At 43.5% G+C, this 70,640-nt stretch overlaps 8 protein-coding genes across 8 annotated transcripts; 4 read left to right on the forward strand and 4 right to left on the reverse strand.

The window, feature by feature from the left end:
* The first annotated feature begins 7,420 nt into the window (after nt 1-7,420).
* Nucleotides 7,421-16,738, forward strand: LOC311033500 (uncharacterized protein). The gene is made up of 8 exons (XM_084041017.1): nt 7,421-7,532; nt 8,133-9,316; nt 9,670-10,935; nt 11,321-11,410; nt 11,539-12,099; nt 12,303-13,100; nt 13,351-15,104; nt 16,099-16,738. The coding sequence occupies exons 1-7, from the start codon at nt 7,430-7,432 to the stop codon at nt 15,091-15,093; spliced, it is 5,745 nt and encodes a 1,914-aa protein (XP_083897143.1). The 5' UTR covers nt 7,421-7,429; the 3' UTR covers nt 15,094-15,104; nt 16,099-16,738.
* A 1,962-nt stretch (nt 16,739-18,700) lies between these two features.
* Nucleotides 18,701-20,258, reverse strand: LOC311033643 (beta-crystallin A1-like; the record flags this gene model as incomplete). Its single annotated transcript, XM_084041238.1, has 5 exons — nt 18,701-18,848; nt 19,055-19,197; nt 19,574-19,715; nt 19,858-19,976; nt 20,184-20,258. 5 exons carry the CDS (start codon nt 20,256-20,258, stop codon nt 18,701-18,703), a joined length of 627 nt encoding a protein of 208 aa, XP_083897364.1.
* Nucleotides 20,259-22,745: 2,487 nt separating this feature from the next.
* crybb1l1 (crystallin, beta B1, like 1) lies at nt 22,746-24,201 on the forward strand (the record flags this gene model as incomplete). The annotated part of the gene is made up of 5 exons (XM_084086049.1): nt 22,746-22,838; nt 22,966-23,084; nt 23,313-23,445; nt 23,581-23,723; nt 24,030-24,201. 5 exons carry the CDS (start codon nt 22,746-22,748, stop codon nt 24,199-24,201), a joined length of 660 nt encoding a protein of 219 aa, XP_083942175.1.
* Nucleotides 24,202-26,829: 2,628 nt separating this feature from the next.
* LOC311033975 (calcium-binding protein 2-like) lies at nt 26,830-33,911 on the reverse strand (the record flags this gene model as incomplete). The annotated part of the gene is made up of 7 exons (XM_084041713.1): nt 26,830-26,855; nt 27,470-27,617; nt 27,848-27,957; nt 28,948-29,091; nt 29,353-29,383; nt 29,755-29,994; nt 33,804-33,911. 7 exons carry the CDS (start codon nt 33,909-33,911, stop codon nt 26,830-26,832), a joined length of 807 nt encoding a protein of 268 aa, XP_083897839.1.
* An 8,531-nt stretch (nt 33,912-42,442) lies between these two features.
* LOC311034220 (zinc-binding protein A33-like) lies at nt 42,443-50,262 on the reverse strand. The gene is made up of 6 exons (XM_084042029.1): nt 49,586-50,262; nt 47,988-48,083; nt 46,140-46,373; nt 45,858-45,880; nt 45,436-45,551; nt 42,443-44,644 (listed from the first exon to the last, which is right to left on the reverse strand). The coding sequence occupies exons 1-6, from the start codon at nt 50,126-50,128 to the stop codon at nt 44,082-44,084; spliced, it is 1,575 nt and encodes a 524-aa protein (XP_083898155.1). The 5' UTR covers nt 50,129-50,262; the 3' UTR covers nt 42,443-44,081.
* Nucleotides 50,263-54,210: 3,948 nt separating this feature from the next.
* LOC311033513 (endonuclease domain-containing 1 protein-like) lies at nt 54,211-56,148 on the forward strand. The gene is made up of 2 exons (XM_084041036.1): nt 54,211-54,506; nt 55,396-56,148. Exons 1-2 carry the CDS (start codon nt 54,219-54,221, stop codon nt 56,017-56,019), a joined length of 912 nt encoding a protein of 303 aa, XP_083897162.1. The 5' UTR covers nt 54,211-54,218; the 3' UTR covers nt 56,020-56,148.
* A 2,625-nt stretch (nt 56,149-58,773) lies between these two features.
* LOC311065454 (uncharacterized protein) lies at nt 58,774-65,464 on the reverse strand. The gene is made up of 5 exons (XM_084085809.1): nt 65,282-65,464; nt 64,320-64,653; nt 62,768-63,039; nt 60,137-60,248; nt 58,774-59,978 (listed from the first exon to the last, which is right to left on the reverse strand). Exons 2-5 carry the CDS (start codon nt 64,621-64,623, stop codon nt 58,957-58,959), a joined length of 1,710 nt encoding a protein of 569 aa, XP_083941935.1. The 5' UTR covers nt 64,624-64,653; nt 65,282-65,464; the 3' UTR covers nt 58,774-58,956.
* Nucleotides 65,465-67,010: 1,546 nt separating this feature from the next.
* Nucleotides 67,011-69,489, forward strand: mif (macrophage migration inhibitory factor). The gene is made up of 3 exons (XM_084085934.1): nt 67,011-67,196; nt 68,333-68,505; nt 68,835-69,489. The coding sequence occupies exons 1-3, from the start codon at nt 67,089-67,091 to the stop codon at nt 68,899-68,901; spliced, it is 348 nt and encodes a 115-aa protein (XP_083942060.1). The 5' UTR covers nt 67,011-67,088; the 3' UTR covers nt 68,902-69,489.
* The last annotated feature ends 1,151 nt before the right edge of the window (nt 69,490-70,640 follow it).

A 70,640-nucleotide genomic window follows, 5' to 3' on the forward strand; every position in this document is an offset into this window, starting at 1 on the left:
GGCACTAGCTGGCCTTAGAGTTGGAGTTACTCCCTGGGATCAGCCCACTGCACCTAATATGATGGGTTTAATGTAGAAGACAAATTCCATTGTCCTAGGCAAATGCATATTGGTTAAGTGTTATTAATGCTTATTGGTGTAAAAAAAAGTAGACAGAAATACAAAAATCATCCATGAGCTATATAATGAAATCAAATTTCTTTCACGGCTCAGAGGGGCAGCGGTGGCATAAAGGTTAGAGGAGCATGCAAGTTGCCGGAACGTTTGGGCAGCACTCGCCCCTACCCCACCCCCGAAGTGCCCTTGAGCAAGGCACTGAACCCCTCCCTGCCTGCTTCCGTGGAGCTGCCCAGTGGGCCAACAGTATAAGACTGTGGTTGTACTCAATGTACTGGGTATCTCCCAGGTTTGAATGTGCGATTCCCTCTCTCTCCCTCTGTGTGTGTGTGTGTGTGTGTGTGTGTGTGTGTGTGTGTGTGTGTGTGTGTGTGTGTGTGTGTGCGTGCGTGCGTGCGTGCGTGCGTGCGTGCGTGCGTGCGTGCGTGCGTGCGTGCGTGCGTGCGTGTTTGCCCTCCTCATTGTCTACACGATGACCAGAATCCAGTTACAATTTAGGCATTTAGCAGATATGAAGTGTTACTGAAACTCTGTCACATATTCTGAATGGCTGCTATGTATATAAAGGAATGTACATTGCTTGGCACATTCATGACTGTCAAGGGACCTATTAGTTAAGGACATACGTTCATATGTTTCATCAGCTGCCAAAAGCACTCTTGTGTTTCAACTGGCATGTTCCAACTGTGTAATAATGAAAATGATGCCTTTTCAGATATTACAGCTAATACACCAGATGATGTTGTTGTTGTTGATGAGGACAGTAGAGAAGTGCCAATTTTGGAAGTGGCATGTACATTTGACCACAGTCTGGAAGAGGCATTCCTTACCAAGGTGCTAAAGTACCAACGCCTGTTACAATTGTAAACTGCTTGTGTTCATATGTGGAAGCCTTGGTAATGTCCATAAATTAGTTGTGAGAGGCCTGCAGATTGCAGGAATGCCTAAGCCGAGAGCTAAGGCATTGGCTAAATCCTGTTCAGTGTCTATGATAATTGGGAGTCGCCGCCTGGCCAAATATGGAGGAGACGATGCTATCTCTATCTGTGATCTTTATCCTGAAATACTTGTTGAGTTTCCCAAGCCTGTGCATCTATAATCGTTTGTGTTCAAGAATTTCCTGTTAAATGTGAACGCAAATAAAGATGTTAATTGTGTGTGTGTGTGTGTGTGTGTGTGTGTGTGTGTGTGTGTGTGTGTGTGTGTGTGTGTGTGTGTGTGTGTGTGTGTGTGTGTGTGTGTGTGTGTGTGTGTGTGTGTGTGTGTATGTGTAGGGTGTGGCTGAAAATAAGCACCCTAGCTTTAGTAAATAAAGAATAAACAAAAATAAGAGAATGTACAGCCCTGTGAGTTTGAATCTGTATGTGGCTTGTGTAAATCTAATATACTGTAGGCTTATGTGTGCTTACATGTGTATGTATGAGAGAGAAAGAAATAGAGACAGAATGAGATAGTGTGTATGTCTGTGACTCGTACAGCTGTAACGCGCATGTCCCTCTCCTTAAACTTGAGACCACCGAATGCAGAAGATTATCCGTCCCTCCCTCTGATCTCCTCCCTGTCACTTGTACCATATCTATTTAGGGCTCATTCGCTCTCGTTCATACACTCTCTCTCAAGCTCAAATAGGATCGGCGTCATTTAACTCTATGTACTACAGGCGCATGAGAACTAAGAAAACAGCAGAAAGGATTAAACACCAAAGGAAAGTAGCACATGCCACAGGAGACATGTTTGCGAAGAATTCAACATGCGAACTTGACAGATCAAGTCAGAAACAAGCCGGACATATGTGTAAGAGATACCACTTTGTCAGCAATGAGCTGTTAACATGTGTCATGAGGTAGACCTAATATACTATTACGTGGTCTCTGTGTAGTCTGTTAGACAGAGACATGTCAGGGTTGTGTTTTTCTGATCCTTGAACTTCAAGTTAATTTAAGTATGACTGTAAGTGAAGACTGTAAGATTTAAGAAGAAAGAGCTTCAAAAAGGACTTTTTGGTGGCATTCTGTGTTGCCTTCTTTTCTGTGATGGATTTGCTCAATGTTCCTGGACAGCCCTCTTCAGACTCTCAGGATGGGTCCAATTGTGATTTCTCGGTTCCTGATTCCTCTCGAAGAACCTCCCACACAGGGAAGCAGACTGCTCTCACTGGGCTCGGGTACGGGTTCTGGGTGGCCTGGCATCACCTGAGGCCTTTCATCCCCTTTTTCCTGATTAGCTCTCTGGTTGTGGCTCTCCTCTACCTGCTTCAGAGCATCGTTTATGGAGGACCCTTCACGGACCCACTGTTCTTTGTCAAGTTTAATGAGCGCTGGCCGAAGCCTGACCCAAAACACCAGGAGGCACATCCCCATTCTCCGCCATTTAGCCCAATCCCCTCCACCTCAGAGCAAGACCTCCTCAACATTTTCATGGGCAATGGCACACTTTGATCATATTTCATTGCAAAATTGAAATCATTACTGGTTTTCTTTTCCTCTGAGGAACTGTGAATGACTGTCAAGGGAGTTATAAGCTGTTAAAATGAGAGCAGACACTGACTGTGAATCCCAATAGTTTCCTTTGGGTTGTGTTGATTAGTTCTATAATTGAGTCCCTCCTCACCTGTCCCATTTATGAGACCTAGAGGCTACAGTGGGCAAATGATAATTTGTGCCAAGATGACAATTGGATGTTTGACAATAATGTTCTAATTTCTTCATCTGGTTTGCTTCTCAGTGTGTAGTTTGTATCCCAGATAGTCCATGTTGTGGCAGTTTGTCATACAAGACTCTAATTTATGATTAGGCCTATTTTATTGCTACATCTTAAAATGGGTAACCCACATTTAATGAATACATGAAATGAAAGTTGTGTAAAAGATATGGGGTGAAATGTTTATGAATAAAAGTTTAATTTAAAAAAAGTGGATGTACGTGCTCATATGCATACATCTGTTGGTAACAGGATAGGTGGGCACCGAGGAAGAGTGGGCACATAGGTGTTGAATTGGCAATTCTTTCCAAAATAATTTTAAAACGTTTTTTGTAAAGTATACATGATTAAAACATGCTTAAACATTCGACAATTAAGGTCTAATATTTCTACAATTGCTACAAATATCTACAAAACCTGTATATCCAGTCATTTTGGGGCATAAACAAGAAGTTGAAGGATAAAAGTCTGATAATGATGTACCATGCATTTTTATATCATGTATACTTTACATTACTTAAGAAAATTTTTCTAATATTTTATTTTTGACATTTTGGACAAAATAGGCTATTTTACATCGAGGTGCCCACCTATCCTGTATCTGTATCCCCTGTTATGTATGTTGTTATGTGTTATTTAACTCTTCTCGACCCTCTCGACCCCTAGTGGCCAAACAAAATACTGCAATTAACTTGAACGGTGCACGTTGACCTGTGATGACCTCACCAGATTGTCATGGGAGTGTGGAAAGTGTGTGGATAGTCCAGACTTGTCAATTTAAAGTTGTGACGGTAAAAACACAAAGCTAACCGGTTCAAAAGTTAAAAACTTTAAACATAATTTTCTCTAAATCCATCCATGTTAATGACAACTGCAAATCGCTTGTTGGGTTTTTTTTCCGGCGAAGGCTCGACCTAATAGAGAAGTTGTGGATGGAAAACGGTGAGTGATAATTCGCATGCATTCAAGTCAATGTTGTTTATTCCAACAGTAGGCATGGAGTTTGCACTCAAAATAGAGCAGATTTTACAAGGTGTTGCGGATTACTACACGCTTGCTGATTCTCATCATAACACACTAACTAACAGGTGCTCTATCACGAGTTCTGCTCACGCCACGTGTGTTTCACAGTGGAAGCACAACAACATGGAAGCCACGTTGCTAGCATGTTAACAGTTAGCCTTGGATAAGACTATCATAGATGTATTTTATCGCGTCTGACTTTTACTTTCGTATTTCCTCACTGGTCAGTAAGAATACATTGAGGACTCTTAACAGGAGCACTCTTCCAAAGAAGTCACTTCGACTATGCATGCACCTCATGGTACCATAGCACCACAAAGGCCTTAAAAATAAGACATCCCAAAACAAACTGGTCAGGCTACTGCTTGCCCTTACACTTACAACTCATCTAACCCCTGCTCATTTTGTTAAGGTGGGATGGCTCAGGGTAGAGCAGGGGTCTTCAACGTTTTCAGGCCAAGGACCCCCTAGCTGAGAGAGAGATGAAGCAGGGACCCCCTCTATATTGTATAAAAAATGTGTTTCAGATTTAACTTTTTTTGTTTACTTGGTCTGCTCTTTTTTCCCTCTACACCAAACACCGCTTTAACAAAAAATATCCGATCTACAAGCTCACAACGCCTTGTGAGCTTGTAGATCTGCTATTTTTTGGCTAAAGTTCTCCTCAGAAAAGGGATGCTAGGGTTCAAGTGGTTAAGGTAAAAAAAAAAAATCCTATCACACAAAGATTTGGCGGACCCCCTGTAGTAACTCTGAGGACCCCCTAGGGGTCCCGGACCCCCTGTTGAAGACCCCTGCGGTAGAGGACAGAGTATAGCAACTTGCAATGGGCCTGGTCTGCACAGGAGAACAAATCCAACCTCTGTCAAACTACTTCAATGACGTCCACAATAACACCAGAGGAAGCTCCACTGATCACGTCCAAACAAGAATTGGCACCAACAAGGGGTTGAATTCGTTCTCCTGTGCTATGCCACAAAAATGTGGAATGCCCTACCAAAAGCCTGAAGGAGTGTGAAACCTAGCTCTGGTCCATATTTCTAACGCTATGGACCAGAGCTATGTGAAACCCTACGCTCCTTCAAAAAGCATTTACAGGTGGCTTTACAGGTGGCCCCCAACTCTTCTAACTGTTTAGATGATGTTTTGCATAGTAGTAGGCCTATTGTATATTTGTCTGTCATTAAATGTTTTGATGAATTGGTACAAAGGACCCCTATGGAAACAAGCCATAGGCTTTCTTGGTTTACTTTCCTGTGCTTTTTTTGCAAACTGCTAATAAAGTATTAAATCAATCAATCTATGATAGTCTTGGGCTGCACCCCAATTGTCACTGGACATCCGCGCGGAAAGCCCGTACTTCTCCGTACATGTACAAACAAATATACATAAAGTGCTGACCCTGTAGCCCCGGATGTAGACTCAACATTAGGAACCCGTGTGCACTGTATTAGCCCGTCATTTTCAATAAAGAAGTGTTTTAATCCCGTCTGTGTCGGATGTTCCCTGTATTCCTCCATGGGCGGTAGTGACGGGCGCACCGGTGAAAGCCGGTATTACACTCAATGTAACAGGGGGGAGTGGGGAAATGGCGTTCGTCCACAGACGGGATTAAAACACATATCTATTAAAAAATATGGATTAATACAGTGCACAAAGACTCTGAATGCCGAGTTAACTTCCGGGGCTACCGGGTAAGCACCTTATATTTTGCATTTGTATATGCACGGAGAAATACGGACTTTATTGGTGAAAGTTCAGGGCACTCTGGTGGGTGAAAAACGATAAAATACATCTATGATAGTCTTGATCCAAGGCTAGTTAACAGTAGTTGCCTACTGTATGCCAGCCTACAGTACAAGGCATGTTTGCATTAGTAGTGTTAGTTGGTGAAGACAAACAAATGTTCATGTATGTTGAAATTAAATTAAACATGTAAATTGTTAACCGTGCATTAAAGGAAAATGCATGAAATGAAATGTGCAAATAGTTTATTCTGCATTATGTACGTGACATAAACCGGGGAACACTTGATTTCCAAGACTTTCAGTCGTTCAATGCGCTGATACTTTCTTGCATAAGTACACTATGTATTACACAAGCTTTAACCAATACATGTCACCTACAGTACCTCCAAATGGAAACTATCCTTTTATCCAGTCCAATACTACCCCACCATCTCTACTACTATCCTAGACCAGTGGTTCTCAACCTGTGGGTCGGGACCGGGGGGGTCCCCAGATGACAGTGAAGTGACAATTTAAGGACTTTTAAGACCCTTTTAATACCTTAAACAAAAAAAGGAATCAACGATCTATACTATAAAAACTGCTGTCAAATATATAAGAAAGAGGCAAATCGAAGATCTATCGAAGACCCATCTAAAATTGTAGATTGCTATTTTCACAATATTTATCTGTGGAACCGAGTCAAACTAAATGTTATGCCTTAACTCCTACAGTTCCAAGTGCTGGTCAGGGTGGGGGGTCCCCAGGTCAAATATGATTATTTTAGGGGGTCTGAAAAGGTTGAGAACCACTGTCCTAGCAGTGGCGTAATGGAGGGGTAGCAAGCGATGCGGTGCGGGGGGGCCACCAGCAGGGGGGGGGGAACCACTGCGCTGATACAAATATTTTTACAGCAAAAAAAAAGAAAAAAGTTGATTTATATTGGTCAAATAGAACCGAATTAGACCCGAATTAGACTTGCGCGCTGCGCGCGCGTACATGTGCGGGAGGCCCCGCGATTCTGCGTTACGCCACTGTGTCCTAGACTACCTCTGCTCCCATTACTTCAGACCCTCACGTCCGTGTTGGGTCCAGTTTTATTTACATATCTACATATTCATAATCAATGGCAGAATAACATCTGTCCATTCTATTTGTATGCAGATTATGTTATTGTATCTACCTAAGTGTATGCTTAATACTCTGCAGCAGGTTTTGATTCCATTCCAATCTTGTGTACACAACTCCCTGTCAATGGGTGCATCCACACATGTACGTCAAGTTGTCGTACGGAAGTCGGAAGTCCCATCCACTCCCATGCTAAGTTTTAAACCGGAAGCACCGTTCCGTTTTTTTTTTAACATGGGAGTGGATGGGACTTCCGACTTCCGTACGACAACTCGACGTACATGTGTGGATGCACCCAATGAGGCTGGCACTGTCCTTTTCATTTATATGGCTTTTGCTACAAACACTACCTTTATCTTACTGGCATTCTTATATTCTGTTATTCATTGTACCCTGCACATTCTCAGTGTAAACCTCCCCTGGAAATTAACTACTTGGGGAAATCATCTAATAGGTACTTTGTGCCACACAAAGTTCTCTTAAACATAAATCACTTACAGTTTCCATCTCCCATTGCTGCATTACACCAGGTTGTATGTGGTTGTTCTTTTGTTGTCTATCTTTCCATACTTGTTCCATACCTGTATAACCTTATGTTGTATTTTTATTTCATTTTCGTGGCATTGTGTAACCCTGCAAACAGACAAAAAGAGAGAATACTCTCAGTGAGTTTTCCCTGTATTTAAGGTTAACATTAATATAATCATTCATTCATTCCTAAAGTGGACAGAGACATGTGGCAGTACCAACGACCTGGGTTCAGAGGCCTGCTCCTGGCCGAGTTGCAGAGACAGCAACGTGGCAGCCAGTTCTGCGACATTATGCTCCGGGCTGAGGGTACGAACAACAACACAATTACTGAATTGGTTATAATCAATAATCTCTGTAGGTAAAATCAGAAGTGTTAAATGCGCAATGTGCCTAAATGTGTTTATGTGTTAAATGTGCCTTCCGAAGTTTTGATATAAATTTGTAGGTGATATAACTACAAATTTACATCATTCAGAACTTCTGATGGGTGGTCTCAAAACCTTTTCTCAGAATTCCTGCACCCCCAGACTCTCTGAACTAGTTAGGAAAGCCTGTCCGAAGCGGCAGGTTTTTCTTATTGACCTTAAAGGGGTAGTTCACCCAAAAAATTACTTATTTCTATCAATTGCAAACCCCATGAAGTCTTGAGTTCATGGAGATGAGCCAATAATTTGATGACCGGGTTATCAGTCAGTAGGAGAAAATTAAAAATGATTGGCTCAGGAATGTGACAAAAACAAAAATCTCCATGAATTCAAGGCTTCATGGGGTGTCTAATTGATAGAAAATAAGTATTTCTTTGGGTGAACTACTCCTTTAACTCTTGTTGTAGTTCCACACTGTTCTGGAACAGAAACAATCTTTTATGCACTCTCCTCTCCTAAACTCTCCTTTCCTGTCCTGTAGGAGTGTCTGTGCCTGCCCACAGCTGTGTCTTATCAGCTCTCAGCCCTCAGCTGTCCTGTACTCTGCCCAGCACTCCGCCCCCAACTGGACAGACACACTTACTGGAGTTCGGGGCTGTCAGAGCCAGCACGTTGCTCCGGCTGGTGGGTCTGCTGTACTCCGGAGAGATCGTTGGACAGGGAGAGGAGGAGAGGGAGGACATTCTCTCTGCCACCGCCAGACTGGGCATCAGTGGGCTGGTTGAGGTCAGAGAAAGTGGTGAGGATAGGAGCGGGCGTCGAGCAGTAGGCATACAGACAGAACCACTGATGCTCGAGGAGCGTGGAGGGAGAGAGGGGAGTAATGGAAGCGCCCTCCCTGTGGGAGCGACACGGTGCAGTATTGAAAGAGGCACAGGGAGTCGAACTCAAATGGGCGAATTGCCGACAGATGCCACCCACCTTACTCCCCAGCCAGCCTCAGAATCCCCTGACCCCTACTATAACATCCCCTACGTCCCCCTTTCCATCTTCTACCCCCCAGATGCTCACCACCCACCATGCTCCGATTACATGGCTCCCACTGAGGAATCCACAGCAGGCGGACATGGACCTGTCTTCATTGTGCCGCAGTCCTACTCCTCCCTCATTCCTACACCCACCCACTTTGCGTGTCACACACCAACGGTGGTTTATGACCACGCAAGCGAGGTGCTGCCTCCAGAAAGTGGAGGTGAGGGTTTCGAGCAGTTTGAGGGCAACATCCCGGGATTCATCAACTATTTCTTGAACCCAGGTCAGGCGGAGTCCTCCTGCGGGAGGCGCAGAGGAAAGAGGCGGGTAGGTGGCGCAGGAGGGGCCAGGCAGACTAGGACAGGCGAGAGAAAAGCTCAGAGACCCAGAGGAGGGACGGGCCGGAGGGGAAGGCCACCCAAGCAGACAGCAGCAGCATTAGGGGAGGAGAAGGAAGTAGTGAAGAGCATACCTCCGAAGAACTGGCTGAGGAGTTGGGGGGTGCATGCCAGGAGGAGTGGTAGAGGGGGAGGAGCTGCGGGCAGGATGCTCTACCTGAATACCAGGGACCATTTCCAGCCACTCAAGCTCTGTCTGAAGAAACGGGGGCGTGGCAAGTCATGGAAGATCTGCAGCGTGAGAGAAGAACCATCCAGGGAGAATGGAGGAGCTGCTGCACAGCAACTCATCCGGGTGAGGGCTACTCTGTAACTTAAAGAGGGTTTATTTGTCACTCACTCATACAGATACAAGCAGTGAAATGTTGGATGATGATCTATGTATGATCTAGAAAATTACCCATCTTACACCTGAAAAAAAGGTTTAAAAAATAATGAAGTGCTAGCATTGCATGTTGCTATTACTAATGTTGAGAGGAAAGAATATTATAAGAGAACGTATATAAAAAACATAGGTCATAAATCACTTTCAGGAGCTTCTTATTAATAGTAATAGTAAGCTGTAATAGTAGTAGTACTCAATGATATTGTATTCAGTCACTGAATAACCAACCATATCTCAACAACACAACTTTTTTTCTGTCACAGGAGGGCGCCCTAGCACTGAACAAACAAAAGACTCCCCCAACTGTTATGTTCCATTCCACACCGCCGCAGCTCCTCAACACTCAGACCGGCAATGCCTCGTTGAATCCACCCACCCTGCCCACAGAGCTGTCCGCATCGCAAAGCCTGCACATCCCCCAGGGTCCCTTTTTGGCCCCAGCCCCAGAGATGTTTCATACGACCCTCCTTCCTTCTCTGGAACCCCCGTCCCATGTAGAGCAAGCTGAGCAGTTGGACCGTCTGCTGGAGGAAGTCATGATGGGGCTGGATATATTAGACAAAAACAACAACAGCAAAAGCACCCGGGATTCTCACCCACATCCTCTCACTCATCCAGCCGCTGGCGCTGACAACGCTGTCATCCAACAAGAATGCCATCAGCGGTCCATCCCTACTGGTCACCGGGAAACAGCTTCAGGTGTCCACAACATCCCTACGAAGACAGTTACTGTGGCGACAGGGGTTGGGGGTTTCGTTCCAGGTAGTTGTGAAGTGCCTGTTCTTCAGCAACCTCAGGGAGAGGGAGGTCTGAGCGACATATTAGACAACTTCCTCTTTTCCTTTGAGCAGCAGGTTTCTAACTGTAGCACCGGGGCACGGGTAGAGAAGGATGGTCAGACCTGCACACAGGCTAGCTACGATGCCTCGACCACAATGTCAAGCAGCCAGTCACAGCCCTGCACTGTCGGCAGGGACCAGTCCATAGCAGGACAGAGCCACACGCACGCTGCAAGAACAATATGCCCGGCTCATCTAGAGCACATACACTCTCCCCACCCTGTACAGGCACTCATGTCTCCTATACACCCACAAAACCCAGGCACATACACCCCCCCTCCGATCTCTTCAAAGCTGCCTCCGGTTAGTGTTGCTAAACTCCCCAGCTCTGATGCGGTTACAAACGACAGCAATAGAAGGCAAAGAAGAGATAGAAAGGTCTCTCCAGAGCAGCCATCAGTTGCCCGACTGGCTAAACCCATAGAGAGAGAAAACGCAGGCAGCGATGCGCAGCCTATTTCTGCTGCTAGCGCTGTTGCTAGTAGTGTTTCAACTATGCTTGTGCCTTCCATACCACCCAAAGCACCCAACAGCGTGAGAAAACCAGAACTGAAGTTGGTCATTAAGAAGAAGCGCAAACGGGATGAGCGTATGGAAGGGGACCATAACGAGCAGGCAAAGCGTCCTCACAGCCTTCAGCCAATAATCAGAGTACCCCAATTGTTCAGCGGACAGTCTGCAGATTTGAAGGTGAGAAACTCCTTCACTGAAGGGTCTGTTGTCAGTGAGGCATCTGTTACACAGCATCTAATGCAATGTTATTTATAACAATAATGCTTTGTAATTCATATTTATCGGGATGGACAAATTAAGCACTTAAACCCTATAGACTGCTATCTCCCCTCTTTTTTTGCTCTACACTAAATATCTTCACTGAAAAGCCGATCTACAAGCTCACAATGCGTCACATTGCGTTGTTGGGCTTGTAAATCAGCTATTTTTTCCTAAATTTCACCCCACAATATGGATGCTAGCGTTCATCATGTGGTGAGCTAACCTCTGAAGTTGTGACAGTACGGGAAAAATACCCCAAATGTCTGATAATGAGTCTGTGTGGTTATAATGTCTTCTCTAGAGTACCCTCATACCGCCAGAGAGGAGGCAAATAAAAACCACTGTGAAGGCATACCCTATCAGGAGCAAGGTAACCAATCAGCAGGACAAGGTGAGTGCTGAACTGGTGAATGCTTAACTAATTGTAAGCACAGTTTTATGGGTCGCCATTTTCAACAATTTATTGATCCATTTGTTAATAAAATAATTAAGGCTACGTTTTGTCTGTGTACTATTTAGCATGTTGAGGAGACACTTTCTGGAGAACCCCCACTTCTGGCCAAACGACCAACCAGCGCTCCCCAAGTTGTCCAGCCTATAGTAATAAAAAAGCATAAAAGCGGAATTCGCACAGTCGAGCTAAAGACGGGACATGACAGAGAAGACAGACGTGGCAAGGAGATTGATCTCCTTCTGGTGGATAAACCAGTTCCTGCAATCTCCGCAGGACAGCCACATCCTGTGGAGCACAGGGATGTGGGTGTACAAATGGAGGAATGGAGAGACATAAAAAAAGAACAGGGAAGGGCAACATCACCAGAGGAAGGATCACAGGGGCCAGAGAGAAAGGGAGACAAGAGACAGAGAGAATCAGAGGATGAGTTAACGACCAATAGCGTTGAACAGGCTGAACTGACCAGTACATTCCAAACCAAACCCAAGGCCTCCATCCTGGAACCCCACGCTGATTCCCAGGATGTCATGGAGGTGTCGAGTGAGGAGCTGGTGGTGACGGTGGAGAGTGAAGAGGAAGGGACTGTAGAAGTCCTTAACCACTCCGACAGTGACAACAATGATCAGGTATTTCAATTATGTCGTAGAGTTTTATTTTTATACTGCAATCATGTTATTTGTAAATTATATATATTCATATTTTGTTGTTTACAAATCATGTTCTATTAATGTTTTTAATGTTGTAATGTTTAATACATTTTTATATTTTGTGTGCTGTTTTGTATTGGTTTTACATTATGTGCTAAATCAAATCAAATGATCACCCACAGGACACACTGGCCAGTGAAGATGGCCGTGCAACGACACAGGGGGCGGTGGAACAAGGAGAAGAAGCGTCAGAGTCAATCAACCTCAAAATGAAAGAGAGCAGTCAGAAAGTGGAAAAGAACATGAGGGAGAACAGTGAAGAAGAGTTACAGGGACCAGAGAGGAGGGTAGACAAGAGACAGAGAGACTCAGAGGAAGAGTTAACGACTAATATCGTTGAACAGGCTGAATTGACCAGTACATTCCAAACCAAACCCAAGGCCTCCATCCTGGAAACCAACGCTGATTCCCAGGATGTCATGGAGGTATCGAGGGAGAAGCTGGTGGTGAAGGTGGAGAGTGTAGAGGAAGGGGCTGTAGACGTCCTTAACCACTCCGACAGTGACAACAATGATCACCCACAGGACGCACTGGCCAGTGAAGATGGCCGTGCAACGACACAGGGGGCGGTGCAACGAGGAGAAGAAGCGTCTGAGTCAATCGACCTCAAAATGAAAGAGAGCAATCAGAAAGTGGAAAAGAACATGAAGGAGAACAGTGAAGAAGAGTTACAGGGACCAGAGAGGAGAGGAGACAAGAGACAGAGAGACTCAGAGGAAGAGTTAACGACTAATATCGTTGAACAGGCTGAATTGACCAGTACATTCCAAAGCAAACCCAAGGCCTCCATCCTGGAAACCAACGCTGATTCCCAGGATGTCATGAAGGTGTCGAGTGAGGAGCTGGTGGTGACGGTGGAGAGTGAAGAGGAAGGGGCTGTAGAAGTCCTTAACCACTCCGACAGTGACAACAATGATCAGGTATTTCAATTATGTTGTAGATTTTTATTTTTTATACTGCAATCATGTTATTTGTCAATTATATATATTCATATTTTGTTGTTTACAAATCATGTTCTATTAATGTTGTTATACATAGGTAGAGGCCTCGTATAAGTCCTTTGGGCATCTTGCCTCCTCCTGGCACTTATCTTTTTATATTTTGTGTACTTTTTTTGTATTGTTTTTACATTATGTGCTAAATCAAATAAAATCAAATGATCACCCACAGGACGCACTGGCCAGTGAAGATGGCCGTGCAACGACACAGGGGGCGGTGCAACGAGGAGAAGAAGCGTCGGAGCCAAACGACCTCAAAATGAAAGAGAGCAGTCAGAAAGTGGAAAAGAACATGAGGGAGAACAGTGAAGAAGAGTTACAGGGACCAGAGAGGAGAGGAGACAAGAGACAGAGAGAATCAGAGGAAGAGTTGGCGACTCATGGCATTGAACAGGCTGTACTGACCAGTACATTCCAAACCAAACCCAAGGCCTTCATCCTGGAAACCAACGCTGATTCCCAGGATGTCATGGAGGTGTCGAGGGAGAAGCTGGTGGTGACGGTGGAGAGTGAAGAGGAAGGGGCTGTAGACGTCCTTAACCACTCCGACAGTGACAACAATGATCACCCACAGGACGCACTGGCCAGTGAAGATGGCCGTGCAACGACACAGGGGGCGGTGGAACGAGGAGAAGAAGCGTCAGAGTCAATCGACCTCAAAATGAAAGAGAGCAATCAGAAAGTGGAAAAGAACATGAAGGAGAACAGTGAAGAAGAGTTACAGGGACAAGAGAGGAGGGGTGACAAGAGACAGAGAGAATCAGAGGAAGAGTTGGGTACTAAGGCGGCCAAGAGGAAGAGGGTTGAACAGGCCGAACTGACAGTCTCAGAGCATGGTACATTCCAATCCAAACCAGAGGATGTCATTGAAGTGTCTAGTAAGGAGCTGGTGATGACATTGAAGAGTGAAGAGGATGTAGATGTAGAAGTCCATAACTTCTCTGACAATGTCAACATTGATCACCTCCATTACACACTGGCCTGTGAAGATGGGCAAGCAACGGCACAGCGGAGGGGGCAACGAGAAGAAGAAGCATCAGAGTGGACCAACCTCAAAATAAGAGAGAGCAGTCAGAAGGTGGAAAAGAACGTGGGGGAGACCAGTGAAGAAGAGCTGAAAGGGACAAGTAGTGATGAGTACATTAACATTGTTGACTCTGACGAGAATATCGATGTGGTAGAAGAAACTGATGTCTGTTTGCAATGTCGCTACACCGACCTCCATAACTCGCCCAACAGAATGAGGAAGACACCAGTGCCTTTGCATTATGGTATCACAAAACCACCTCCCGAGCCACGCATTCCACACCCGCCACTCGCCACGAAGGTCGAATTGGGGTCTACAGGAAGCAGGGATGATGAGGAAGATGATGATGTGGACATTATTGGATGGACCAGCCCCCTCCCTGTACTTCGGACTACAAAGCCACCTCCAGAGCCACGAATGTCACACCCTCCAATCGCCACGAGGGTTGATCTGGGGTCAACAGGAAGCAGGGATGATGAGGAAGATGATGATGTGGACATTATTGGATGGACCAGTCCCCTCCCTGAACTTCGGACTACAAAGCCACCTCCAGAGCCACGAATGTCACACCCTCCAATCGCCACGAAGGTTGATCTGGGGTCAACAGGAAGCAGGGAGGATGCAGAGGATGAGGAAGAGTTGGAGGTGGACATTATTGGATGGACCAGCCCCTTCCCTGACCCTCGGTCTGCAAAGCCACGTCCAAAGCCACAAATGTCACACCCGCCACTCGCCACAAAGGTCGATCTGGGGTCAACGGTAATCAGTGAGGAAGAGAAAGATGAGGAAGAGGAGGAAGTGGATGTGATTGGATCAACCAGCCCCTTCCCTAACCCTCCCAAGCCTATCAAGTGTGAACTGATGTTGTCGGAGACAGAGATGAGGTGACTTTGATTGAGGTGAGTTTATTTATTGTCCACATTTGTTAAACAGGATAGTTTAGTTTTGGTGGAAATGATCAGAATCAGGAATTATTTTTATCCTGGGAAGCATAAGGTCCCAGGTTTGATTCCTGGCCCCGGCAGTGTGTTGAGGTGTCCCTGGGAAAGACACTTAACCCCTAACTCCAATTCCTCAAAAATAACAAAATAGATCTTCTAGAAAAGTAAATACAAAATCCTACCCACAACATTATAGATTAGAAATACATTTTCCAAATTCCAAATACATATTCGTATTAATATGCCATGACGGTTCAATCGTGAAAGTGGTGACTTTATAAACTTTGACCAGCCATCCATCTGAGAAGTTTAAAGGTATTTTTATATTCAGTTTTTACTGGGTATCCATGTACAGTAGTGCTCCTCTCTCCACTTTATTGGAATTAAGTTTATTCGACATGGCTTCAAACTGCATGCAAAGACATAAAAATTACATCCATGAATTTGTCTGATTCTTTTGGATACCAACCCTACGTTCATTAGATTTGAGCTACTGTAGCTCTGGTCTGGTACTGGAGTGTATCTGTAAAAAAGATACATGGCCTTTTTTCTTGGTCTCTCATGTTGAGCCAGGGTGGATTCCCCGCTCAACATGAGGTAATTCATGCCACACTTATGGCCTTTGCACACAGGGCGCGATTAGTCAATCAGTTTTTACCGGATGCGAAAAGAAGCACAAATCGAACTGGGTTCGATTGAAAAAAAAACGCAACGCATCGCATCGCTGCACGGGGTGTGCATGAGGTCATTGAGAACCATGTGTTCATTTAAAAAATGATATTGTCCGTTTTTTCCGTGCGAAAAATCGCACCCTGTCTGCAAAGGCCTTAAGTCTACTGTATTACAGCATGTCCAAGTATATCACGAATCAACAGATAACTTCAAAAACTCAGGAAACTGGGGCTATACAGTTATGCACATTGTCACAAATACCTTCTCTCTGTTCCCACAGGCAGACAGCTTTACAAACAGAAAGGCTCTTGGCCCCAATCTACCCAGTACAAGAAGAACTTTGATGAGAGATTTACTTGTTCAGCTCTGCTTGAAAAAGCTGTATACGGTACCAAAGATAATGGTGAAGACCGTAAAAGGAAAATGCATAAGGATACTATTTTGAGTCTGATTAGAGACGCCTATAAGTACTGAGTACTGAGTTTTTGAGTTGAGTGCACAGTCAAATTTTATTGACAGTGATATTGTTAAAAAGCTGTGGCAGGTTTTGAAAAATAACTGATAACTGGAATGTTAAGTATTGTTCTTATGTACAACGTTTGTACTATTAATAATTTGTGCAACTGTTTTTTTCAGTTTTTATGTGAAGAGATATTTTAACTGTGTTGAAAGTTTTGAAACCACATAAACCCACCAACTGCTGACTGGGTAGGGAAGAGATTTTCTGCAAAAATCTGGGTTTTGTTCTGTAAGTGGAATCAAGAGTTGTCATTGGTCATAAGTATGACTATGATTGGCAAGTTATCAGCCTCTGTTCTGCCAGTGTTCCGTTCCATCTTTTGTTATTATTTACTGTAGAGTTATTGTTGTCATGTTTTGTTTGTTATTAATGTTTTTGACAGCACTTTAAAAAAATAAACATTTTAATTCCCTGTTGTTTGATGTTAGATTTCCTTTCAACTTTTCCCACATTAAATACCTTAATTAACCTTCAGTTCTTAGAATTAACAAGGGCAACCTAGAGGTGTGCATAGTTAAGCCATGTGGCTCAACACCATAGACTGTATAAATGAGATGGACAAACCCCCTCCGCTGCTTTCTACAGACCGAAAATGAATCCTTTGCTGCAGACTGTGGCTCCGCCATCTTTCACTACGCGTCAGAATGAGTTCAGACCATTATTGGTTGGGTAACTTATCAATCAAGAGCGGGGGGCGGGGAATGAATGCTATTGGTTGTGTAGCGTGTCAATCAAATCATCCCGCCCCTCCTAGAGAATAGCCTACTTTATCGTCAATTTTATAATAAATAGAACCATAATTTAGCAAAACGCATATCCTGATGATTGAAAGGAGACTTTAAACTAGCGACTGGAAGCATATAGAATTTATGACAATTTTTATTACAGTAAGAAAATCGAGTCTGAAAGTTGGTAAAAACCCATCGGCTTGCGTTAAAATAAATTCTTTCTGAACTCACAGGTCGGCACGGGTGAAACAGCGCCTCTCGCTGGACATTTACTAAACATCCGGGTTGGCCTCATAGTAAATATCTCAGCCTTGCCCCTTGGGCTCAACACCAGATGACCAGTGTCCTAAAACATGTCTTTAGACAAACTTTCAAATGCAGTCAGTCATCCTTCTATGATGAATAGTTAATAGCTTATGGTTTACAATATTTTGTTAATTCACCTTGACCTTTGACCAATGCCATATGTCAAATACTAAGTTAGATCTAATATATAATGATTCATGGCCTTCTGTTGTGATTTGACAATGATACAGTATATCGACACATTGCAAACAGTGACATACTAATTTACATACATACACAGTAACTCATACAGCCTCATTACGTTTTGCTATTGCTTCACAGCTCAAATGATAATGGTTTGGGGCGACCATACAGTATGCTAATGATTTAGCTTCCAAGTATACATAATTGCCTGCTGTCTTGTTAAATTGCAATTTTTCTCAGAACAATAACCTTTTAAGGATTTGTAAGCACACAATTTAAAGGGAAGTGGACAGCCAACCTTACTTTGTATATTTTGTATGTATACTGCATATGTAAATTATGTGTGTTTGTGTTCTTTTATTTATTTAGAAAGCTGGCATATGCAGATTAAAAAGAAAAGGTCAGACAAAATGTGCCAGTCACACAATAACACTTTTATAAGTTGTGATTTGTATGACCAAATAAATAGGTTATAATGATTTATTGAATGATTGAACAAGGACATATGAAGTCAACATGAGTTTATTTGTTATTAACCTGTGGTTCAACCTCCTACACAACAACACAGCACATCTGCTCTGCACCACAGCACAGTTTCTGCCATGCTCCCTGATGCGCTGAGGAGAGCAAGTGCAACTGGGAGACCATTTTTAACCTGGCACCATTTAAGAGCTACCTCTCCCCTCCTAATGGTTCCAACACTGAGGGGCAGGACTATTCCTCGCCCAGCCCAGGTGAGCTGACCAGGTTGGCGTACAACGCAGGTGTGTTAGTGTGTGTAATTCAGTGTCTGTGTATACGTAGGTGCTTCTAACCAGATAAAAAGACAACTGCATTAACACCTGAGTGTCAGTCAGTTGTGTGGGTCTGTGTGTGCACGTGTGTATGTGTGTGTGTGTGTGTGTGTGTGTGTGTGTGTGTGTGTGTGTGTGTGTGTGTATCCCTGTGCTTAACAGTGCGATATTGTCTCTTATCACACTTATTCGGAGCGGCTGTAAGTCAGTACTGTAGAGTGTTGGTTTGGGGTAGTTGTGGGTACTCAGGTCAGGGATCAGGGGAGGTTAAAGTGTGTGGGGGGTCTTAGGGGCGTTGCTGTCCGTGGGCCCCAGTTCTCACTAGGGCCTCAGTCTCAGCCTTTCCACCTCTTAGTGCTGGATGCGCCTGATGGACTGGATCTGGGGTGTCTGGGCGTGGGAGCCCCAGTTCCTCCAGTGCTGGTAGTCTCCGCTGTGTCTCTCACACTCCATGATGTATTGCTGGCCCCTGTAGCCAGGATACTGGTAGCAAACAAAGCTACAGGAAGGAGAGAGATGTGTAAGGAACTTTTGGATTATCTTATTTTATCTTTTATTTTATTTCTAATTAACTTCTGCAGTGTGTATTTGCTGTTGGTAGGGCATTTCAGTGATCATTTTGAGTGTTCCATTATACACTGTATAAGTACATTGTAGCTGATTGTCTATACTATAGTGTGTATTACAGAGAGAGCAGTAACTTACGCGCCACACTGCACGTGCATGGAGCCAACCTCGGGCATCATCCAGCCCATGGCCTGCAGGGAGGGGTAATCATCACACAGCTCCACAGTACGGCCCATGAAGTTCTCCCTCTCAAAGATGATCATACGACTGCTCATGTGAGACTGGAGGTTGGACAGAGAAGTGGGGGGTTAGAGAAATAGTCACACACATCGTCACAATAGAAATATTAAATGTTTATATGTTATATATTTAAAAAATATATATTAGTTTTATTTTATATATTTATTATATTTTAATTACGACCATTTTCAGTTGACCTTTTAGATTAGTAGATGAAGCCCATTGGTAACATTATGGATATTGAACCTGAGTACCTACAATTAAATGTCTTTGTCAACATTCCTGATTTTGCTGTGTATGCATAAAAGCATGCACAGTGTTATAAATATTCCTGTTCTTCGTCTTTGTATTTTTTCATTCTGCGTTCTTTGCCTCTCGGTTTCATGCACAACCTCTGATAGCGTCTGGAGTACTCACAGCACAGTAGATGGGACGCAGGGACATGAGGCGCTCCACATGGTAGGAGATGTTGCCACTGTAGGCGTCCCAGTGGGGGTACTCTCCCCTCTCCAGAATGAATTGCTGTCCCTGGAAGTCATGGTGCTCGAAACCCACCCAGCTATATGGAGGCAGCGAGGGGAAAGCAAAAGTTAGAGATGAGTGACGAGGGAGAGACACCCTGACCCAGAGTGCACACTTACCACACAGGTTACTGTTTTGTTACTACAAACAATGAGTTTGTTTGAGGCTGTGAGACTTACGCGCCACTCTCCACCCTGATGGAACGGATGTTATCCAGGCCACACTCCTGGATGTTGCAACACTCGTTGGTGAATTCCTGGCACTTGCCCTGGAAGTGCTCCTGCTCGAACACGGTCACCTGGTGACAAAGAGAGGAGGAAGGAAAAGATAAAAGTGACAGTAAATTGACATGAAGTGAGTGTCAAGCAGAGATGTGCAGATTACATTTTGGACTGATATATTTGTGCTATGTTTTTGGGGTGTGTGTGTGTGCGTGTGCGCGTGTGCGTGTGCGTGTGCGTGTGCGTGTGCGTGTGTGTGTGTGTGTGTGTGTGTTTGTGTTTACCTTGTAGAAAGGAGCCATGCCCATTCCCGAGTTGACCAGTGGTTGCATCATTGGGGATTTAGTGGTTCTGTACATCTTTACTCTTAAGGCGGCAAAGGGAGGAAGGAGGCAAGTGGGTAGGGTAGGAAGCAGTGTAGGAGAAAATTATTCAAAACAAAATATAGCCTATATCCTGAAATAAATCATCAGTCCATAAGTCATATTTTTTTAAAGGTTTGAAAGACCTAAAAATAAGTAATTGCATGTTCACTTCACAACAACTATGACAGAGATTTTGAAAGCTGGATAAACCAGAAAGCATCATTCAAGGAGCCATGTCATATTTTTCAAATTATTACAAATCTGTTATGAAATAAAGCAGCAATTTGGGGGAGCATATAATTTATTGGTTAAAACCAATAAGGCCTATTATCTAACAAATGTAATTGCAACAAACAATGTGTTGTACAGGTTATTTATCGTTTTAGTGCTTTTCTCTTTTTGTTTGACATAAAAGCTCCTGGAATAAGCCCAATAACACACGTCTAGCTCAGTGGTTCTCAAACCTTTACATTTCAAGGACTCCCCTTAACTCTGACAGTATACAAATGGAACTAAATGGTTCCATTTGTATGCTGTCAGAGTTACAGACAGGTCCATTTAGAACCCCCTCAAGGAACCCTGAGAGTCCCTGGACCCCACATTGAGAACCACTGGTCTAGCTGTCCCTCACTCGTGTTAAATGCACAGTCAGAATTGAGACCTTACCTAGATTGGCACTTATTCGCAGAGCTCGGGAGTGGCACGCGCCTTTACACTTATCTCGCGTAGAGCTCTGGGAGAACCTGGCGCTTCAGTTTTATACCGGGCTGCCGATGAGCGCGCCTGCTGGGGCGCGTCCACTGCGTCCCATGCCGTGGACGCGCCCCGCTGGGCGCGCTCTGGTGGAGCGCACGTGGGACCACCTCTGGCCATTGACATTGACGACACTAGCCACCAGAAAGTCCAGGATCGCAGAAAGCGCGCCCCTGGGCTCTCTGGTGGCTCTGTGGCGTTCTGCTGCAACCCCAGCCAACTCAGCATATCCTATAGAATGCTGGTCCTTTCTAAAGCGCACGTTCCAACGAGCTGTTTCGGCCGGAGAACAAAAGCGCTCCGGTATGTTCGCTGCTCCGGTCAGCAGTCCGGCGTGTGTCCCAGGCACAAAGGGCCTGCATAGGGAGAGCTAATGCGGGGATTATGGGCAGCGTAGGGAGGCGCCGTTGGTGGCTATTAGGATCTATATTAACGTTTTAAAAAAAGAGTTTGATTGGGGGAAAAAGTCATTTTCACTTCATACTTTTCAATATTATCCCACTGTAATCTGTCTGGCCCACAACCGCACAGGAGCCCAAACATCCAAGTGTAACTAGCGCCATGGATAGCAGATCCAATGCACGCTCGTGGCTCCAATGTACACTCATAGCTGTGGTGCCACAGATAGAAAGTCCATTCATTTCCCCATAGAGATTTCCGAACAATATTTACATAAATTACATAAAGCCTGGAACCAAACTCCTGGTGAAGCATGACCATAAAACATTTGATTCCGTGTCCAAAAATATTTGAATTTTTAATTATAGCCTATATAATATATTTAATAAATACTAAATATAAATAATAAATAAATTAAAAAAAATACACAGAATCAAATGTTTTATGGTCATGATTCACCAGGAGCTTGGGTGGCTTGGTTACAGGCTTAGAATCATTTATATAAATATTTTCTGAAATCTCTGTCAGATAAATGAATGGGTTTTCTATCTGTGGCACCACAAAATGGCTGCCACTGCTATGCCCTATAGCCTATCTAAAGCCCCCATGAATGTAGTTGAGGAATTGCACAGTTGCACCTGAGCCCAATCATAACGATTATTTATCAACTAAAATTCCATGATATTTTAATAATCTCTTATTTTGAATACATATTTTGCAACCTATAAGGGAATTTTGCACCACACATATAATATATACACATATCCAATTATTGTGAGACATTTCATTCCATTTCTTGCCCTTCACTTCACCTCACAATCAAGTGTGAAAAACTCTGAAATGTGAAGCCAAGACAACACCTATAGTATCCACCTAATGTAAACTCTGCCATATTCTCCTTCTAACTTCTGTCACTTCATCCCACTCAGTAGACCAACCATTCCTCATCTCGCGCATCCCACCCACCCCACCCCACCCCTATCTGTCCCTCTCTGATGATGAGGGGGTTCTATTGTCTCCTGTCTCTGACCTCAGCAGGTTTGTTTCTCTTTGACTAATCCCTCCCATGTGGGCGCCAGCGTATAAAAGGGAGGGGCGCACTCTGAGCCACACACACTCAGAGTGAGGCTCGGCGTATAGGCACCACACACAAACACAGGTAAGGTAAACACATATGCACCTGCTGGAAATGCACACATACAAAGCACATAGTGATATGTTTAAACAGATGATAACATTTTATATCATCCTCCATTTCTTTACACAATCATACAGTTCAACACCTTCATTCACTTCTGTCTTTTTCCCCTCTGTCTCTTGTCAGCAATCATGTCCAGTGGAGATAAGGCCAAGTCTGCTTCCCAGACCGACGGGAAGGCTGCCCAGAGCAAGAAGTCTGAGATGGGAATGAATGCCTACAAGGTACGTGGCTCTCACTTTGGACTGGATGTTCAACAGAACGTGTCACATTATACTTTGAAGTGAAATACATCCACCTGAAGCGTCAACAGTCCAACCACGACTTACCTATGTGCTTTCTCCCCAAAAGATGTACGTGTTCGACCAGGAGAACTTCCAGGGTCGCATGATTGAGATCAGCAACGAGTGCATGAATGTGTGTGAGATGGGCATGGACCGCGTGCGCTCCCTGCGCGTTGAGTGTGGACCGTAAGTCAGCTACAGTCCCTACCTAGAATATATTGCAATAATTCCGTTTATGAGCCTGCATTGTTAAACAGTGTAATGTGTTTAACAGTACATTTAAGAAATAAGCAACTGAGTAGTAATATGTTGCTTAATATGGCACAATGTTAAGACTTTCTTATGCACAGTTCTTGCACACTAATGGCGTTGAATGGGCAAACAGATTAATAACAACCTTCTGTGCTCTGCCAGCTTCGTTGGTTTCGAGCAGATGAACTTCTGTGGTGAGATGTACATCCTGGAGAAGGGAGAGTACCCCCGCTGGGACTCCTGGAGCAACTGCCAGAAGAACGACTACCTGCTGTCCTTCAGGCCTGTCAGGATGGTAAGAAAAACATCTAACTCCACACCTCAATTTGTTCTCCATGATTAGCTTAGTTGTCTAAATGCTGTTAGCCCCTTCGCTAACCAAGTGTTTCTCCTTGGTAACCAAGTGTTTCTCCCTGATTCTTCCTTGCAGGACCCCGAGAAGCACAAGATCTGCCTGTATGAGGTTGGCGAGTTCAAGGGCCGCAAGATGGAGATCATGGATGATGATGTTCCCAGCCTGTTCTCTTACGGCTTCACCGATAGAGTGGGCAGCATCATGGTCAGCTGTGGAACGTGAGTCTGTTATAACTTAAGTACAGTAGCCAGTCTGAAAGTACTCAGCACTGGAGAGTAAGAATAGAAGAACAGAACTGAAACATACAGTAATACAATAACAGCAACAACAACAACAAAACATGTATTCATGTAGTGTTTCACTAGTAGAACTCAAACGGTGAACTTAAACTGAACAGAAAGAGCTACTGTAGAAGGAACAGAATACAGCAGGGAATTTTGTAGGCTGCAGATCCACATTGAATTTTGAGAAGAAACTAGCTGTTTTCTAACTCTTTGTGGTTCTCCTTTCCTTATCGCATACAGCTGGGTGGGATACCAGTTCCCTGGCTACCGTGGTAGCCAGTACCTGCTGGAGAAGGGTGAATTCAGACACTTCAACGAGTACGGTGCCCGCCATCCTCAGTTCCAGTCTGTGAGGCGTATCCGTGACATGCAGTGGCACCAGCAGGGCTGCTACACCATGGCCAGCAAGTGAGGCTCAGGAAGGGAGAGAAAGAGAAAGAGTGGAAGCGAGGGAGAGGGGCGGAGGAAGCGGGAAAGGGGGAGAGATGTCTGAGACCTTACCTGAAAACTCTTTAGAGGTCTACGATCTGACACAGCCTGGGGGGAGGGGGGAGGTTCTAGTCCCACCTCTATTCTGAGGCAACAGCTCAATGGAAGGACCATCTGGACCTGAATACAATTCCAGACAACCCTTTATCTCTCTCTATCTCTACTCTTCTCTTTCTCCCCTATGGTCCGACCTTTGCTCCCACTCTCCCCAACGTTTCTTCCTTTTTTTTGCCCTCCCCCAGCTTCCTTTACCCCTCTGTAGTTCTTTGCAGCACCAAAGAGGGAACGAGAATTCTCTTGCTGTTTTACAACATGATTCTCGGCTCAGGGTAATGATGCACCATTGGAAACTGAGTTTCTAGAGCCCTCCCCCGCCCCTGATTTCCTAACCCTGTGCATTGCACACCCTCTCTGCTGTACAGAATCCTGGCCAAGTTTTCAATAAAAATAAAAATCTTGAATTCAAACATGTCTTTGCATTGTTACTTATAACTATAATGGCTGAGAAAAGGCTTTAAATTGAACCCAGACGTTTACATGGAATACGCTACTGTAGGCTATAATTGAAAAAAAAAAAAAAAAAATATATATATATATATATATATATATATATATATATATATATATATATATATATTTATATATATATATATATATATGTATATATGTATATATATATGGGATTCAATCCTAGGTCCCCCCGCATACGCGCAACATTTTTACTGTTGAGCTATTACAGAGAACATTATTTGGAAATGCAAATCCTCTTGTAAACCAGTAGTCCTACCCGACCACAGGATCTAAATATCTCAATACAATTAAGAGCATGGAGACTACCGCCAACCACTGCAGTTGTCTTACATACATTATATTTATTAACATAATATGATACCATATAGATTGGTTAAAATAACATTCACAAAAAAAGATTGCAACTTCAAGCAAATAAATGATCCTTAAGCCTGTCAAGTTTAGTTTAGTTGGATGATAATAGACCACTGAAATCTCTGATGGCTAAATGTCAGTAACAGATTATGCATTTGTCAAACAATGATTTGTGGAGTTTGCCTAAATTAGTGATCCTCAATGGGGGCGGTACAGCCCCCCAGGGGGGCGTACAGAGAAGATTGGGGGGCGCTGGAACAATGTTTTTCCAGGGGATAGTTTAATATACTCAAGTGCACATTTTCTTCATTTCATCCTAGACTTTTTTTTATTAACTGTGCTGTCAAATGAGACGTGTTTTCTGAATTGTGTGTAGTTGCACAGTTTTTAATTGGATGATGATGGAAGATTGGCTATATTTGTAAGTGTTCAATGGGGTTTGTACAGGTGGAAGCACGAAAGCCTATTTTTTATTCTGTCGTACAACGGTGTTGCTTGCTGAACAATTCTGTGTGACATTGTGTCTCCATGGTACTGGTCATTGTGTCTCCATGGTACTGGTCATTGTGTCTCCATGGTACTGGTCATTGTGTCTCCATGGTACTGGTCATTGTGTCTCCATGGTACTGGTCATTGTGTCTCCATGGTACTGGTCATTGTGTCTCCATGGTACTGGTCATTGTGTCTCCATGGTACTGGTCATTGTGTCTCCATGGTACTGATTATTGTGTCTCCTGGTCATTGTGTCAATAAGGTACTGGTCATTGTGTCAATAAGGTACTGGTCATTGTTTCTCCATGGTACTGGTCATTGTGTCAATAAGGTACTGGTCATTGTGTCTCCATATCATGGTCTGTATCATGTCAGTATATATCATGGTCAGGGTCAGGATCATGATCAGTATCAGTATCATGTCAGTATCATGATCAATATCATGTCAGTATCATGATCAATATCATGTCAGTATCATGAACGTGACATGATACTGACCATGTGACATGATACTGACACAATACTCACATGATGCTGACCATATTGCTGACATGATACTGACCATGATACTGACCATGATACTGACACGATACTGACCATGATATTGACCATGACTAATCATGATACTGACATGATACTGACCATGATTCATGATATCAGGCCTTGTCACAGGAATGTCAGGCCCTGTCACAAGGATGTCAGGCCCTGCCACAGGGATGTCACTCAGTTTAATAAATAACTAAATAAATAACTAAATAAATGACTAACTACCTAAATAAATAGTTTAGCTTTTTATTAATGTTTTTTAATGTAACATCACATTTTACAAACAAGGCTTTACACTGGACAAACATGAATATATCAAAAATACATACAGTAAAAAAGACAGCATGCTTGCATAAGTAACTGACATGTTTTAGGCTATAGTTTTTTAAATGACCTAATTTTTTAATCTCAATTGTGTATATGCAAAACAAAGTAAAGTAAAGCAATAAGCTTCAATTTTTAAAGTTTATTTTAATTGTCTATTTTTTAAAAAGACATATAAAATTCATGCTCACAAGAGCAAATAGTATGTCCACTACAGTTTAATGTGGTCCCTTATCCAGGATTTACATAGTGCTTCTTTAATGTCTCCATTGTCTCCTCTGTTGTTAAACATCTGGACATCTGGTCAACGTGACATCATTCTTACAAATTCTGTGAAAATGAGAGGAAGAATAAAGAGAGTCGGAAGAGGATGAATATTAGTTTGGCAGCTTCTACAAAATCATGGAAAGGCAAAGTGCACACACAGGGGCTGGCCTATAATATAGTGTTGTAGGCTATATTATAGCCTGCACACTCGATGGCAGACAATGAAAAGTGTTAAATGATTCTTGGGGCTCGAGTCTACATGTAGGGTACCCACAATATCAATGTCATCATCATCAGTAGCTATATGTTTCAAGAGGCCCAGTATTATCTTTATCCGGGGCCCAGAATTCCTGGCAAAGGCCCTGACTGGGAGTGGGAGCACATTCTCGTTAGCAAACCTACAATAGATACTCATGGTAAAAGAAAATCATATAGTAAGTTATGTTTTGTGCCATAGTAACATAGTTACATATGCTATGTATTCAAACAATGTAAATCACGAAATGTTCTCATTTGTTATTTATTTTTTATCTTAAATAGCCAATTAACTACAACTCAAAATGTGTACTTTTTGACCATTATTATCATTGTACGTTTTGTGATGATGAGATCGTGTTGTGCTTGGACATACTCTCTCTCTCTCTCTCTCTCTCTCTCTCTCTCTGTTTGTCTCTCACCCTCGAAGTCAACCAAGCCATCCCCATTGAGGTCGACGTCTCTAACGATCTCTTCTATCTGACTGTTAGGCAGTTGTTCTCCCAACAACTTCTTCGAGGCCTCCCGAAGCTCCGCTATGTTGATCTTACCGTCTCCGTTAGTGTCAAACTGGACACAAACATGAACACAGGTTTGTTAGCCTCTTTTATTTTTTATTCTTTTTAGAGATCTTCAATTATGGGGGTCCCTGGCACCAAATCATTTCAGATGGGTCTGTGGCCAAATCCTTGACATGAAAATGTTTGAGAACCACTGGCCTATATTGTATATTAAATGTGTGTGCATAAATGGCAGTTGCATACATACACACATCTTCCTGCGGATTCCACCAGACTGACCTCTTTGAATGCATCTCTGAGTTCTTTGACTCCAATAAAGCATGCTGTCTCTGCCACCACCTTGGGTCCCATCAGCTCACACCAGTCCTCAAAATCAATTTTACTGCCCACTGCAGGACAGAAAAGGTACAGGCACACAATAGTGAATCAACACTAATCCCAAATCCTTGATTGTACTATATTCTAATATACTTTGTGTCATCTCAGGGATTCTATAACTGTTCTGTGACAAATATATAGTCATTCCGCCAAAAAAAAACTATATTCAAATCAAATTCAGGATTATTGTAAAATATAGGCAGACTTTTTTTTTGTACAATATCACATTGATTGTAGAATACTTTGTTAGAAGTAAAAGCCAAATGATGCCAAAGTAATTATTGGATTGTGTATACATATATTCATGACTTTAATGTTGCAGCTGGTAAAAGGTAAAAGGACTGATGTTAATTTCTTTGTGTGCTGCTGGGTAGCTTGACCTATACTAATATTTTAATAATCAATTTATTAAAAAAATATATATGTATATTATTATTATGTCCATAGGCCTGTTATGCCCATATAGAGATCCAATTGTCCAAAACCACCGATCCTACCGATATGCCCGGAATAGGCATATACTGATGAGATATACATATATAACTCCATATAAAAGGTACACAGGCAGTCAGACACATATAGAGATCCCCACATGGGCATAACAGGGACATAAGCAGACAGTGTAGAACTGGTATTGCATAAGGGTGGGGCATGTTTCCCCTACTTGCATCGTTCCCAAGTGGCCGGTGCCCAACGGGCATAGTGCATATAAAATGTTGTTTTTTTGGGGGGCTTTTTCTTATAGTGGTAGTAGTTAAAGCTGAAACTAATGGCAGAGAGGGGAAGTACATCCAGCACAGGCCCCCAGAGCCGAGCTAGGGAGGCAGTGTCCATGCACACTACTCAGCCTGTCACCATAGTGCCCAAAATTATTCTGTTCTATTCTGCTCTGTTCTATTCTATTCGCTTCTTGTGATCTTCTCTTTTATGTCTGCTCTGTTATCATTGTCTTCAACCCATTGTTTATGATTGTGTCCCTGGTTGGTTGTTGTGTCACTCACAGCTCATTGCTAGTTCAATAAGCTCCATCTCAGTCGGCATGTATCCCATGGTCCTCATGCACTCTCCCAGGTCAGCTTGGCTAATGTAGCCACCGTCCTCCTTGGCCGTACCCTTCGCAAACTCCAAAAACGCATCATGAAGCTCTGTAACACACACATGCACATGCACACGCGCGCACACACAAACACACACACACACACACACACACACACACACACACACACACACACACACACACACACACACACACACACACACACACACACACACACACACACACACACACACACACACACACACACACACACACACACACACACATATGCGGTAATGGTTAAACATGAGAGGATAAGGGTAAAGTAATACGATGAGGTACGGTATGTGCTGTTGGGATGTAATCTTACCTTCAATTTCCTCTGGACTCAGCTCTCTGTCCTGTTGGAAGGTACAGCAATACATTAGTCTCACCTCCGTTATTTCTCTCTCCCTCTATTTCTTCTTTAAAAAATGTCTTTCTCACTCCATTCTCACTCAGACACATACACACTCCTGTATAATATTCATAATCAAAAACAAATCCTTGTGTTGACTGATGAGCATATGACACAGCTGGTGAGATGGATGAGTTAAGGGGTCACGGACACAATGTGATGAGCACAGGAGCTTAGAGAAATATCAGGAGCAATAGAGAGTATATGCTTAGGTTGTGTGCGTGGCACGGATTTGTACAGTAAATGTGTGAAAGTAAAAGGGTTTGTGATACTGTGCATGTGTCTGGGAGTTTTGTATAGGCTATTTTTACATACGAGTGTAAAGCCCTGTTTAAGGAAGATACAGGTGGGGCCCACGATGTTGTGCAGCATGTTGCAGTTCTTGACCAGTGCACAAAAGGGATCCTTTAACTCCTTTTCTTCAATGCCCTTATCCTCTGTTCCCTCTTGCTGCATGCCCCGCTGGCTCCCTGCACCCGCCTTACCCAGGAAAGGTGTTACAGGTCCCTCCATTGACCCCTTTAGATGCAGACCCAGTCGGTTAGCCACGGTTTTCTGTTCATACAAACGTTTAATACAAATTGTTAGTCTAGTTGCTCTATTGCCCATTTACTGTTCTTCCCTTGTTAGTTACATTTTACCCTCCCATTCTCCTCCTTCTTTCTCTTCTGCTTCCCCTCTTTCACTTTCTCTCTTTCCAATCCCTCTCCTCCTTTTCTTACTACTGAGTTCTCTATTTCTTCCTTTAAATGCTGTCCAGTTTATTTTGGTTAGTTAAGAGACTAAGAAGAATAAGACAGACAGACAGACAGACAGACAGACAGGGAGGAAGGGAGGGAGGGAGGAAGGGGGGAGAGAGAGGGAGGGGAGAGGGAGAGAGAGGGAGGGAAGGAAGAGTAGAAGGAAAGAGAAGCTTACCTAGTGTACTGTACAGATCATTTGAAATAATTAATTTATCCCTATTACACCAGAAAAGATTGTGTCCTGAAACTCATGCTGCAAAAACGTAACGTCATTGTAAATATGACATACATAGCCTAATATAAATGTATACTATTTGAATAAAAATAGCAAAGAACCACTAATGTTTTTTTGTTACGTTTTTCCCCATTCTATTATAATCTGAGACGTCACATAAAATGTTGTCCAATCAGAATATGACTGTCTGTGGCGGGCATTTTCAGTCGACGCTCGAGCGGTCAGTGGTGCGCGTCACATATGTCAGACCTGGCTTCAGTCATGAATCATAGTTGTTTGGTGCAGCGACGTCAGGCGGTTCGTCCAAAATGAAAGGAAAACATGCATTGTTATGCCTATATTATATGGATGATGTGTTCTTTTAGCCAAGTGACACCGTCATAGCTAGGCTACTGACTTATGAATTAGGCTATATGTAACCTATATCTATAAATTATGAGTAATGAATTAAGTAGCCTATCTATAGGCCTAACTATTTATATATCTGAGTTTGGGGCTTCAGACGTCCTGAAATTGCTGAACTTTGATGAGAAGTACAAGTAAGAAGACAACAAAGGTAAGAAAGAAATGGAACTTACACTTAGTTACACTTAGACCTTTTTCATGGCAGCTATTTTGACAAAATAACAAGATGAACACAGGTGATAGAAGCCTGTACTACTAATTAACAATATCAGCTGCACCCTGGTCTGTTTACACGTGATTGGAACACAAATAATAATTATTATCCCTAACACACCTGTGTAGCTGTTCACACCATTAGCTCAGTGTTCAAACGTTTTAATTTCAAGGACCCCCATACATCTGAGAGTGTAAACATTGAACCAAATGGACCCATACATTTGGTTCCATTTTGTACACTCTCAGAGTTACTGGCCTGTAATTGCTGTAAAAGGTCAATTTGGAACCCCCTCATCATGGAACCCTGCACTGTGAGAATCAATGTACCACTAGCTACTTGTTAAAACTGCTGCTATGTAAAAGGTCTATTGTATGAGGTCTGACAGTGGTAGACCTACTGGTAGAATTAGCTCTATTACATAGAGAGAACCGGAAAGGCTATGGACCAGAGCTATGGTTGAATTAATGGATTGTGAGTTTTTTTTTACACAGGCTGGATGTGCCTTTAGATTATGGTGAAGCAATTTAATATCAAATAGACATTACGATGAAGCATAGCCTATTATATAATTTTAATTTAATATCATATAGACCAGTGGTTCACAGACCTTTTTAGCTCAAGGCCTAAAAGAGAAATGGCATGTCTCCCCAGAACCCAAACTAGTGAAAATAGCTATATCAATATCTACAGTATGAGTGTTGTGAGCTTGTAGATATGCTATTTTAATTGTAATTTTCACTTTCAATATTGCACATTGACAGTATTTGAAATGTTTCCATATTTTGCACACAGTAGGCCTACTGAGCTATAATGGTAATGATGCATGAATGAACTGTAATGGCTCAGGCAGCTTTAGCTTATATAAGAAATCACATAGAGTGTTTTTTGTGGCTGTGTCAGTATAGCCTATTTTGAGGAGTCATTTAAGACACACAATGGCTTCAATCCACGGATAGAGGAAGCCTGTTTACTTGTTGTATCCGTATCGCATCTACTCTTTTTTGTGGTTTAATCGGATTCTGTGATCTACATCACAAGATGAATGTAGGTTACAGAATCTGATAAGCAAACCAAATGCAACGTAACGGTGTAACACCGCACCGTGTCCAGCACGGTATGGATGTACTACAGTACGTGGATGTGCTGCTGTACAGCCATACAGAGTTGTGATAACCAGAAAAACACCACTAGAGACCAGCTTACTTGTTACATCGTGGAGAAATCCACAGCAGTCCACATGGCAATAATTTATATTTAGCTAAATAGACCACATTTTAATCACTCTCTCCCTGTACACATGGGCCGTGAGCATTTTGGTGGGTTTGATTAGCAACATTTGGCAGAGGTACAAAGTCAGGGGAGATCTCCCTTAGAAAAGCGACAATCTCCTTGTGTATTTATTTGGGGGTGACCGTAGCTTTAAGTGGTAGATCAGAAGGTCACAAGTTAGACTCCCAGCCCACCCAGGTCTACGTGTTCAAGTGTCCCCGAGCAAGACAGTTAACTCCTAATATTAAGGCAAGCAATAGGCCATGCCATTGCTCAATATTAATTCTGTTATCATTTAGAACATCTAGTTTAAACGTTTCTTAATAGTTGAACCATTGCAACACAAAGAGACTTACAATGAAATAAATGCAAGAATAATGTTTCATTTATTGCTACACATAGTGACATTTATATTTACAATAATAGCGAAATAATTCACCCCATACTGTTCTGTGCTATCACAAGTGCAAGGATTACAGGTATATACAGAAAGGAAAGACGGCAACAGGAATCAAATGTAGGGTGCATTTGGTTAATCACTCTGTGAGAGCTCCTTATATTACAGCAAACACAGACTTCAGACTGCAGTCTAATCTCACTGATGTCTAACACCAGCAATCAGGCTATAGGCATAGGAGACATCCTCAAAAATATACAAAATAGAAATATAAAACAATGCAGCAAACAAAATTGCAACAATACAGCTCGCGGTCTTCCATGGATGCATATGTCTGTGTGTTGTGAGGATTCTCTGACCAATCAGTAGTCAGTAGCGTTACACGTCACCCTATGGTATTGAGTGTGAGCCCTGCTTGGCCCCGCTGGAATTTAGAGAGGATGGGCACACAAAAAGGTACCTGGTAAATGAAAAGGCAAAAATTGCGGTAGAGCCGGGACTATGAAATGGAAAGACGTCATATATACTGGCCACATGAACTCCGAGCTCCACATGAAGCCACACCATTATTAGACCCAGGTTTCTAATTACACAATATTATAATTCTATTCATCATAACAAAGTAGAAAAACTAAAGTCTACAGCCTGTTTTATTTGTTGAACATCTTCAAGGCAATGATCTAGCACTATTGAAGCACCCAAAGTGTTTCTGTGCCTCTCTTGAGCAATGCGTCTCCTACTTGTCTAGTTTGTCTTTGTGGATATGACACACAGCAACACTGTGTCGAGCGCAGACTGTGTCATTGTCTTACTTACTCTTACTCAAAGTCTTTGACTAGTGGAGATGTTGCAGATTTGATTTCGCGATGTGTCTCGTCACTCCATGTCACTGTAGCTGCAGCTTCCATTGGAAATGTTGTCACTTTTGATGTGAACGAAGGGTTAGTGTTTCACATTGGCTGAAGTTGGTATGCCAGCGCGTGCCTTTTTTCAATGGATTAAAAATCTACTTTTACAATGTGACTTGTCACAAGATTTGTTCTGAATAAAATACAATTTGAATAAAGTGCAGGGGACAGAGATGACATATAGGCCTACAGGAACTGCGGGGGACATGTCCCCTGTGTATCCCGTGTCTGCTACTTCTGTGCCCCTGTGAAGTGTGAAGGACGTGATGAATGTTGCCATGAAGGTCATATGTTCCATTCGTGTTACAGTCACAGATAACCATCGTGTGGCCTCTTTGACAATTGCAACAGGAATTTAATGGACTGGCAGTTCCCAGTGCCAACTGTCACACGAGACACCACAGAAGACAGTTTTGTGAACAGGTTTGTGTTGCTGTAGACAGCAACAGATAGTATTTTAGATTTGATAAACACACCTTCTACTACGTGTAAAACGTTTCTTTGTAACTCCGTTGTGATGATTAAGTCTGCCAGACAACGGTGGTACCAGTGACGGGAAGGATAAGCAATACCAGCATGATTAGTTACCAAGCGCATTCTCTCTTACTCATGGTGTCAATTAATCATGCGATGAGACAACGTCTGCATGAGTGTGTGTGTGTGTGTGTGTGTGTGTGTGTGTGTGTGTGTGTGTGTGTGTGTGTGTGTGTGTGTGTGTGTGTGTGTGTGTTTGTCAACTTATTTATGAGTGTGCACATGCACTTGCATGTTTGTACATGTTTGCACAGTGTTTGTACCTTTCCAGGTTTTAGCCTTAGATGACTGTCATTTAAAATGTATTGTGTATAGTTGTGGCTTGCATGTACACACCTACGAAGAAACACACGCAGAAACACACGCACGCACGCACACACGCTAGCACACACACACGCTAGCGCACACGAACGCACGCGCGCGCGCACACACACACACAGTGGCAATGACATTGACTGGTGGGTATATGCATAGAATCTGTGTGCGTAAGATGGGCAGTGCTCCGGTATCGTGACTGTGGCCCTTGATCGGGACTGTCTCCATGACGAAATGATGCCTACGCGTGTGGGCAGTAAACCAGTAGACATATCATGTTCTGATCTGGTGTCAGATATGCCTCCACTGGTGTCCAGTGGCTGGAGCTGTTTTTCAGATGAAGAGCAGAGGAGGACAGAATGGAGTGAGGAAAGGGAGCAAGTCAGGCAGGTTTGAAAATGTTGTCAGTGTTTATGTTGCTTTGAGGTAGTGAGGATAAATAAAAACACGCAATAGATCCTCAAGCCTGATCTGTTTCTTATGTGTTCACTGTGTGTGGGTGTGGGCTGAGTGCCACATAATCATAGTTACTGTCACGCCTTGCGTCACATGACACCTATTATGTAAAATGCTTGCACACAGTAGCCACATGTGATATCATATCTTCTCTTCTCTTCTCTTCTCTTCTCTTCTCTTCTCTTCTCTTCTCTTCTCTTCTCTTCTCTTCTCTTCTCTTATCTTCTCTCAAGTAAACTATTTCCGTCCTCAGTCTTTGCACAACTCCACTACCTTTTGATCACTGACCTCACCCCACCCCCTCTGTGCTTGCTGACATGACCAGGTGGATGCATCTTTAACGTTTCTTAGATGTCTATCTAAGATGTAAAGATGTAACACACTTGCATAATCACACACACACACACACACACACACACACACACACACACACACACACACACACACGCTACTGTACATGTCTGACCTTGAGTGACAGTTGTGATGGTGTACTGTACTGTGTCGTCGTGTCATGTGTCATGGCTTATCATTTGTGCAATGTGATGCGATACTGAGTTGATACAATGGCAAGGGGTACGAGGAGGACTCGGGATAGGGTGTTTGTTAGTTCTCTAGCTGACCGTGGCAGTATCCATTACGGTAGGGGTGGGCAACCTTTTCGGGCACAAGTTCACTGAGACGTTTTCCAAGGCTGGCGATTCGTGACGAGGTCACCCAATGCCAGACAGTGAAAACCACTATTGCTTTTACATCTTATTATAATTAGAACAATGCATTATTATTGCTGTTGATGGGGATTGTTTTGTGCCTTTGTTGTTTGTATTGTATGTCTTGTCTCATTATGATTATCGTTGGTGATGTGGATGTTTTTGTATGTGTAAGTAACGAAAAACATCACATGGATGCAACGTTTTTCGTTACTTACACATACATGGGTAAGTAACGAAAAACGTTGCCAATCATTAAAAAAGAAACAATTTGAACAATACAAGTACAGAATAAGTCAATAATGTAATAATAAAACCTAACAAAGAATGATGACAGTATAGACGCCATAGAATAAATATATTGCACAGCTATTCTGTAAAAACATTATAATCCAAGCAGGGGTGGGCAGCCTTTAAATAAGACCGTCAAGACCACCTGGTACTGCAGGCAAGGCAAGGCAAGCTTATTTGTATCCACGTTTAGTTTTGATTCTAGAGACAGAAAGGTCTGCTTTCTGTCTTTAGAATCAAAACTAAACGTGGAATGTTCGATCTTGCAAAAAAAGATTTTGGCCCTAAACCATTCAATGCTTCATAAACCAACAGTAGTATTTACAACTGCTGTCGTCTGATTTATTTTTTAGGGAGACCGTGAAGACTCTGTTACACTATAGTCAAGTCTACTGAAGATTAATTGCATGGACAAGTACTGCAGATCTTCACGACATGGTTACCCACCCCTTCATTGTGGATTACACTTTGTTGATGGTCTGGTATCCAATGTGATATGCTTTAGAGCAGTCCCTACACACACTATTACAGTTGGAAATGGGGCCAAACTTTTGCATTAAAGACAATTGGTTTTCATGTCGCACGGCTATTGTGAGGATGACTTGTGCTCTGCCATCCAGAGAGAGAGAGACATGAGAGAGAAAGGGCTATTTAAGAGCGTTGGAGCAGATCCAGGGTTTTTATTTTAAATGTGAGGGCTTAGGTTTTCAATCAAGCCTCTGAAAGACATTCAATCAGCCCCGAGAACCAGATACACAGGGTGAGCACAGAAACACACACGCACGCACGCACCCACACGCGCACGTGCGCGCACACACACACACACGCACGCACGCACGCACGCACGCACGCACGCACGCACGCACGCACGCACGCACGCACGCACGCACGCACGCACGCACGCACGCACGCACGCACGCACGCACACACACACACACACACACACACACACACACACACACACACACACACACACACACACACACACACACACACACACACACACACACACACACACACACACACGAACGGTCATATACTCATGTGTAAATGGACACATATGCATATTATGTAAACAGATCTCTATCTCGTTTTATTGGTGGTAGAATGGACACGATACCAATGCCCCTATTTCTATATGGCTTACACATTATGCACGCCTGAGCAGCCCAGGCACCTGAGCACCAGGTCAGATGTTAAGTCATATTCACAGTGCCTTTTATATTATTATGCTTTTTTAACTAGTGTTTCGCTACTACTTATTCTGTACTTGTTCACTACCCATACATGTATCTTCGTTTCATCCTTACTGCAGTGTTGCTGTGACCACTGAATTTCTCTCGGAATCAATAAAGGTCTATCTAAAATGTGCATATACGCGCACACGCAGTCACATGTTCATTTGCACATGGACACGCATATAAATTATAAACAGAACATGTGCATGCATGACGCGCACACACACACACGCACACGCGCACACACACACACACACACACACACACACACACACACACACACACACACACACACACACACACACACACACACACACACACACACACACACACACACATGTGCACACACACGGTCACATATTCATGTATACATGAACACATGAACACACGCATATTTATAGACAGAAAATTGTACATGCGGTCAAACTGGGATCACCAATGGGTCAGCCCGTGTTTCCTACCTGTCCGAACACAGCATCCACTATGGGCAGCAGGTCTATCTGTTCCTGCTCTTCAGCCTTCTCTTGCTCTTCTTTCCGCCGTGTTCCCGCCATCATTTCCTCTATCCTCTCCTCCAAGCTCTCACCCTGCAGCTCCTGTTGGGGCTCCTGTTGGGGCTCCTGTTGGGTCTCTTTGGGTTTCTTCTGTCTGCGAGGAGGCCTGCTGGGAGCGTTGACTTGGCCCTCTCCGGCTCCGTCACCTCCTCCTTGCTCATTGGCTAACCTCCTCTGCTTTTCTAAGTTCTTCTTGATGGTTGCCTGAACCTGGCAGACCGAGGCGAGAGGGATCAGGTGTTACCGCCGTTTGAATCACAGCCAGTTCACAGGAAAATCCTCAGTGTTATTTTAACTCTGAGTGTAGAAATGCACCAAAATAGTCCCTTACAGTTTTTACACTCTTAGGATTAAATGAACACTGAGGAGTTTATATGTCAGTCAACGTCAGATGTAATCGGTAACAGTATGAGGTGATTGCCTTGAAGAAATACAATCTGGTTCAGTGCTTTCACTGGGAGAAATAGAGAAACAATAGAAGAGTTAATAAGAGAATAAAGTCTGGGCTTCCCTTGAACTCTTGCAAAATTGACCTATATCGATACCATCAAAATGAACTCAATGTAAACGTAAATGTAAAATCTGATGTAAACTCAAGAATTTGATCACCTCTGATCTCCTAATTTCAGCACAGTTATATAAAATGTGCATAACATGAAAAGTAGTAGTTCAGACAGTCATGTTTGTGTGGTTCCGTTCTTGCTGTCGTTTTTAGCATGTGTTTAAAGATTAAAGGTGACCAGGGTTTTATTTGTCACCAGCCAAAATAATTGGCCAAACCACCACCTGATTTTGTACCTCTTTTTAAGTTTCTATGAGCTACCACAATGATACACCATATTGAAATGTATCGCCCACAAACATGAATAGATGTCACCAAAAGTTAAAAGATAAGGTGCCGTTTTACACATTGATCATTAGTCTACTTCAACCAAATGTATAGGCAAGTGGCTCATTACGTTGCCACTAATTATTATTATCATCACCATAATCAGTGTAAAAGGCAAACATTACATTCAAACTTGTGAATACACAGGGCACAAATAAGACACATAAACACACCCACGCATGCACACCTGTTTTGAGGATCTCTCTGCAGTTGCCGCCCTCCCACCACCACCACCGCCTCCTCCTCCCTCAGATTGAGGCATGAGCATGAACATCTTGGTGTCACGGTCTTGCACACACACACACACACACACACACACACACACACACACTCTCCCTCACTCTCTTTCTCTCTCCCTCGCCCTCCCACACCCGATGCCTCTCTTTTGGCTTTCCTGCTCTCCTTTCTGGTTTGTTATAGATGTTTTTCTGTAGTTTTTACAATGCTTCCGAATAACTGCACTGCAGTCAGCCTGACAGCCTCTGCTCAATTTTGCCCTCTAAAGTTCCTCAAAAGTCCGGCTGTGGGCAGATTCATGGGTCAAATGTCCCGTTGCTCCTGTGTCCCAGGTTTAAAAATCAAATTATTCCAGACAAAAGAAAACCTCAGATGTTCTTCTCCCTCTCCGGATGTTTCTCTTTCCTGTTCAAGTCTAACAAAAATGGCATTGTCCCCCAGTTGTCTTGGTGTCTTAGACTGTGCTTCTCTCCATATGTCTCTGTGTGTGTCCAGGTGAGAAGGTTTTATCATCATCTGTGTGGGGATTGAGTTCCTACACCATGCCCCCACTCGTTGCCTCACAGCCCTTTAGTTGAAACTCTATACCTCGTCAAACCTTACCGTCCTCGCGTTATCTACCTGTAAGTAACTGACCGTTCTCCCTCTCCCTCTCTCTTCCTCCCCTTTTTCCACCTTCTTGCCTCCGTCACATGTAAACACTCCTCTTTTTGGCAGTGCTCTGCTTCTGATGCCTACTGAAAATCGACTGCTTTTCTTCCATCGTTCATCGTCTTTTTTTTCATGACAATCTTCCTCACCTCCCTTCTAACGTTTTTCGGTTAATCAGCTTTCTGTCCACTCTGTCATTTTTTCATTTTTTTTTATTTTCAACGGCATTTGGAGAACAGCCCCAATGGATGGATGAATGGATGAATGGATGAATGGCATGTGCTGCCCACACCCAACACATTACCTTATTTTTTTATCCGTGATCATTGCTACCCCTTCCTGCCCTCTCTCTTGACACCATAATTTCATCCTCTCAATAATCCTCATCACTTTCCTGTGACTTCCACTCTCACATTCTTTTGTTATTCTTTGTAACTCAAATGTTTTTAAGATGTGCAGGTCAGCTTAACCTGCTACTCTTTTTTCTTTTTATAATTAGTATTATTTGTTACTCCTAGCTGTATCTCTTTTTCATTATCAGTCGTGTGTTACATAACTGCCGTGCTGCCATGACAACTGAAAGGGGGGCAGGATCAGCTGTGATGGGACAATGAAAGATGTCTACGTATAACACGTACGGTATACTCTGTGTGGTTGTGGTAGCTTTACGATTCATCACATTCTTACATGGATATGTTCATTAAGTAGGCATGACTGAGCGTACACACACACACACACACACACACACACACACACACACACACACACACACACACACACACACACATCATCATCATCATCATCATCATCATCATCACTGACCTCCATTTGCAGGGATTCAGCAAATTAAAAGCCCTTTACACACAAACACACAGAGATTCATATCTTTATGGCTCGATTCAAAAGTGACTAATTCCTCTGGAAGCATCTGCTTTCTATTATAATTTTTTTCTCTCCATCCTTCAGCCCCAGAGATCACAATCGGGAGTGTTAGACAAATTCAGAGTGCAGACATGCAAACTTGTAGCTTTTCAGCTACATAGCCGTAATAGCCGTTTTGAATCCAAATAGGGCAATTGTGTGACACCTGACCCGAAAGAAACAACATGTTGTCACCTTTTTCACCTCGAGGCTGTTTGCATGCCTGAGAGTGTCTAATTCTACTGTGTTACTACTTTAGAAAAGCTGGATATCCTCTGGTATTTTAAGATAATCACTAGATGGCCACCCTGGAAAGGATGGAAGTTTAGGAGTTGGGTTTAATCAATTAAATTCAGTTAGGTTTAGGCATGGGTTTGATTAATTAAGGTTAAGGTTATGCAATGTTAGTATGGTTAGTTTTGGGCAGGTGGTTTGGAGTGGTTGCGCTTAGGTTAAGTAGGACTTTCATCCTTTCTGGGGTGGCCATCTAGCAACAAACTAGATGCGACATGGTGAGCGAGCTTCAGGCTGTCAATCACAGCCTGAAGCTGTAATTGACAGCTTCAGGCTGATAAACGTGTCTCACGTTTACCTGCTTATATTCCCCCATTAACCTCCCCACCTTCAATGTCCTTGGATCTTTCTCCTCTCCTTTCTATTCCCTTCTCTTGTTAACCCACGTTAAACTTCTCTCTTTCAACCCGAGACAGACCGTTGACAGCATTTGTCCTCCAGTCTATGAGAAGACGTCTAAGTTGACTTATCTCCAGTTGCAGGTGAGCTTTTTCATTAATCACTTTAGGGCTATCTGTCTGTTTCTGCGACTCTTTTCCCCCACCCCACCCCACTCCACCGCGTCTGTCCTCCAATTCATCTGTCTCATTGATTATTGATGGGGGAGGAGGGGGCAAACTCAGATAAGAGAGAGAAATGGGATCCGTCACTGAAGAGCTCAGATAGAATAATTGGCGTAAAATAAGAGAGGGGTGTCATTTGGGAAGGCATAGCTTAGAGTTCACAGAGGGATGAGATGATAAATTAAAAAAAACAATCCTAGATGGAAAGGTAGATTTTATGGGAAAGATACGTAACTTTTGTCTTTCTATATTTAAAAAATGATCATCTTGCCATTGCATGCCAATCATCATGTCATCACTGTTAGACAGTAACCGTGTACCTCCATATTTAATGGTTTAGTTTTTTTATCTTTTATACTTCATTGTATGATAGCCGTGCAAAAGTAGCAAAAATACTGTAGCTGATCCCTAATCTCAGTGTCGTGAGCTTGTAGATCTGCCATTCTAGGACAGTTTTTAACCCATTTAAATGTTCTGCCATTTGCAGATTTATGGAAAAAAAAACGCTCCATTCCCATTGAAATGCATTGGCAGAGTCTGCCCTCATAGGTAGAATAAAAGTGCGGTGTGACCGTGCCCTTAATGAGTTAAGATATTTATGGGGATTTTCTGCCTTTATTTGGATAGTTCAGTGGAGAACAACAGATCAAAATAGTAAAATATGGCTAATAAGTTTAGGGATATGGGGTAAGGCGGCGCAAGATATGTGGTATGCGCCTTGACCACTAGGCGCCATCAGCGCCCCTTTAGGATGGTTTTGGACATACAAGGTTTCTGACTGACAGCAACAAAGTCCTATTCGTTGTTGATCCTGAGTGATGGAGTGATTGAAGGAGAGACTATAGAGGATGGATGACAGAGCAGTAAGGTAGAAGTAAAGAAGTCTTGTGTTACTGGATGCTGTTCAGTCTGTAATAATATCTAATTACAGATGAGGATAGCAGTAGAGAGAGAGAGAAGGGCGAGATGTATTAGGTTAATGTATAGGCAGATGACGCAAAGAGATTAAACACACATGGATATTGAATGAGCTTTAGTTGGGTCAGACTAATTCTCATCATTTATTTGTTTGCCACAGAAGTCAAATGCTCAACTTGCTCACTTGGCAGGGTGGAAAGTTGTATGGTATAGACTCACTTGGCAAATGCAACAGTCTGCACGGAGGATGAAGAATTTGGATGACTTACAGAAGGTAAATTTAATGTGTACATTTTTCCAGATATTTTCCAGAAAATACTTGATAAATACACAGCCTTCCACAAATGTGCGTGGAGAAGCAGATCAACGCAACAGGTTGTTGGCTTGATCCCTGACACAGCTAGGATGATACATTCCAGCACACAGATGCTGGTGATTGGAGAGAAACTACTGGTATCGTGCAATGTTGCTTCAACAATGTGTTATTTTAGTGCATTTTGTCTGGGATTCTTTCAAAATAGATAATTTCTCTGAAAAGAAATCCCTAGAAAACCTGCCAGTGATATGAAACATTTCAAATAGACCCAAGAGCCAAAAGGCTAATCCAAAACAAATTAACTAGGCACATGTGTCTTGACCCCCCTCCCCTGCTAAAACAGGAAAACCCTGTGGTTAGTGGCCTAATCCAACATAATCTTGAAACTAATAATTTCCAGAAACCTTTGAATGGGGTAATGAGGTTGTGGATTGAGTTGATGGGCTTTAACAATAGCTTTGCAGGGCTTTGCATGTCCCTCTTGCCTGTTCAGTCATAATGGGAATGCTGTTGAATAGATCAGTGGTTGTGCCGGTTGATTTTAAGTAAACATTGTAGTACCATACTACTCTTGGATAAGATTTGCTGCCCTCTAGTGGAATCAAAAATAACTACAGAGTGTATTCAAATATATCCTCATGTCAAAGGACAAAAGACGTATTTTAAATTTAACAACCAGATAGAGGTAAGCCTTTTGAAAGCATGTGTCCATTGTATGGTCATATGAATTGTAGCCTATATTTACGATAATTATATTAAGAAATACCAATACAAATTTAATAGGCCCATATGTGTTAGATGTCATTAGTATATCACTATACATTTTAAAAACAGTTTGTTATAGGGTTAGATATGACATTAGATAGGGCTAGATAAGACATGTAATATATGCAAGGTATTTCTCAAAAGAATAAAGAACTAGAACTAATCCAAATGTTCTAGTAGTATTCCCACCCAATATATAACACATTACCAACTTATTTGGCCAGTCTTGTTTCTATGTTATCGACCTAAGCACACATATTTTCCAAGCATAGTCATTAGGTCACAGGGTTTAACAGGTTCTCGTGTTATCACCATGGCATCCATCTATGTATGGCAGTGGTTTCATGCTTTTGTGTGAATAATAAGAACACTGTGGTGTCATGCCCAATTGAGCTGAGGAGTTTGCGGCAAAGGTGCTCCATAAAGAATGTGAAATTACTGATGAGGAATTAAAGCTGCAATCTGGAACTTATAAATGAATACGTTATTTTAACCAATCTGTATGGTAGAGTATGTTAATACACTATAACTAGCAGTGGTTTGAGGTGGTCTCCCTACTCTTACTTTGAAAAATGTAGCCTGGTGACAGGTAGGATGCCTACTGGTAGTAGTAGTACAGCCTGAAGCTCATAAGCACAATGTATACCCTGGACAAGCAGGATTTCCCTCTTGACAGAAGGGGTTCACTTCAACCCCTTCTGTCTGGGTTCACTTCAAATCCTGGCTAGAACATGAAACTTACAGATTGCAGCTTTAAGTTATAATGGTGAACATGACTATGGTGAGTCTCATAGCAGCAGCGTTAATGTGGCAAAGCCCTCACAACAGGGGGGGCACTATGACGAGGGGCTCGCGGTTGCGTCCGTTTATAATAGGCCAGGGGTTGAAGTACGGGTAAACAGGTTCTTTGAATTTTGCATCGCAGAAGGTGAACAGGTGGTTCATATCCCCAGCATCATAAAACGCCACCTCGCCACTGCCATAGTCCAGGTAGATGCCCACCCTCCTGGGGGGTCTTGGGGGAAACAACAAGCTCTCCTCTGTGTCAGTGCATGCTTCGTATTCACTGGTGCCATCGCCGTTGTCCCGTAGCACCAGTGTCCAGAAACCGTCCTCTGGACAGAGGCTTATTTCCTCTTTCCTGTTGACAGAGGAAGTGGCCACACCCAGACCCCAGGCGGTCTTAGAGCCCACATCCACCTCCCAGTAGTGCCTGCCGGAGGAGAAGGCCTCGAAGCCAAGGACAATGTTGTAGCGGGTGAAGCGCTCAGGGTTGTTGGGCAGGTTGGGCTGGATGTCCCCTACCCGAACGCTGGTGCGACATGGCGAAACCCACAGACGGGGATAGGCTGTGTCCGGGTCAAGGGTCACCTCTGAGATAGCTGGGAAGGAATGATGCAATTGGGGTGTTTTATATGATATACATAGATTTTTGCCAGAATCATACCTGGCATATTAATTTGTGGTGATAGGGTGATATAATCAGATTTGGATCACACCTGGCAGATTAGTTGGTGGTGACAAGGCAGGACCTGCACTATTGATCTCTCTCTTTTTTTTTTCAAATGTAAGTGCTTTTCATATAAAACATATATATCATATATATAAGACATATAAAGGAATTTAAAGGGAAATTATAATAAAATAATAGCATGAATAAAATAGAGACATTTTAAAAAGTGGCATAAATGAATATAGCAGGTCAAAGTGCCATTACAGTTTTACTTTTTTAAATTTCTTTATACTCTATCAGCAATAAACCTACACTACAAAATCAGTAATATTGTAGTGTAAGAACATTCGTCTTTCTTCTGTTGAGCCACCAACGTATGGAACAATTCCAGACCTGAGAGTTTCCTAAAACCCATGTTCTGAACAGAGCTTATAGTATAGCAAGATCCCCTGAATGTAATTACTAAAATGCTGCCAACATTTATGTGTCCCCCTGAATACTTTTTTTGTGTTGTGAGTGTGTGTGTGTGTGTGTGTGTGTGTGTGTGTGTGTGTGTGTGTGTGTGTGTGTGTGTGTGTGTGTGTGTGTGTGTGTGTGTGTGTGTGTGTGTGTGTGTGTGTGTGTGTGTGTGTGTGTGTGTGTGTGTGTGTGTGTGTGTGTGTGTGTGTGTGTGTGTGTGTGTGTGTGTGTGCATATGGGCATACACATGCATGTGTGTACCTGGCTGAAGAATGGAGGCCATCTTTTTCCATGTCCTATACTGTAAAGGTCCTATGTGCTCTCCGGACTGCAGATCCATACTCACCTCTGGAGGGCGCTCAAACAAACTCTCAGCACTATAGGAGGGAGGGAGGGATGGAGAGCGGGCGAGGGAGAGAAAGAGAGACAGACAGACTGTTCTTTAATTTGTTTTTTACTGATCGGTTTTTAAGATATTTGGCTTTTTCCTAAATAAGAGGTACTGAACAGATCCTGTTGTTTAGAATGGTGTTGACAGAATCCTAGAATAACGGTAACTAAGCTACTTTGCATTTACAGATGATTGAGTAACTCAATAAGCACTCATTGCAGTCATGCGGGCCCTCGAATCCCAGCTGGTTGTTGACCAGATCAGATAAGGATGATTTATTTTCCCTGCTTACCCTCCAATGAAGTCCTTGATTCCCTGGAAGAGAGCAGAATAGAACAGGCACATCACTAACATTGATATGGTGGTCACTGCTGAACATTTTTTGCATTCAATCAGTCCACCCTCCCCTTCGCTTGTTGGTTTCTAGTTATTTAGTTTTAACATTTTTCCAACTTTTCTTTTTTGAGTTACTTTTAATTTACTTCTCAACCTCTTGCCATTTAAATACAGTCCCCTACACCCCATCATGTCCTTCTCCCCTGCATGTCTCGATCCTCTTTCTCCATTCTTTCACCTTTAGCTGTTCCGGGTTCTCCTCTTCTGCAAGTTTGATGCGGAGCAGGTCGGTCGTGTTCTCCAGTTGACTGATTTGCTCTGTGGCCTGGGTGAGGGCCTCCTCCAATTGGTCAAGTCTCTCCTCTTTCTCCTTCTGCAGTTTTTCCTTCACCATTTCCTCCTCCTGACGAAGAAACTCCCTCAGACGGTCAAACTCTGCACTCACCTGCTCCTCCATGTCTCCTCCATGCTCCTGGCAGGGAGGACACATGTACAGAATTTAAGAACATACACTTTGCCCAGTGTTTCCTTTTTACTTTATCTATTAAACTGTGTAGTTTGCAAACCCATGCCTTTTTCTTATATTTTAACAATTAAATGAAATGTAAAACTTCAAAATCACTGTTGCTGCTCCAAACCCATTCACTGGAATTACTGCACAGAAGACTCATGGTTGGGGAAAACTAACTGTTATATGAAAACCTCAACATATTGGATTGTCTAGAGAAGCTCACACAGAATAATTTTAACCACTTGAACCTATTCTTGGGTGAGAATTTGGAAAAAAAAAGCTGATCTACAAGCGCACAGCACATCGCAATGCTATTTCTGACAAACATATTTAGTGTAGAGCAAAATGGGAGGGGGTCTAGGTCAACTAACAGGGTTGACCTAGAGCTTTTAACATATATGCAGCATGATAGGTATGCTGTCATGCTGCATTTCTCCCCCCCCCCACCACACATACACATACACACACACACAGTCATGCTTTTCAACATTCTAGTGTGGGCAGAGAGTTGCCCAACATCCTCTCAACCTAGTTCACTCTCACATCCTGCCAATGACAAACAGAGAACTGAAAGACTGAGAGTTTGCACATAACTGTAAATTTACAGAGAGCTGCATACGATAGGAAGGAAGACAGACTTTTGTTTTTTAAGCAAAGCTCAGCATCTGTAGCAGCAAGACCACACTGTCTTGAATAATTAGTAATTTTCTTGAAACACACACACACACACACACACACACACACACACACACACACACACACACTTGTTTTGTTACGACTGACTACATCAATTCCCTAGCCAAAACTCTTAACCTTGAAACCTCATTGTTAAATGCCTAAACTAAAAGCTAAACTTAACATAACCTATTCTTCTAACCCTAAACCTAAGGTCTACTCTCAGTACTCTGTAATTAACTCTGTAATGACTCCTTGAAAGGTGAGGAGCAGCAAGTCTTCATTTTCTGGCTGAACTACTTCATAATAATTCCTGAAGTTCCAGTTTTGTGAGGACAAAGCACTCACAAAGCTAGAACATACATACACTTTGTGTAAAATAATAGCAGGCTGCAGTAGTAGTGGAAAAAGCAAACAGGCGTAAATTCTGTCACCAACAGCTCTTATCTCCTATCCTGCTCATATCTCGGTTAGGGTGTGTAACACAACCAACCCCTTAGTTGTTGTCTTATTCTATATATAAACGAGTGAGTGAAAACATACCATAAATGTTAACATGCATGCCATAATATAAAACTGTATATTGGTGAGTGCATGATAGGGATGTGCATGACACTGCAATGACAGATGATGTATGAATTGTTGTAACACAATGAGTCATCCACCAGTCTTTCAGAAGGTGGGAAAATACAACTGAATGATATGTCATGCCAGTCATTCTGGTTTGACCTAGCAGATACCAGACACATTACAGACAGAGTACACAGTATGTGTAGTGTTGTTTGTTTTGGATTATGAAATGGGCTTTTAATATATCCCCTTTCACAATACAACATAAGAATAACACACACACACACACACACACACACACACACACACACACACACACACACACAATACCTTAATAAAGAGGATCTTTTCATTGGTCTGGCTTTGAAATAGCGAAGCTTCTTCCGTCTGTAGCTGGACACTTTCAAGAGCAACAGCCAACTTATCCTGTGACAAAAGAAATAGGTCAATTGCACAGCAGTGGTCTAGGTCTAACAGGAAATATTAGTGTCACTGTAAACCACATTAACTGAATGAGTTGATTCGATTGGTGCTTGCTTAGTAAGAGAAAACATCGACCACCTTTAATGGGAGACACATGATTCATTCACAAACTTCACCAACTGAACCATCCAACCCAATACAACAGAAATAAACAAACGAGATCAGGCTGGTCTGTAAAAAAGAAAAAGAAAACGCATGCGGCTGTGATTTGGGTCACCAAACATTGATGGACAACTGAAAGGTTAAAAGGTTAGGGGGGAAAGCGTTAACACTGGTCCTCTGAATTCCCCAAGTGCTCAGTGTTGCTGATTTTAAAATAACTGCCGCGTCACGGGATCCTCGCAGTGAAAGACCCGTTTGTCCCATCTTTAGGGCTGATTCAAACCCTAACCTCCAACCAAATCACTCAGATATATTTTTAGCGGCGCTAGCCGCTCTATACCTTTAGGTATAGAGCGGATATTAGCCCTCTATGCCTGGCTTTTGCGTCAACGTTCTGATTGGTCAGGTGCGTCAACGTTCTGATTGGTCAGGTGCGTCAACGTTCTGATTGGTCAGGTGCGCCAAAGTTGTGATTGGTCACTATTCATGACATCACTATGATGTCATGAATATAGAATTCGATGTCTATATAAACGATGACAATGACTTCATCTTATTATTCATTTGGCTAAAGTCTCCGTCTAGGTAAGTTATTTAAAGTTAATATGACGAATAGAAAGAGAAAGATACAAGAACAGATGAAGGGTGAATGTATAGAAAGTCTGAGTTCGGGACCCAGTCATCCGTTATGACAGAATGGTTTGATAGAGACGATCGAGAATCCAAGAGTCCGTTAAGGTTCTGATTGGTCAGGCCCGTCAAGGTTCTGATTGGTCTGGCCCGTCAAGGTTCTGATTGGTCAGGCCCGTCAAGGTTGTGATTTGTCAGGCAAGGGGACTATTCATGACATCACTATGATGTCAAGGTTTATTTTTTATTTCCTCATGTTTTTTTTTGTATATATTTTTATTTGGCTAAAGTCTCCTTCTAGGTAAGTTATTTAAAGTTAGATCCTCAATTTAACTTTATCTGTCGTCGACGCTCTGATTGGTCAGACCCGTCAACAAAGTGATTGGTCAAGCTTCACATGACACATGGCTATAAACACATTATAAACACATATCGATGACATAATGTATTCAAAGGCGCCGCTACCTTCACACAGGGTGTGATTTTTTAATTATAGGGTGCTGAATTTAAACCCTATGAACGTTGGGCCACACCTGAGGCACATACATATCCATCTACATAACGCTCCATAACACACAAGGTACAGTAGCATACCTGACAAGATCACTTTAAGGTATCCTAATACTAGCCATGGATCACAAGACAGTCATCATGTATCAGGGCTATCCTAATACCAAATAGGAAGTTCTGGAGGAGAGCCCCGGGTCCAATACCTTGTAATTCTCAAACGCCTCGTTTATTGGAATGACATTGTGCGTCTTGTGGTCGCGGGACATCCCGCACACCAGACAGATAGCGATCTGATCGTCCTCGCAATACAACTTCAACTTCTCCTCGTGTTCCTCGCACATATCCGCCGTTTCCATGGCATTAAGACGCGGCCAATAACCGACAGAAGAGGCGACGCTGCTCATACTGGAGCCCGGTTCGCGGTCCTGGTTCAGGTCGGGTTCTTCTTCTGGCGAACACTCCGGGTCTCCGGGTGGTCTGGTCACCGCGTCCATGGCCCGGCCTCTCCTCACACTGTCCACGACGTTACACAGCAGCGAGTTGGGTCGCAGCTTCGGGGCGCATGACTTCCTGCACTGCGGGCACGTCGTCGGCAGCTCGTCGGCCTTCACCTCCCAGCACTGGGTGATGCAGACACGACAGAAGTGATGGCCGCACTCGAGGATCACCGGCTCGCGGAACAACTCCAAACACACGGGGCAAGTCAGCTCGGAGTGCAGCTCTTCAAGCGCGCTAGCTTCTGCCATTCTTCTCAGCCTGCCTCATTATGAACGGAGGTCTATTCTAACCGCTTGAGGGGAAAGTTTGTGCTGTCTAAAAAGTCCCGGCCGGGTCTACATACACCCCGGTGCAGCTGGGGAGGGAGGGTGTGGTTTGACAGCACAGCAGACTCTTCACTTCACGGAAGAAGACGGAGGCATGCGCCAACATGCGCCAACAGGCTCGGCGCAGCATAGGGCGCACGTACTCGAGGGCTGTCGCTCACTGCGCTGAGAGAGAGTTCTTTCTACTTCTGGTCCCATTGTTGAAAACAAAAGACCACTGGCCCCTGCCTAACTAACTATTATAAAAAAATATATTTGGGGTAATTGTGTATGTATTGTATAATCATACTTTAAATGAGCTCTGAAACATGCCTGTCATATGATATCATGACAGTCATGGATGAACTTCAACCTGGTGTTTGCACTTTCTACATTTACAACTCATCTACATAAACCTTCAGATGTCAAATATAAAGTGCTTACCCTATGGTCACGGATGTTAAAATTGTGTACGTGCCTCAGAAGTACCCATATCTTCCGTATTGCACATTAAAAAGCATTTTAATCCGACCGGTGGCCATTTGCTCCGTATTTCCTCCATATGCTTTCAACTACGTGACCCTATCGGTTGGGAGGTGTCCTGCACTCTGATACATCATAACTCTATGAGAAAAGGGCCACCGATCGGATTAAAATGCTTTTTATTGAATAATACGGAAGATACGGGTACTTCTGAGGGCCCGTACATAATTGTAACATATGTGGCCATTGATTGATGTACTTTATTTAGTAAGACATGAGAACTGGTAAACAAGGTCTACTGAACTGGAAGACTCATTAAGCACTGAGCTTGTTTAAGATGAGATCCCCATGCACACAAATCATGACGACATATAAGAGACAGACAGATATACACAACTACTATACAGAATGTTATACAATCAGCTTACAGGTTACTGGTATGAAGAGTGAAAAATATGTACAAGAGAAGAAAAAGAAAGGGGGGGGGGGGGTAGGGGGGTAGGTTAAGACTTGGACAGGGGCCATTTTCGAATTGCAGCCTCCTGAAGGTGTATCTTTATGGTAGTTTTGAAAGTGAGTAGGGTCTTGCACTCCTTTACTCCTTTTGGTAGGGCATTCCACATTTTTGATGAATAGCATGAGAACGAGTTCATTCCCTTTGTTGAGCCAAATCTGGGTTGAACATGATTCGTGGAGCTGCCTCTGGTGTTATGATCGTGGACTTCATTAACATTTTGGAAGTATTATGGGGTAAGCACTTTATATTTGAAAATGTAGAAAGTGAAACACCAGGTTGACATTCATCCATGACGGTCGTGACAGACGACCGTCGTGTGATCCATGGCTAACTTTAAATATAACTGCACTTAGTTCAGTGATGTAGACCTAGTACACGATCGTTTTTAGCGGTGCCAACCGCTCTACACTTGACTTTGTCCGTATGTCCGTCCGTCCGTCCGTCCGTATCAGCACGGGATGATGAGCACGGGATTTTACACAGCTATAACTCCAGTTTGCAGCATGCCACCAAGTCCAAATATGGTATGTGGACTTAGACCACCAATAGGGACGAGCATGAATTGCTGAAGTTAGCAAAGAGGGGTCCAGGGACCCCCAGCGTATGTTATGTTTGTCCGTCCGTGTAAGCACGGGATGAGCACGGGATTTCAAACAGCTATAACTCAAGTTTGCAGCATGCCACCAAGTTCAAATATGCTATGTGGACTTAGACCACCAATAGGGACGAGCATGAATTGCTGAAGTTATCAAAGAGGAGTCCAGGGACCCCCAGCGTATGTTATGTCCGTCCGTCCGTGTAAGCACGGGATGAGCACGGGATTTTAAACAGCTATAACTCCAGTTTGCAGCATGCCACCAAGTCGAAATTTGGTATGTGGACTTAGACCACCAATAGGGACGAGCATGAATTGCTGATGCCCCGCCCCCTCTGTCTTCCCATTGGCTGGCCTTCAAACAGCCATAACTCAAGTTCGCAGCATGCTAGGGAGTACAAATTTTGCACATGGACTAAAAGCACCAATAGGGACCAACTGTTATTACTTAAGCCCCGCCCCCTCTGTCTGCCCATTGGCTGGGCTTTAAACAGCCATTATTCCACTTTGCAGCATGCTGCCAAGTACACATTTGGTAAGTGGACTCAGACCACCAATAGGGACGAACTGAAATGAGTTAAGCCCCGCCCCAAAGGCACCGCTTCCTTCACACAGGGTGTGATTTTTTCAGTTTAAACCTTTCTTTTTCCCAATGTAGTTCACACTGGGGAAGAAAGGAAAACGAAAACAAGCGCCAGGTATAGGAATGTACTCGAAGTGAACACTGAGCACTTCAGGAAGACTCAGCATGAGAAGAAGGAGATGGGAAACTCACTTGCACAGCACATCTCTTTGGATTGGAAAATGAAACTAGGCCTATACTTATTGCACAGTCACCTACAGGTCACAGATTGTTTGACTCGCTGTCCAACCAGTTTCTATAGAATAGTTGATAGGCAGACTGTCATAAGTGTAATTTCTCTGATGACTGAAGATGGGTGATGATGACTGTACTGACAAGGCAATTGAAATGTGTCTTTTTGCATATATCCCTTGTAGTTACACGTACACACAGTCCCTCTCCACGTGTATTTCATCAGAGATGTCAGAACGGAGGGTCACAAACAGTGCAGAACCCCTGGAGAGGTTTAGGGGGTTCAGTGCCTTGCTCCAGGGCACTTAGGCAAAGATGACAGGCATCATAGATATAGCCACCCTCCAGTCACCAGCTCACAGCTGATACACCTCTGGGGATTGAACCACGGACCTTTCCGTTTCTGGCCGGCCTCTTTACCTCTAGGGCCAGGTCATCCTCATCCTGCCTCCCCAGGCTCACCAGGTGGTCATGTTAAGACGCACAATATCCGACCGGTAATATCAGCCATCACTTTACTATTACGAATTTAGCATTTAAATCAACATTTGGCAACTAAAACACTATTATGAATTTAGCATTTAAATCAACATTTGGCAATTAAAACAACTTTCTCCCACAGCTGAAATAGAGAATCAAAGCCGTAATCTGTGATGATAAGATAACATACATTATTTGATTTATAATTTCACCCCTAATCACAATTACCTTGCTCAAGGACATTTCTATAGGAAGCTAGAAGCTGGAGCTCGAAACAGATGGCTTGGCCCCTACGGTGCCATGGCGTAAAAAACGTATTGTGTAAATAAAAGCACCAATAGTCAACCCCACATTACCATCACAATATTGATATTCTTTCTTTTTACTAATGTGATATGGGGCGACCTGATGGCTGAGTGGTTAGGGCGAGATGTGGACTACATCACAGCGAGTCCTTGGTTTGATTCCCAGCCGGCTGGACCATTTGTTGCATGTCTCTCCCCTGCTCTGTTTGTTTCCTGTCTCTATCAAATAAAGGCTTAAATAATTCCACCCAAAAATATATGATATTGGATTTTGTTCAATTATTGTTCAGATCAAGACTTAAGTGTATTCCTGGCCCCAAGTTTGTTTAGAATGTACATCAGTGATAGCCCGCTGTGAAAATGTATGTATAAACATTTTGAAAGTATGAGAATACACATACCAAAAATGAAAATGAAAAGAGATCAAAAGGAGTCTCCCTCAAAATAGCTGACTAGCAAAATAACAATAACCGTTTCCCAGAAAACAGCCAGGCTGGGAAATGTTGTAATTTAGTAATTTATTTGTACGCAGCAGAAGAAGGGGTGGTGAGTGATGGTGCCGTTAGTTGGAACCGCCTCCCACAGAGCTGCTGGGATAAAAGAGTGTGGGATGTTTATGATCTAAAGGCACACTAGACAACTGATAGCGGCTCATATAACCAGCTTGGAAGGGAAGTTCTTGAGGAAGACCTAAGGTAGATTTGTTTGAACTCTGACTAGACAGTGGCCAGTGATACAGTTCTGCTGAAAGGCATCTCTTTGTGTCTTTCTTTCTGAGATCACCTAGATACAGTACTATCTGTCAGTTTCTCTATTGTGCTAAAATGGTCCCAAGGGAGATGCTGCGGTTCCCCAAAGGAGGTATTTTGCTTCTACTTACCTGCCTTGGTGGCTTGGTCCTGGGAGAGGTTGGAGAATTCTCTGCCTGCCCCCAATTCTTCTACAAGAGTACTCCACCAAAGGGCCTCAATACAAGCTGTTATCAGCCCATATGCCAGCGGTACAAGAACCAGTATCGCTTTGCCAGCCTGTATGACCGGCTGCATCGCACGTCATTGTACTCTGCTTACCTACTCACCCCCCCAGCAGGAAAACGACCTACCAACAAGTGGAAGTTTGAACCACAGGTAAGGAGAGAAACGTGACAGTGATGGTTATGTATTTATTGTGTGTGGGCGGGGGGGCTTCTTAATGCTTGCGCTACAGTATATTTTATTGAGTAGAATATGCACTACACAGTCAATTCCGTGTGAGTGTGTTAACTCTAAATTCTAAATTAGCACTTTGTAGTATCTTTGTATACTGTAATCATTCTAAAAGAAATAGTGGTCTGGCAGGGGAAAAAGTGGATCAACAGCTCCTTGGAGGATAACAGCATCTTCCTCAAGATACACATGCTAGTGTGCTACAATACCAGCATCAAACAGTAGCTGTAGCAGAGTTTATGGTGCACAAACGCTTGTCTCTCACCAAACTCACTATTTGTGGAAGTATTACGCTCACAGAACTGTCACAACCTAATGAACTTCTCACTTTAATGTTGTGCAACAGGTTTTGTTTATGTAAAGGCATTGGAAATATCTATATACCGGTATATAACATGTTAGATAGACAGCTCTATGAAACATGTTGGTATTTGGGCTTCAAGAATAAGAAAATGTGAGGGGAAAGATTGGAAAAAATGCATGAGACCAAGACAAAGTTTCTTTCAAATATAAGTGTTTGCATAGTCAAATGGATTAATTAAATATGTAGATTGCCCATTTTGTGGGCAGGCATTCAGGCCTTTCAATAAATACTATAAAACATGGAGAATGTCACACTCATCTTTGATTAAATGAGATAAGAAAGAAAGGAAACTAGTAGGCCTACTACATAACCTGTGCTTTCAGTTTCCCTTTCCAAAATACACAACTGTATTAATTACTCAAGCACCCAGTATAACCCAGTTATCTCACCACAAAATAAACACTGCAATGTCAGCCTTACCGTCCCCCTCTGTCTTACCGTTTTAAGCTGGCGTATTCCCATGCTAGCCCAGAGATGCAGCGCTTCCCTCGCCATGGCCCCGTCAGCCAGAATGTGATTGAGAGCCAGGCAGTGCTTCAGGACTACACCAATTCCACCTACACCAAGGGCCACCTCAACCCCAGCTTGCACCACCAGAACAAAGATGACCGCCAGGCCACCTTCACCCTGACCAACATCGTCCCTCAGCGCTCTGGCTCCAACTCGGGCCCCTGGGCCGTGCTGGAGTCTGAGGTGAGCACCAGGCTGGAGGCCTTCTGTACAGGGCGTGCATACGTGATCACCGGGACACTGCCATACCTCTCTGGGGAACGTTGGATCAAAAACCGTGTGGCAGTGCCTGAATACTTATGGTCTGCCTACTGCTGCCCAACTTACAATGCCAGCCTTCCTGAATCTTTGCGTCTATATTTCCCCTCATATGCCGCAGTGGGGAGAAATGACTGTGACAGCGGAGAGGAGATTGTGCCCGTGGATCCAAAAGCGAAGCCCTCTGTGTGTGGGTATGATGTGAGGCGGATGGCCTTGGAGACCCTGGAGGAGATCCTGCAGGAAAGGCAGGCAGTGGCCGCCAGTCTCTTTCATGGGCAGTGTCAGCAACATGGTGGCTAAGAATCGCCAGATGTTAGAAACCAACCTTAATGAGTTGACCATCACACATTTCTTTCTCAGTATTAATGTTTTTATTCTGCAATTAAAACGCACCCTGCGGTCCACTCTATTGACCATATTCCCACACTGGCCATTTATTGTCTCCGCCAGGCCGATAGGCATGGCGAGAGAGTATGTTTTACCCTCCGTCCGTCCGTCCGTCCGTGTGTCCGTCCGTCCGTCCTTCTGTCTGTGACCAGCTAATCTCTGCCACCGTCGGCCCGATCGCTGTGAAACTGCACACACACGCTCCCTGGATGCCACAGCAGAACCTCTGCCCCAAATTTTTCAGATCAGCCAGTCATAGCGCCACCATGAGGCCGACTTTTGCAAAACACATTTTTTAATGTTACTCCTACAGATTTTCTCCAAATAACACACAAATCGGTACACAGTATCTCTATAGCCATGTGATCAACATGGATCTGTCCGATTTTCCATATTCCATCCTGATTGGCTAAGATTGGCTTCCAAAGTTAGTAGGATTGGTTTATTTTGAACAAAATGCCTCAAATCATGAACGCAACATGCACTTTCCGTGCAATTTTCCACGTACATTCCCACTTGGCCCAGGAAGAATTGTCACTTGAAAACTTTCAAATCAGCCTCATGGTGGCGCTATAACAGGCCGATTCACGTTTTTAGCTATAACTGCACCGATCTGCGTGCAACTTTGCATGCACACTCCTTATATTAGAGGCCAAGGAAAAGCCTTTGCCGTGCATTTTTCACATATGCCTTTTAGAGCGCCACCAGGAGGCTGAGATTTGAAAAACACATTTTTTGCTCTTACTCCTTCAGATTCTGTTCAAAAATCACGCAAATCGGTACACAGTCTCTCTATAGTCATGTGATCAAGATGGATGTGTCCGATACTTCATATTCTATCCTACTTGGCTAACATTGGCTTCTAAAGTTTGCAGGATTGGTCCGTTTTTAACAAAATTCCTCAAATCATGAACGCAGTGTGCGATTTCTGTGAAATTTTTCACGCACATTCCCACTAGGCCGAGGAAGAAATGCCACCCTTTTCACATTGGCCTGTTATAGCGCCACCAGCTGGTCTAATTTAGCAAACCACATTTTTGGAACAAAATGCCTCAACTCATGAATGCAGTGTCCGATTGCCGTGCAAGGCCTAAGAAGAAATGCCCTTTTCACATTGGCCTATTATAGCGCCACCAGGAGGCCATAATAACCTAGCTGACCTGGCGGAGACTTGTGCTCCAAGGAGCACTTTTTCTAGTTTCTTCTGTCATCTAACTATATAAATGGCGAGCAACTTCCGTGCCCTCGGTGTCCACACCCCACAGCTCTGTTATCGACTAAACACAACACCGTCAGACCACATGTCGCCAACACTGTCGCCACGGCGGGCGGCCTGAATTTACGTTTCGCGTAGGGCACCTGGCATGCCTCACTACACCGTTCCCACCTCGCAACATAATTAATTCTACTCACCAAATGTCGGACACAACGGAAGTGGAAGCAGCTTCCTACCGCTTACCGTGCGTACCACCGAGGCCAACACAACACGACGGCCCGCCATTGAAAATCCCCAAAACAACAAGAGCACGTTGCTCTGCTCTGCTCCACACACCAGGCTAGGTTCATGACACTAAAGGATTAGCCAGTGATGTCATCATTACTGGTCAACACACCAGGCTAGGTTCATGACAGCAAAGGATTCGACAGTGATGTCATCATTATGCAACCCGGAAGTACACATCGCCGGCATTGGGATGCCAGGTTGGGATGCCACGCCAGAAACAAGCAAGAACCTGCATGATTTTTTTTTTTTTTTTTTTTTTTTTACCGTTTGGAGATTTTCATCCGACGACTTTGCCGCGGACCACCAGGGGGTCCGCGGACCCCCTGAAAAATAAAAAATATTTTTTCTTCCCCATTTTTTTCTCAATTTTTTTACTTTTACATTACAACTTTTTTTTTTTTTTTTTTTTTTTTCCAAAATGTTCATCCCATATATACACGCGCCCACGCTGGGCCCCGTGCGCGGCTAGGGGTTTCGGGCGGCCGTAGGCCGCCCGGACCTCTAGTTTCACATAAGAGCCATGCGAATATGGTCAACAGTCTACCTAGAGAGCCTTATAGAAATAAGTCAGAGAATAAACGTGCTAAGCCCAAAAGCCCTTTTTGCTCACCTCTTCCATACAACAAATTGATTTAAATGTTCTGCCTCATGGTCAAGAAAATGTTTTTTGTTTCTTTCTATGTAAACAAAGTCAGTTGGTGACCTAATCAGTAAGTGCGACTCCTGAATTGAAAAGCCTATTAAAAAGATATTAAAGGAATCAATAGCTCATTTCTGTTTATTTCTCATTGTCATGAGCAAATACAATCGTACAAAATCCATGGTGATACTATCAGAAAAACCAAGGCCATCATGAATTAGACATGAAAATTATTCATACAAAGATATTTCTGAGAAACATAAATATACATACAAGAACTTTCTATATACAAGGACAACACCTGCAATCAAAATGGCTGAACATCTGGCATCATCTATTTAGGAAATGCCATGTACAAATGACTTCCAGTCACCTTTGGACATTTAATGTATGTATATATATATATATATATATATATATATATATATATATATATATATATGTATATATATATATATATATATATATATATATATATATATATATATATATATATATATATATGTATATATATAAACAGATTTTCCCCTCATCCCATTGAGGGCAGTATAAAGGGCAAGTCCATATCCCTTACATACAAATAACCGTTTAAACATTCTTTTAAATCTTCTTTGCAAAAAGGGTGCAAATGAGGCAATATTTGTCCAAATTCCACCAAGGTGAAATCATTCTTAATTGTGACTGGAGTGCCATCAATGTGTGCCTCTCATGAAATGTTATAAAAGCACTGGTGGTTTTTCAGTTGCTCTGGTTCGTTAAAGCTCTTCCCACACTGGGAGCACTGGTTGGCTGCCTTCTCACCGCTGTGGATGAGCTGATGTCTCTTTAGGTATTCCACACGGCTGAACCGCTTCCCGCATGCCTCGCACCCATATGGACGCTCGCCCGTGTGGATCCGCTGGTGCCGTTCCAAGTTGCCTAGACGACTGAAGCTGCGGCCACACTGTGGGCACCGGTGAGGCCTCTCACCTGTGTGCACCAGTTGATGCCGTTCCAGCGAGCGTGAATGTGTGAAGCGCTTCCCACAGAGCTCACAGCAGTGCGGCCGTTCGGCGGCACAGGCGCACTCGTGGTTCTTGAGGGCCCAGGCATGGCTGAAGGAGTTTCCGCAGGAGGCACAGGGGAAAGGAGTGTCTTCTGCCCCACTGCCCTGTAAATGGGCGCCCCCTAGGGGACAAGGATGTTCATCCAGCTCAGCCTCTGAGACAAAGCCTCCTCCACACTGGGGGCAAAAGTGCAGCAGGTCTCCACATCCCTCCTCCTCCCCTCCGCTGTCGCCCACACTCCCTGGGGCTGAAAGATGTGGTAGCTCCTCTGAACATCCCTGATCCAAAACACCATCTTCAGACTTCATCTTAGACCAGCCTGATCTCAGCTCCCCTCCTAGCCTCGACCCATCCTTCATTCTGTCTTGCTCTAGCAAGTCTTCTCGCTCCAGGGTAGGGGGCTGTGGGTCCAGCTCCCCATCCTGCTCTAGCCCGTCTAGGCCAATGTACTTGGGCGCTAGGCTGCTCTCACTGCCTGGCATTATGTTGGGGTCTGGGGTAACCGGGTTGGAGACTCTCATTGCAGCTTGTTCACGTCCCCTCTCTGCCCTCAGCGCTGTCTCCAGCCCTCTCAGCTCCTCCACGCTCATGCCACCCTCTGAGGGCTCGGTTGAGTCCATCTCCCACTCCTCTTCGTCTCTTTCATCTGGATGTAGAGCCGGAGGGAGATCTGACAGGTCTCCTGAGAGAAACAGTGATAGAGAGTGGCATGGGAAGAGAAATAAATACAGTAGCATGAGTGATCATTCCACTTGTTGTTGACCAAGGACTCCTTGAACATTTCACAAAATACTCCTACACAGATCCCCTACAGAGGTGACTGAGTTCTCTTCTCATTACCTTCACTGTGGGCTCTGGAGCTGCTGTGAATGTTATGCGTTGGGGGGTCCATCTTCAAAGCCTCCTTGATTAGCCGGAGAGAAGCAGGCTGGTAGCCCTCTAGTTGAGGAAACTGCATACAGAATCAGAGTTACAGAATAACACTGTGGTCAAACACTGTAGCAGCAATGGGTCTCATTCACATAACTTTTGTCAACACCGTAAAATGCATGCAGACTTAAGGGTCATGGACAAATAAGCCATGACAGAGCCCAATAAAAAAATATTTTAAACTGATTTATTGTCATGCGTGACTGAAAGAACACAACTGCCTATGAAGTGCAAATAGTGGAGTGATAGGAACAGGAAGGAAAAAAGCATGGCAAGAAATTACTAAAACGCTCAACACTGTGATAGCAGAAAAGCACACCATTGAAGTAAAACATTTATGGTTTGACTTAAAAGTATCATGCAAAGTAGGTACACTTAATTATCATCTACAGGGCAGGGCAGGACACTGGAGATGTCGGATTTGGACAAAAGCATCAGTGCAAAAAAGTGCAATAATGAGACTGCACTGTCTAAATATAACTGATGTCATGTCTAAGCCTAAATAGGAATGTGTATACTATATACATTATTTTATTTGCATTTCAAAGTAGCTCTGCACTGTCCAAGTACATAAGCTTTTTGAGCTCTAAAGTGAGCCATCTCCAGGCTTGACTATTGCAACTCCCTCCTTTGTCTACCTGCATGTTCACTTGAAACCACTAAAACTGAGCACCTCTGGTCTCCAACCTCTCAAAAGTTTCACGTCTACCTCCTTCTGAGTTCCCTTCACTGGCTTCCAGTTGCTGCCCGCAACTAATCCAAAACACTGGTCAAGCGGATGGCACCCCCTTTTCTTCAGGATACCCCTACCTACACCCCTTCCCACTCACATGGGACATCTGTCCCCTCCAACATGACAAATGTCCTAGACTCCTAGACTCCTCCCCCCAGTTAGGACTGCAGCCTCCCCACTTTTCCACTGCAGTCTTAAAATTAACCTCAACCCACTAGTCTTTTGTTGTATCCCTTATGGTTGCTTTGATAGATGCTAGGTATACTATGCAGTTGTATGTTGGCTACTTGGTCATGTGCTTTATCATCACTGTTGGGCAGAAACCTGGTATCTCCACATTTCAGCATTTCAACTTTTTTCACACAAAACTAGCTAATTTCTTCTGCTATTGAAAAAACAAGTATTAACAAGAGCTTGTGACTAAATAATAACTACATTACCATTGGCCCACGGGTTCTTTTTTACCTTTCCTGAAAATACATACAGGTTTCTGCCCGACAGTGATATTGTAGATAGAAATGCAGTATACTGCTTGATTGTCCACAAATGCTGAGAATGCTATTTAGATAGCATGTTTTTTAGACAGATGCCAGGTTTTATGTTTACATGGTATCCGAGTTACTTTGTAGCACTTAATTTTTTTCTTTAGTCTCTATTTACTTGACCATTTACTCTGTAGTTTGGTGACTAGTGTTCATGCCATTTACTCAGAACTTTCACTTTGTAAGTCAGTTGATAAAAGTATCTGCTAAATGATAAAATTAGAAATGTTCTATGCCAGAGTGAGTGCACACATGGTGCTGGTTATAACCATAAGCCTAATGTGAATAGTGCATACCGCAAACTGTACTCACACTGGCGTGTGAGCACAGTGTGAGAACGCCTCTCCCACTGCCTATGCCTGCAACTTAAGTTACGTTAATTAATCTCCCAACCATGTAACGTATTCATGTCTGAGTGTGGCTTTCGGCATACAAGTATGTATTTGCAATATTTTGTTAATGGAGGTTTGGCACTAATTGCCTTTACACAAAGAATAATTAATTTCTAATAAGCCATGTCAGCGTATTGTCTTCCTACATGTTTCGAAACAGACGTACATTTTATACCATGCCAAAGACCAAATTCAGATAATAAAAAAATATGAATGCCACAATGTACGTGGAAAAGTAAGCTTTACAATCAACTCTGATCGTATGCACCTTTCAGGAATGGGACCCAATGAGTGGAAGTAATGTCACACTCACAGACACTTAAGATAATTTATAAACGACACACCTGAGGGTGAAGCTAGTAAGCTCCTCACATTGAACCAAATCAAACCACTGTTACCACTGTTATGTTTAAAACAGTTCTTTACAGCCTTTTTTTCACCGTCAAAGCACAACTCTGCAATGGCTCCCAATGATGTTTTCTGCATGCTTTGAATATTCAAAAGACAGGTGAAGGCATGTAAACGTGCCCTACAATTGGGTCACATGGATGAAACAGCAAAGAGCTTTTCACCTCTACCAGTTGTATTCCTGCCTAAAAGCTTCCCGTGCTTGAGGTATGGAGTGCCCTATTCAATGGGTGCCTCTGGCAGCTAAATATCAAATCAATACGTTTCCCTTTGCCCACCACATCGCTGCAGTGATTCAGTGACTGAAAAACACCAGTGAAACTCTCATTCCTTGTATTAGTCTTGCTTTCACTCCATACAGCCTTTATCCAAATGGAGCTGCCAAGCGGGCAGAGATGCTGTGCCACATTCTCCTGCTTCTGCTACTCCTCCTCCTCCTCAGAAAGAGAGAGCCTGTCTCCCTCACCTCCTCTTTGATGTCAGCCGTTTCCTCCCCCTCTCCGCCAAGGCTGCCCTCCCCTTCCTCGTCCTCATCCTCCATCCCTCCCTCTTCCTCTTCATCCCCGGGGAACTGGATGAGGTACATCTCCCTGGCCTCCTTCCCTCCTCCACCTCCTCCTGCTCCGGCAACCAGACCCACAGCTCCTCCCACACCTCCCTCACCATCTCCTTCCTCCCACACACCTCCAGGCCAGCCCTTGCCATAGGCTGCCGCCGGGCTCTGCTTCTGCTTGCCTCCTGTGGAGAAGGAGAGGAGTGAAGGGAATAGAAAAGAGGAGAAGGGAGGAGAAGTACAAGGGAGGGAGAGCAAGATGGCAGGAAGGAGAGAGAAAGAATGAGATATGAGGGGGAGGGAAAGGCACAGAGGGTGGAATGGGAGAGAACGAGAGAAGTGTGAGGAGATGTGGATGGGAGGTGCAGGAGAGAGAGAGATGAAGGAGAGAAGAGGGCGGAGAGGTAGTAGAGGAGGGGGTGGAGGAGAGAAGGCAAGAAGTGGGAGGAGAGGTGTTGGGGGAAGGGAGAGAGAAAAAAGGGAGGGAGGGGGAACATGATGAACGAGTGAGGAGAGAAGGGGTGGAGAAGGACAGTCCAGAGAGCAGGAGAGAGGGAAGGAGAGGAGAACACGTGACAGAGGAGAGAGAAGAGATAGAGAGCGGGAGAGAGAAGTGGAGCCAGGATGAAAGAGGAGAGAAGAGGAGGACGTGTTGAAGGAGAATCAAGTGAGGGAAAGAGACGACAGTGAGAGAGAGGGAGATGGAGAGAGAGGGTGAGCGAGAGTATAAGTGGAGGTGGAGAGGGAGTGTGTAATTATGGAGGGAGGGTGGGTGGGTGGGTGGGTGATGGGGGGGCGGAGAGGAGTGGAGGGGGGGACGGGGTACAGCGTGATGAAGGAGAGAAGAGAGCAGGAGAGCAGCGGTGGAGGAGGTGGGGGCAGGGAGAAAGGAAGGATATGGAGAGAGCGTGAAGGAGAGAGGAGCGGGAAGGGGAGGAGGTGGAGTTAGACAGGAACAGAGCAGGAGAGAGAAGTGGAGGAGGTGGGGGTGGGGAGAGGAGTGCAGAGGAGGGAGGGAGAGAGAGCGTGCAAAAAGCACAGGAGTGGGAGGGACAGAATGCAGTGGAGAGAGAGGAGAGGGGGAGGTGAAGGACAGAGGGAGCGAGCATGAAGAGGAGGCGGGGGAGGAAGAGAGAGAGGAGGGAGGGAGGGAGAGAGAGAGAGAGATCAGCTCTTGCCAGATGGTTTCCAACAAAACAAGTGTGTCTGTCTTCACGTAATCACTGTCTGCAATACATTGTTATAACCCCCTATCACACGTTTCAAAAACAGCAAATAGTGAACATATAATGCACACACATTTCCGTTTGTACTAAATAAAGATGGTTCTTGTAGGGCAGAATTTGCATGTACAGGCAGTTCCACTCATCAGTCAAGCAAGCCAAAAGGTGAAATATACCATTGTGTTAGCTCTAGAGGCAGTCATCCGCATGCATACAGCACACACAAGGTGACATATACTTACGAGGCCCTTCAACTTTTTGCTTTTTCCGCCCTCCGACTCGTCCGTCCTCGTTGGCAACGAGCCCGGCGTTCCGGCGGGTCGCAGCCCACCCCATGCCATACTTGCGTTCGCTCCTCAGCTTGTTCTCGGTCAACCTCAGCCGGAGCTTCAGGGTCTCGTTCTCCTTCCTGTTGAGTGACAGCTCCACGAGGTAGTCGTTGACCGTCTCCTGGAAGAGTTTGGTAATCTCACAGACCGAGGCTCGGATGAGGCTGTCCATGACAGCTGTCAGATGGGTCTCAAACGAGGTGACAGATTCCTCCATGATGATGGGCCACGGACTGGAACAGTTCAACTGTAATACAAAATTGTCATGTCACACAGTCACAGTATGTGTGTGTTGTTCTTTTTTTTTTGGGGGGGGGGGGGGGGGGGGGGTTAATGCCTTTTAATGATAGGAGATAGGACAGTAGGTTGACAGGAAATGGGGAGAGAGATGGGGAGTGACATGCAGCAAAGGCCGTTGGGATCGGGACTCGAACCCACGGCGCGCTGTCAGGCTACTTTGATGCCCGGACCTTTACGCCAGCGGTCCGGGACATAGCTTTTAGTTTTAATATAACTGTCAGTAGAAAAAAAAACATCTCAGTTGACGCATTTAAGATCCTTCAAATGACAACCAGGCTAGTTAAGTATATGAGTGCTCAATAAACCAATTTGCGCCAGTTTCCTCGCAATTATCAAGTTAATGACAATACAGGAGCTGGCTGGCGTCCTGTTACTGTACCGTTATGTAAAGTGTAATAACCCAGTGGCGTGCTACGTCACGTTAGCCTGCTAGTTAAGTTGCTGACTCCTAACATCCAGACTGAAGGAGTGAAGGAGAACCAAACCTCCCCTCCGGTCCGCAACGTTACTTATGTTGGAAAGTAGTGGTGCTGCTAGCAGAACGGCTAATTTAAGCTACAGACTACAGTACGTACCCGTTTGTTATGCTGACACCAAGAGGAGCTCTGGAAGTCAAACGGCGCGATGGCGACGTATCCCAAAGATCATCGATATGTCCGGGTCGTTGCTGATGATGATAAAGCAAAAGTAGGCGAAGTGGGTGAAAGATCAGAGAAAACATCCAACTTGTGTCCGAACGGCTGCTGTTCTGTTTTCCTCCTCCTTCTGCCTCTAAACAGCGCGATGATGCTCAGTGTTGCCAGGTTTAGCGAAAGAAAAAAGCAGCCGGGTCGATTAAAACAAGCCCAAAAGAAGCCCTTCACCCTTTAAACATATACATTGGCTATCGCGACACGTTATGAGCTTGTAGATCTGCTATTTTCAATAACAAAAACAATCTTGAAGAACAATGGAACAATTTGGAATATATTTTTTAGACATTAAAAAAAAACACAAATCTATCCCACTCCCTGGCATAACATAGTTTGAGACGGGAGATCCGCAGACAAATTAATATTAATTTGGGGGTCCTTAACTTTTTTCGAAACACTGGTTTAAACAACCCTAGAAACAAGCCCCAAAACCTGCAGCCAGCAACTACCAATATTTACAATAAAACCAGCACAAAGTCGCTTATAATAAGCAGACATGGCAACACTAGTGATGCTGCTCCACTGCGCCTGCGCGCTACCGTAATTACTCTACACTCAAGAGCAAACCGCACCCCAAAAAAACACTTCTAATCAGGACCATTGGGTCGGAGGTTTCATGATGATGGCGAGTACTTCGTCGTACGTTCGGTGGCGTCGCGGACACGCGCCGAAAATAGCCGATATACAATCTCACAACGTGTTGCACTATCGTTGTTGTGTGTGGCGCGCTCGATTTGTAGATCGCCTATTTTCGGCGTACTGCGCCTTCGTACGACGACGTACAAATTCTCTCGGTTGCAAAGTTACTGTGAATTTATATATGACTACTTTGAGGCGAAAACATATTGTCATGTATGACTTCTATTATTTTATATTCGGCTGGTGTTTTGTGTGCCTGAGCTACTATGATGATCTAGTAGTTATATACGTGTTTATAAACAGGTTATAAGCTATGTCTTTCCAGAATGAATGGAGGCGCTGTGGCCATGATGATACTACTTATTTGTCACGTGATCACATGCTAGCGAGGAAGTCAAGTGGGCTGTGCTTTACTGCAGGCCGCAGAAAACCATTGTTGCCATGTCCGCTTATAATAAGCGAATTTGGCCTTCTTCTTTGGTAAAGTTGCTCATTGTAAAGTTGCAATAATATTGGCTAGTTGTGGGTTGCGGTGTTTTGGGGCTTGTTTCTAAAGTGTAATTTATTATTTGCTTCCTAAATGTTGTTTAAACCAGTGGTTCTCAAACTATTTCATGTCAACTTTTTCATGTTTGTATTTGTTCACAGACAGACCCCTCCATCTTAAAATAATGTTGTGTTTTTTTTCAAGATTTGTTTGAAAACAGCAGATCCACAAGCTCTGCGATGCGTTTTGAGCTTGTAGATCTGATATTTTCAAATAGGGTTGAGGACAGAGTACAGCAACTTACAATGGGCCTGGTCTTCAAGATACACCACAACATTGGTATCCCCCTGTATTTATATCTCCCTGTGCTTGTCTTTGCACAATGTTAATAAAAGTATTGGGCTTGTTTTCATACCCGGCTGCTTATTTCTCTCGCACAATCTGGCAACACTGGAAAACGGCATCACACACATATACAATACACACACACACACACACACACACACACGCACACAACGGTTGCTGCTCCTCCTGGAAGACAAGGAGACTTGAAACGGAGCAATCATGCCGATGTTCATGGTGAATACTAATGTGGCCAGAAGTGATGTTCCACCTGAGCTGCTCTCCGAGGCTACTGATGCGCTGGCCAAGGCAATGGGCAAACCTGCACAGGTAAACTAAACTGGCCTAATTACACTACAGGATTTAGACTAGGATTGGATTTGGACCAGGATTAGAATAGGTGCATCGGCTATTCGAAAATAGCCGATCTACCAGCTCACAACGAGCTTGTAGATCTGCTATTCTCAAAAATGTAGATACATTTAGGAGTTGATAAATAAAGGGTTTCGGTAAATAATGTAGGCTATGCTTCCTATGAGTTACGCAATGAAAAATGCTAGATGTAACCTGGCTCATCAACGTTTCAAATATAAACCAAAAGCAGACCTTTAATTTAAACCGACCATGCAATGTTGCATGAACCCAGATTGAGCTAATCCTGTGAATGGCGCTATAGACATGGAGCATGCGCAGAGATCGGTATGCAGTTGTCATACGAAAGGTTTCATCAGTTCGTCTTCATTTCTAAATTCGGTCTGTTAATGAAGCTGGTTTGTTTGATTGATTGAATAATTTATTAGACATAAATGCAAACAGCACGATTACAGTCAAACACTTGGTCTAAAAGGATAACACCCAAAAAATTGGGTCCCATGTATTCAATTCATCAGCATAGCATAAAAAATAACACCAAACTTCAATATCATCACAAATATAAAACACTATATGTACAGAGTAGGAAAAGAAGAGATGGGGCGGGGGTGATCACCTGTCTGGCCTGTTTTAAAGGATGCCAGTGATTATTTTTTTTAGGTATTTAGTCAGATTTGAGGTATTGAGGGCATTAAACTATGATGCTCTGCATAATAGTGTATATCTGTCTGTCTGTCATTTAATGTCACTATGAATTGAGTACAAAAGGACCCCATTTGAAACAAGCCGTTAGGCTTTCGTGGGCTTTTTCTATAATCCTATTTAGTTGACCTTGTATTTAAACTGTACTTTCAAGTGCTTTTTCTCTGCAAACTTCAAAATAAAGTATTCAATCAATCAAAGGCAAAGTCGCATTGACTATTTTTAAAGCCAATCCCATGGTCTTAGATGTTTGACTTATTTTTCGGAAATAACTATTCAATCCACTCTTTGGACACACAATACTCAAAACACCAGTAAATTGTTGAAGCTCAGTCAGAAAATCATGCCCTGTCCTCCAGGCTAATCGTTTTGCACTGTTTTGTCTTTATCAGTACATTGCTGTGAGCATCATCCCTGACCAGATGATGATGTTTGGAGGAAAGGGAGACCCCTGTGCCCTATGCTCCCTCAACAGTATTGGCAAAATCAACGGTGCTCAGAACAAACAATACTCGAAGCTCTTGAGCGGGCTGCTCAACAAACACCTGGGGGTATCTCCTGACAGGTAACACACACTCACTCACTCACTCACTCACTCACTCACTCACTCACTCACTCACTCACACACACACACACACACACACACACACACACACACACACACACACACACACACACACACACACACACACACACACACACACACACACACACACACACACACACACACACATAGATGCTGTCTGACAGAATCACATGCACTTGCAAATACTGACAGATGTAAAGACAGAGAGTAAGATTGACGGAGAAATATTATGCACAGAACATTCACCAACACCATCTGCCCACAGTTAATATCGAACCACATTAACCACTGTCTTGCATCTGTTTCAGGATCTATATTAACTTTACTGACATGGAGGCAGCCAACGTCGGCTGGAACAACTCAACCTTTGGCTGACCTGAAAGTACGCACACTTCACCATTCCAGTAGCTTGCCATCTTTATGATTATAGTTGAAGCAGGCTGAATGAAGAAGCGGACACAGCGTTACACTGAGCTTGCACAAGATTAGTCATAAATGCACTTAGCTGGATCCATTGCACACTGATTTACTTTTTGCTCTTATGTTCAATAAAGTGACTCATGGAGATCAAGGTTATTTATGATTGTATTTATTGCATTGTTTGCATTTATCCAATGGTACATTTTGACTTCATACTATATATCTATCTTCATGTAAAGATTGCATATGTGCTGTGATATGTGTGATAACCTACTCATAGAAACCATAATTATGTTTGCTAAAACTGAAAATGAACCAACTGTCTACAGCAATCTCTTCACCAAAATTGTGATGCCTTGTGAGTTTGTAGATCTGCTATTTTTGCTAAATGTTTGCCCCCGAATAGGGATGGTAGAGTTCATGTGATTAATTATACATCAATTAGATTGATGATGCTGAATGATAAAAATCTGAATCAATCAGAATCAGAAATGTTATGTTTAATAAATATAACGTTTTATTGTTGGAAAGGTTCCGAAAACTTTGAGTCTCACTTTGTGAGTCACTTTGTGTGTTCTATGTGCAGGGCGTTGCTGAAAATGAGCACTTGTGCTCAGCTAAAAGGCATGGGTTTCCGAGGCTAATACCTGGGTAAATAAAGAACAAACAAACGGCACTTTGTTAATAAAATAGTTGCATAGGGTAAATTACTGACACTTGCTTGTGCTAGCAGTCGGATGTTCTACAACGGATGGAAGCCAAATTATACTCTAGATGACTGTTGAGCTGTAATACTTAATAGCATCATGTCATTGTATCTGATTACTATAGTGGTCATATGCCAGTGACCATTGTGTATGTCATGTCACACAGCTGTGAAGGACAACTGAGACAAAGGAAACTACAGGAAACTTTTGGATTAGAGTGAAACTTTTGAAACAAAGATGATGAGCCAGATCAGATTATTGCTGACGTGCTTAAAGTTGCAGAATGAGTTAAAGCAGCAGATCCCACACAGTTTAGGCATTGCAGCACCCACTTCTACAGTACTGGGTTGATGCACCCCCAATCCCCAATAACTTAAAAAACGAATTAAAAAAATATAAAAACATAGCCTGTTAAAGCCACATTAAAGGCATCAAGTTTAATCATGCATAAATCAGAGCATATATAACTAAATATTCAAGAGAGCACAAGCACAACAACGTGCTCTCACATTTGAATGAAACTTAAACTGTACTGCACTCCATTGGCTCCCAGACAGTTACTGCCCACACTGAGTACAAAGCACTGACGTTGGCCTACAAAGCAACCAAAGGTATGGCACCCCCGTATCTTCAAAGACTGATCCAAGTCCAACCCAACAACCCCTCTTGCTCTCTCAGTTCAGCTAACACAGGGAAGCTGTCAGAGCCTTCGCTAATACATCCGGAACCACGCTCCACATGTCCCAGACTCTTCTCCCTTCTGGCTCCAAACTATGGAATGAACTCCCCATTGCAATTACAACTGCAGACTCACTCCCAATCTTCTGCCGTAATCTGAAGACTCACCTCTTCAGACTCCACCTCAGCCTGTAGCACTTGCCCTAGCCTTGACGACCTTGCAGGATTATGCAACGGCTAAAATGTAATTTAGATAGCATGTTATGTAGACAGATCCCAGACCTGGCATCAATGTAGGCTGATGATAGG

The sequence above is a fragment of the Gymnoscopelus microlampas genome (assembly GCF_963454915.1).
Source record: "Gymnoscopelus microlampas genome assembly, chromosome: 18".
Classification (NCBI taxonomy): Eukaryota; Metazoa; Chordata; class Actinopteri; order Myctophiformes; family Myctophidae; genus Gymnoscopelus; species Gymnoscopelus microlampas.

Excerpts from the sequence above, each read along its gene's own strand:
- LOC311034220 (XM_084042029.1), bottom strand. The coding sequence starts at position 50,128 with ATGGCAGAAGCTAGCGCGCTTGAAGAGCTGCACTCCGAGCTGACTTGC. Across the intron at positions 48,084-49,585 it reads AGGCGTTTGAGAATTACAAG|GATAAGTTGGCTGTTGCTCT; the intron begins GTATTGGACCCG and ends CTTTTGTCACAG. Across the intron at positions 45,552-45,857 it reads ATCAAGGACTTCATTGGAGG|TGCTGAGAGTTTGTTTGAGC; the intron begins GTAAGCAGGGAA and ends TCCCTCCTATAG.
- mif (XM_084085934.1), top strand. The coding sequence starts at position 67,089 with ATGCCGATGTTCATGGTGAATACTAATGTGGCCAGAAGTGATGTTCCA. Across the intron at positions 67,197-68,332 it reads CAATGGGCAAACCTGCACAG|TACATTGCTGTGAGCATCAT; the intron begins GTAAACTAAACT and ends TGTCTTTATCAG. Across the intron at positions 68,506-68,834 it reads CTGGGGGTATCTCCTGACAG|GATCTATATTAACTTTACTG; the intron begins GTAACACACACT and ends CATCTGTTTCAG.
- LOC311033500 (XM_084041017.1), top strand. The coding sequence starts at position 7,430 with ATGTGGCAGTACCAACGACCTGGGTTCAGAGGCCTGCTCCTGGCCGAG. Across the intron at positions 9,317-9,669 it reads CTGCACAGCAACTCATCCGG|GAGGGCGCCCTAGCACTGAA; the intron begins GTGAGGGCTACT and ends TTTCTGTCACAG. Across the intron at positions 13,101-13,350 it reads ACAGTGACAACAATGATCAG|GACGCACTGGCCAGTGAAGA; the intron begins GTATTTCAATTA and ends GATCACCCACAG.
- LOC311065454 (XM_084085809.1), bottom strand. The coding sequence starts at position 64,623 with ATGGAGGAATCTGTCACCTCGTTTGAGACCCATCTGACAGCTGTCATG. Across the intron at positions 63,040-64,319 it reads GCAAAAAGTTGAAGGGCCTC|GAGGCAAGCAGAAGCAGAGC; the intron begins GTAAGTATATGT and ends CCTTCTCCACAG. Across the intron at positions 60,249-62,767 it reads CGGCTGACATCAAAGAGGAG|TTTCCTCAACTAGAGGGCTA; the intron begins GTGAGGGAGACA and ends TTCTGTATGCAG.
- LOC311033513 (XM_084041036.1), top strand. The coding sequence starts at position 54,219 with ATGCTGCGGTTCCCCAAAGGAGGTATTTTGCTTCTACTTACCTGCCTT. Across the intron at positions 54,507-55,395 it reads AGTGGAAGTTTGAACCACAG|CTGGCGTATTCCCATGCTAG; the intron begins GTAAGGAGAGAA and ends TACCGTTTTAAG.